This window comes from Lepisma saccharinum, chromosome 9 (genome assembly GCF_977018435.1).
Source record: "Lepisma saccharinum chromosome 9, izLepSacc3.1, whole genome shotgun sequence".
Taxonomy (NCBI): Eukaryota; Metazoa; Arthropoda; class Insecta; order Zygentoma; family Lepismatidae; genus Lepisma; species Lepisma saccharinum.
Genome location: NC_139237.1, coordinates 64,036,103 through 64,108,191, shown reverse-complemented (window position 1 = coordinate 64,108,191; position 72,089 = coordinate 64,036,103). Strand labels below are relative to the sequence as shown.

Sequence of the window (72,089 nt, the reverse complement as noted above, 5' to 3'; positions counted from 1 at the left end):
TCAAAGAATACTCTCAGATATTGGTTAAAATAGGTTCCCAACATGGTAATGTGAACATAAAAGAATTGCTCCCCCACCCTACCACAGTGTCACGTAATAGTGAAAGACGCTGAAATCCTCCGAAATTCGCTGGCTCATATGGTGCAAACAATGATTGATAGGCGGGAGTGTGCTGCCACTACTGATATGTGGAGTGATGATTTTAAACACATTTCTTACATAACTCTTACTGTTCATTTCGTTAATGAGAAATGGGGGTTGTGTAGTAAAGTGCTCTTCACAGCAGAATTTACACCTGACCGGAAAATGGGAATGAACATAAAAAGAGAATTAAATCGAAAAGCAGTTTCAGTGGGTCTTGAACAAGGCAGCCTTTCTCAAATTGTTTTTGTAACGGACCAAGGAAGTAACATCGTGAGTGCCCTTCAGGCGTACATCAGATTAAACTGTTCTTCCCATCTACTTAACACAATACAGAGGAACTTATTCCAGAAACTCTCGGCGGAAGTTCATTTATCTTATATAGACACACTGACAACAGAGGTAAAGGACATAGTGCGGTACATGAAACACACCGGTCTTACACAACATTTGAAAACTACCCTATATCAAGAATGTGAAACTCGATGGTACAGTAGGATTGACATGTACAAATCTTTTGATGTCAACTACAATGACATTGAAAATATTCTTATCGAACACCAGGAAGAAGGGAGAATGGCACACGTTCAACGAGATATCCTGAGAATGCTTATCGAGTTTCTGGAACCATTCAAAGACGCTTCTCTGCAATTAGAAGCAGATACATACCCCACACTACCACTTGTGCTTCCTTTGCGATTCAATTTAATACATCACCTTAAAGAACAGAATCTCTCAGATCCAGAGGATCTGTTGCAGTTAAAACAAATTGCATTAAATTTACTCGCAGAAAAGTTTGTTTTGCACAAATTTCATAAGATTGCTTGCTTCTTGTGGCCTAATTTCCGTCAGTTGAGAATGCTTGAAAATACAGAGAGAGAGGAGACAAGATTCAATGTGTGTTCCTTAATACGGGATCTAAAGAGCAAAGAGCCAGAATCCCAATGTAAAGATCATTCTCAGCGAAATAGTTCTTCTGTCCCTTCTCAATCTCAAGTTGCCAAAAGACTAAAAATACTGGATTTCACGTGTATCGAAGATGAAAATATTGATGCCCGAAGTGAAAACGAGGCCGAAGAAATTGAAAAATTTCACCTTGGTCCCCTGAAAAACTTAAAATTGAGGTTCCACTGTACTCTCCGCAATACAACAAGCATACACACGTATTACACTTAACACAAACTATTCCTTATTCTTATCACACAATAAAAGACATATAAATTCAGAATAGAAAAAACTGTTAGTGTTAATACTACATGAAGCTAGTTCAAGAAAAACATCGGTGTGTTAAATAATCCAGAATTCAAAATAGCTTCACAATCTAAGACACACTGTACAGTAACATACAGAACAAACAGCTAACACCACCACACACTTACTTGCACAATATGCACTTTTTTTTTGTAGTTAGTCTTGTCAACCCTCCCGGACTGACGAGATTTAGAATTGTTTTTATTAAATTGTTAATTTACTTTCGATATGCATTTTCCAAATGAAGAAATTTGTTTTTGCAAATCAAACAATCAGGGACGTTGTTGGTGGAGGAGCCAGGGGGGCCAGGAGCACACCAGTTACAACTGTAGCCCCCCCAAACAAAATTTTGATTGATTAAAAATTATCCTAAATTAATGCTATATATAATTTTCTTGTAAATTTGTAGCAGATCTGGAACACTGCATGGGAACAAACTTGCTATTCTGAAGAAAATCGTCAGAAGCAAATACTTGACACCAAAATTTCCACCCTTTCGTTGCTTAACAGTTTGTTATCAAAATCATATAATCTGCCTGCATTGAGGTTATTACCCTTGCCCCAAGTTCCTAGAAACCAGAGATTCGAACCATTTGTTGCAAATGACTCTTCTCTTTACATGGAATCAAAACCTCAGCCGAGCGGTCAACAGAAGTGGGTCGGGAGATACATGGTGTTCTATGCTGATAATGTTCTGAGATTTAAAATTTCTCTCTGCTTCAGCTTCGGTGTTTTGTGTTTTTGCAGTATCTTGGCTCGAGTTGCTGTGGGTGCACTCAAAGTGCATTTGTTCGTGGGTGGGAAGAGTTCAAAAAGCGTTGTAGTGGGTTCCAATTTTTTAATGGATAAATTCCTATTTTTTGTGCATTGAATGTTTAAGTAAGTAGAAGAATATTGTTATCCGGGAACTTTTCTAACGTTGGAAGTGGCCCAGCACCCACCCAACGTCGAATAACGTGGGTACCTGGGGGAAACCGGGGGGGGTAAAGGTGGTCAGGGGCTTGATGCTGATCACATCACCACCACTCACGACCGGATCAAGAAAGTGTGGGGCGTTACCCCCACACCCCCTATACGCCTTCATGCCATGGGGCTAAGCACAGGGGAGCACTTTACCCTTTTTTTTTTAGAAGAATATTGTGCTTAGAGTTTCAAAAAACAAAAACAAAAGCATCGTTGCATCAAAGTCTATAGAGACGACTTTATTTCCTCCACCAATTTTTCCTCATGTAGAGAAGCATTATTTGTTGAAGTAAAAATTGTGGTTGCGTTGTTTTGATTAAGTTAATTCAATTTTGTATTGACAGTAGCAAGACTACGAACAGATAGCAGATGATATTGAGGATGTTAGTGTTCCAGAACATTTTTATCTAAAGGGTTTAAAGGCTGTAAAGAAATCTCCCAGAAATATATTCCTTAAAGTTAGAAAGCTTTGGTGCAGTGAAGGTGCATCCCAGTGTCAGGCTGGTGCAATCAAATTGTGATCAACCAAGTAGACGTGTGCAACATTAGCAGTGTTGAAGTTAAAATGATTCAACAGATGTCTGCCTGCTACTTTCAAAATTCATTGATTGCTTAGTATGTACCACATGACCATACACCACACTATATACTGCTCCAGTGCAAATGGTGCAGATCCCAAATACACACCAAATCTACAAAGTAGATGATCAAAAAGTGCAGCAAACCAGATGGAAAAGCAAAGGATAATCTTACCTGAAAGGACAGCTTTACAAGCAGCTTCTGCAATACTGAACAAGTACGATTGCTGATGGAAGAAGCAAATGTCTTCCTGGAAGAAAAAATACAGATCCAATCCAATATATATAAAAAATATATATATTAGTTACAATATAAATGGATATGAACATGTAGTCTCCATTGTGCACTTTTAAAAGTAAGTGTGTTAATATGCAGCTTCTTGGGCATTGCAAAACTTGGTTCAAGTGGCAGCATATATTTATATATTAAGGAGGTCAATGAACCAATTAGAATTTTGTAACAGATTAGTATTGTTAAATTTTATATTGGCACTTTATCAATATCGGCCAACTTATCATATCAGCAACCCCTAATATACGAGGGTAAGTCAAAAATGATCTACACTTTTGCCACAACTTTTCTCAGGTTGGCCACACTGCCTTCAGCGCTTGTGTGATATAAGGTTGTACATTTGTGGTCATGTGGCTGAGGTTTGATCTTAATCTTTTTTTTTTCTCTTTCTTTTGTTACAGATTAAAGATGGCCGCTCCACTGGCAGTATACACCAAGGAAGAACAGCGATCAGTGATCCGATTTCTCTGGTCTGAAGGTGTGTCAGGGACTGAAATTCATCGCAGGCTTTCAGTACAATACAGGGACAGTGCTTTACCACATATAATTGCGTATAAGTTGATCGAAAGCTTTAAAAATGGCTGGACAAGCATGAAACACGAAGTGTACGATGCCCATCAACCTCCACCACTGATGGGAAGATTCAACAAGCTTGAGAGATGATTCTGATGAACTGATGGTCACCCATCATCCAAAGAGATTATTCTGACATCATCAGATGTACTGAAAGCCTGCGATGAATTTCAGTCCCTGACACACCTTCAGATCAGAGAAATTGGATCACTGATTGCAGTTCTTCCATGGTGCATACTGTCAGTGGAGCGGCCATGTTTAATCTGTAACAAAAGAAAGAAAAATGGAGCGATTAAGATCAAACCTCGCCCACATGACCACAAAAGTACAACCTTATAGCACACACGCGCTGAAGCCAGTGTGGCCAACCTGAGATAAGTATGGCAATAGTTTAGATAATTTTTGACTTACCCTCGTACAATGGAATAAAGCAATATCACAAATAGAGACATCCTATTTTGATTTTGTTGGAGACATAAAATGTGAAATAACAAGCTGTGATGTTAATTTTTAACATTTTTGCAAGGTATGAGGTACATTTTTCTACTATGCTTTGTCATGAAATGGTGCAAAATGAACTGCAAATTGCAAAATAAACTCTTCAACATGAAATTTAATGTTTATGTACCAACAACACTTTCTGGCATCTGAATTATCCTACAAATTATGTAAAATGGAAGTAATTGACATTTCTGTTATAATCATCTGAGGCCAAAATGGGCTCATTACACAGGAACAAACTTAATATTCTGGTAGCTATATAAATAGGATAATAGAAAGGAAATGCTTATATCTGTGTAACAAGTAGAGTCTTTAAATCAAATTTAGGATTATATTTACCATTTTAAGATTGATATGACATTTTATGTACCACTTTTTATCTTGAAATGTGCCCAGTTTTTCAACTGAAATCTTGATCTTTCATTCATCACAAATATTTGGCTCTATCACAAAGTATCAATCAATCTAAGGGTATATGCAATACACATGTAAACAAAACTTTTTACTTCTCTCATGCTGCAAATGACAATGTATTGCTTAAAGTAGTCATTCATGAGAATATGTTACACATTAGCATTAGAATCTATTTAAAAATATATCAGTTAATATACTGGAACAAGTGGCAGATTACCAAATAGGCCCACTAGGCAGGCATGTGCCTAGGGGCGGTAACTCTTAGGGCCGGCAAATCTTTTTTCCAGAATATCAAGAATAAGAAAAAGTGTCTTAGGTACACAGTGACAATTTAGACCTATGAAACCAATGTTTCAAATCAACGGTTTGCAACACTTTCGCTTCATACGAAAGAAACCTTGATGTATTGGATTTATGTGTTATCAAGAAATGTTTCGTCTGCTCTGCCTCCTTCAGGCGCCAATCAATTTGTTTTTAACCCTTGCTGTGGCTTTTATCGCTTACAATGACAATGCAAGCCGCCCAGTATTTGTTTTTGTAAATACATACCTCTCCATCTTCTACTAAGCGTTTGTTAATGGCCAGGCAGGAAAGAAGACTGATTGTTTGAAACTCGCATCTGTTACAATGCCAGTCTTAAAAAAAAAAAATAAACACATAAACACTGCTGATAAGTGAGTGAGTGAGCGAGTGCAGCTTTCGCGTGGACCGCAACTAGTTTTTGTCTTACTGTATTCTCTGGCTGGTGCATTCAGTTTGTTGCTAGTGCGTTTGCGATTTGGTGTTTTTTTTTATGCAGCAGGCAGCATGAATGGAACAAAGTTAAGTGGGGCAGCTTCTCGTAAACTTGCAAATGAAAAGCATGAAAGAGAAGCAACCTTACAGAAAAAGCTTGGTACAGTGGACACGTTTTTTAGGCGAAAGGAACAAGTGATTTCCGAAAGCAGTTCAAAAATTGAAGTGGAAGCGGCTACATCGAGTGAACTCTGTGAAATGCAAAATGTCGAAAATATTGTGGGTTTAGTGGAGGAAGAAAACACACCTGAGGTAGTGTCCCCTCCAGTGGCGGCTGGCCAAGTGCAACAAGTGCAGATGTTTTCACCTAATTTTCAAATTAATATTGACATTTTTCATTTGCTTGTTAAATGAAACTATTTCCCAGCAGAACGCACACGATAATACTCAATAATACGCCGCTCGGCGCTACGCACGTGAAGAGTTCGTCGTAGCATAAAACAACCCAAGAGCAAATGCCGCCAGGTTGCGGAAAACTTAGCCGGTTGTCTTGGCAACGGTGACGTCACCTAGCGTTGGCCTTGAACGGGTGTCGCCTTCTACGTGAAGCAGTTCTCTCATCGGAGAAAACATTGCATCCAGTGATTGTGGCAAAATCTTTGCGTTCTCGCGAGATCTTGTTCTGCGTGTGTGTTTCGCGTTTCCTATCGTGTGTTGTGTTCATGTGTTGAGCTGTGGTTTCTACAATGAACCCAGTAAATGACTTAGTGTGTAATTTGTTGCAGACACAATTTTCCAGATGGACGGATGAAGACAAAAAAGATGTTTTAAATTGTGGGCGGCCCACTGACATTCTTCAAATATCAGTTAAGCGAGAGAACAAAAAGGCAGGGAAATCGAACAACATTAAATTTAAAAGTTCCTGGTTTGTCGACTTTCCTTGGTTGTGTAGTAGTCGTTATTTGCAATCGTTGTTCTGCTGGCTTTGTTTACTGTTAGTAACAAATACAATGTGTGGAATAAAGAAGGGTATAACGATTTTGTCAATATAACGCGTTCTCTGCATAAGCGCAATGATTCGATGGAACATTTAAAGTGTAAATTACAATTCAAAGTTTTTGAAAAAAAACAGGAATACCATAGCAGATGCCCTTCAAGAAAATAGTAGGCTTTTAAATGTACGGTTCAATGAAAATGTAAGATTAAATAGGCTTTTCCTACAATTAATAGTTGACGCAACGCTGTATTTATGTAAACAAGAACTTGCGTTCAGGGGTCACGACGAAAGCGTGTCTTCGCTTAATCGTGGGAATTTCAAGGAACTTGTTGCATTATTAATATCGAGAAGTTCGTTAGAAATACAGAACCATTACAAAACGAACTTCTTCACCTGTTATTTTAGGCACGAGCCGCTACTGGTCCCCTCATTTCGTAGGAGTTCCTGATTGTGACAGCGAGAGTGCAAATTTCGTTAGTGACGATCCTGCCGAGTGGTGTCTGAATGAGTCTACAATTGACATTCTTCTAAGACGTGGAATTAATCAGAATGCTGAAAACGATTTTTCTAAATTGCAAAGACTCATACCAGGTAAGATAAGATTTTAAAATAATAGTGTTTTTTTCGTAAACTTGTATGGAATTATTTGCTATATACGTGCAGCATTGGTGCCACTTATTGTGCATCATGCAGGTTGTTCAAGGGCAAGACAAACATCGCAACTCACGGCATTTCAGACTGAAAAAACATTTCACATATTCTAGCATCACACGAAAATTCTGAAGATCACAAAAACTGTGAGTTGGCACTCTTAACAAGGCAGAAATCTGTTTGGACCTTGGAGAACCATTTTCAATCACAAATTCAGATGGAACTTACATACTGGGTCAGTGTCTTAAGAAGAATTTTTGCTCCACTGCCCTCACCCTCCGAGATCACAGATGCCCTCGCCCTCCACTGCCCTCATCCTCCGAGATTGCTCTCGCCCTCACCCTCCACTGCCCTCACCCTCTGAGATCGCCCTCACCCTCCACCACCCTCACCCTCTGTCGTCGGAGTTGCCCTCACCCTCCACCACCCTCACCCTCTGACATCGCAATCACCCTCACTCTACACTGCCCTCACTCTCCAAGATCGCTCTCACCCTCGCCCTCCACCGCCCTCACCCTCCGACATCGGAGTTGCCCTCACCCTCCACCACCCTCTTCCTCCAACATCGCAATCACCCTTGCTCTCCGCCACCCTCACCCTCCGAGATCGTTCTCGCCCTCGCCCTCCAGCACCCTTACCCTTCAAGATTGCAATCGTCCTCGCCCTCCACCACCCTCACCCTACGAGATTCCAGTCACCCTCACTCTCCACCACCCTCACCCTCTGAGATCACTCTCACCCTTGCCCTCCACCGCCCTCACCCTCCGTCGTTGGAGTTGCCCTCACCCTCCGTCGTTGGAGTTGCCATCACCCTCCTTCGTTAGAGTTGCCCTCACCCTCCAAGATCGCTCTCGCCCTCGTCCTTCACTGCCCTCACCTTCCACCTGCCCTCACCCTCCACCACCCTCCACTAACCCTCACGTCATTACAAGTGGGTGGATTTTTGCATATTTGCATTTGTACCTTGAGGAAAATTCATATGCTATCAACGGTTTCATTCATATAGTGTGTATATATATATTGATTTGGGATACTCTGGCAACGTTTTAGATTTCTATTACAGGTGTTAGTGTATATTTGAGCTTCATGTGCTTATTATTGCATATACGTATTGGTAGTAATTTTCATTTATCGTTCATTTCAACTTTGCCTCTTTGTGTGTGTGTGTGTGTGTGTAATCTGTGCTATATGGCCTGTGGGCTCTAGTTGGATGGGTCAAGGACCAAGGACATCCAGTTATTGGAAACTACTGTTTATGCTAAGATCAAGAAAAACTCCTCCCACATCACATCAACCAGGGACATCTAAAAGAATGAGTCACATTTCTAGGTGCCAGAAACAGTAGCAGGGATGCATTATTTGTTCATTATTTGGTGATATGTTATCTTTGTAAATCTGTGTGTGTGTCCGTGCCTGAGTGATACCTGTTTGGGGGAAGGTTAAGGGGAATTTCTCTTTCAGCTTGCAAATGTTCATTCTTTGGGGGATGACCCCCCCCCCCACACATACATACATAAATATACATGCCAAGGTGGGGGCTGTCGACACCCGTTTCAAAACCTGAACAAATTGAATAAATATTTACACTTTATGGAAATGTGAATAGTTAATTATATAAGTAGATATGCAGCAGACCCGGAATACAATGGAACTCTGTTCCGGCAAATCAGTTTGGTGGCGGAATTTAATTCCTTCTATGATATGGCTGTAGACAGGGGTTGGGTTCAACAGAAAATTTTAGGAGGGATCAGACCATTGATCAAATTTCAATAATATAAATAATAATAACAATAATAAATATTATTATACAATGTTAATCAAAATACAATAAAACTTATATACAAAGGCTGTTGCAGAGAAGGTGAGACTAATTCCTGTATAGGAAAACAGCAACCTTCATTGGCTAGCAAATGTACTAGGGTGAAAATCTGCTTTATTAGCTGCCGATTGAGACCAAACTGAGTGCAATAGGTCAAAAAGTCGTGACTGCGTAGCAGTTAAAAGACAAGCATGTACATGGACCCCTCCAAGAATCATTAAAATGAAACAAAAAAATTACAAACCACAAAATGTCAATTCAGAATCAGTTATCGAGTAGGCGTACATCTTTTTCAAAATAGACACCATTGACATCTAAACAAGCATCCATACGCTCCTGCCACTTTGTGAATGTCTGAAAATTCATCGTCAGATAGCGAACTGAAGAAAACTTGCGCTGCGGTGATCACTTCTTTGTTCGTCATGAAATGACGACCACGTAAAGTGGCCTTTAAAAGTGGAAATAGCCAAAAGTCGCAGGGTGCAAGGTCCGGGCTGTATGCTGGAAAATTTCTATTTCTCTCTTCGTCACGTAATCCTGAAAAGCTCGCACGGTATGCGGGTGTGCGTTATCGTGGTGCAATATGAAGGAGTTCTTCAAATGCAGCCTCTTTTTTGCTCAATGACTCCTTGGTAATACTGTGGCTCTACTCAGTCTGTCTTGATCGGCATATGCCTGTGGACATTGCATATGTTTCCGCAGCACTTTTCCCTAAATGCCAACAAAATTTTATGGCATGTCGCTGTTCATCTTGAATACTCATCGCGAAAAGCAATGTTATACACAAAAACCTGGAGGGGTAAACGAAACACATTCCACGTAAATCAACACAGCTGCTCACTAACGTGGTTTCGCAACATGTGACAACTTGCTACGGAAACAGAATGAGTCATCCTACACGACGCGACTTGTGCCGAAACCATAGGCAGTGTTGCCAAGCCAGGAAAAAATCTGTCTCACCTTCTCTGCGACAGACTTTGTATATATATATATATATACACACACACACAAAGGGTGTCTCATCTAACATTGCGACCTGAAATATTTCGTGAACAACAACGAATATTAGAAAACTGCTTTCGCAGATATATAGGTATGAGAGGGGCTCATGAAATTAGTGGACACAATACGTTCAACTACGTAAGGAAGTATGATTTTCAACACAAACGTAGTTTTCTTTTAATGGAAACCACATTTTATTTTCAGCTCATTTGAAAGTATGGAAAACATCATTAAGAATGGCGTTTGTTACATCATCAAGTAGGTGACGCTTGAAACAAACATTCTCACAAGTTGATTCGTGTGTCGTAACATGCATATCCCTATTTTGACGCCATTTGTGTATCGCAACAAACATGTTACTCTTCTGCATACTATGCGTTGTGCTTAGGAAAGTTGTCACGTTCCCAACAACTGCGGGATGTACATAATTATCTAAAAGGTTCTGATACATCTTTCTGAGTTATCAAATAAGGATTTATTAAAAAGTATAAATTTTAAACATTCCGCCATCAGTTAAATACATAAATGTTAGTACATTAACATCTTTCTAATTTTTAATTGGCGTTCATTTATTTACGTCATAATTTTTAGTACATTGGAACAATCAACTCTTCTCGTTTGGTCATGACAAATCTTTAAGTTTTCAACTTTGAAACTTTGCAGCTTATACATTATTCCTTCAAATAAAGCAAGGGCATAACAAAGTACACTGATTAACCAGACGTTTGTGATAGTTTACGTACGTCAGAACTGTTGCTGAGAAAATAGTATATTCAGACTCTGAAAAGGCCGGGATGATACTTATCTATGGCGAGTGTAGGAAAAATGCAGCACATGCATACAGGCTGTATGCGTGACGACATTTGCGCTCGGCTCTGCCGACTGGCATAGAGAGGGATGCGCCTTCACGCTCAACTTTAGGTTACATTTACTTGAGAACTACTTGACGTATTACAATGTAACAAACACCATTCTTAATGATTTTTTCCGTACTTTCAAATGAGCAGAAAATAAAATGGGGTTCCCATTAAAAGAAAACTATGTTTGTGTTGAAAATCGTACTTCCTTACGTAGCTGAACATATTGTGTCCACTAATTTCATGAGCCCCTCTCATACCTATATATCTGCAAAAGCAGTTTTCCATTATTTGTTGTTTTTCACGAAATATCTCAGATCACAATGTTACATGAGTCACCCTGTATGTATGTGTGTGTGTGTGTGTGTGTGTGTATGGGGTTTGTAACAATTGCAAACTAATGAGGTTCTGGCAACTAGAATCATCATACGTTTTTATTTACTATGTGCGAATTACTCACAAGATTAACAATATAAATTATAATTTTACTTACGTTTTTTGTGAGTATAATACGTTTTCTTCAATTACGACGTTTCGAGAGATAACTTCTCCCTTCTTCACATTTTGGCGTTTTATAAGCAATTCATAAAGTCATAGCTTCGTCACAATATTTCTTCCATAGTCATCAGGATTAAGGGTTAGGTGAAATGCAAGCGGGAAAAAGTATAGGAAGATCGATTATGCACTGAAAATTTACGTGCTTTAATGCCATCATTTACCAAAGTTAAAACCTATAATACAAACTTATTTGTCCTCCTGTATGGATTTCTTAAAACTGTAAAAACCTTTAAAATTCTAAAAACCATTCACTATTTCACAGTCAAGTTGTCTGCAACAAGCTTCCCTTGCGAATGTGGAAGCAGTCGAACTGGCTGTCTCTTGTTCATCATTTCTCCTCCCTCCCCTCCTGATTACATCATATCAAGTTCAAAATCTTACTCATTCGAAGCCTCACGCAAAACTTACGGGGTGACGTGGAATCCAAGGCTCTTATATTCTTTCTTATCCCATTTTTTAAACATTCCTGTCTAAACTTCATGTATATTCCCATCATCCCTATTTAATTTGTTCTCTCTTTCTTTACAAATATATGATCCTTCATAAACTTTCCTTCTTCCTAATTTACTCTCCTCCCTTAAAACTCTATGCTCCACGATTACATGGCCTTCTTCGAGAATATGTTCTGACAAACTCGTTTTGGGAACCTTTTCTCTTATGTCTTTATCATGTTCCCCCCACATTATGTTCATGTTTCTCCCCGTTAGGCCGATGTACTCTTGATTACATTCGCATGTTATTCCATACACTCCCTTCAAATCTCCTTCTTTTTTATATTTCGTGACTGTGAAATAGTGAACGGTTTTTAGAATTTTAAAGGTTTTTACAGTTTTTAAAAATTCATACAGAGGACAAATAAGTTTGTATTATAGGTTTTAACTTTGATAAACGATGGCTTTAAAGCACGTAAATTTTCAGTGCGTAATCAATCTTCCTATACTTTTTCCCGCTCGCATTTCACCTAACCCTTAATCCTGATGACTATGGAAGAAATATTTTGACGAAGCTATGACTTTATGAATTGCTTATAAAACACCAAAACCTGAAGAAGAGAGAAGTTGTCTCTCGAAACGTCGTATGAAGAAAACGTATTATACTCACAAAAAACGAAAGTAAAATAGTAATTTATATTGTTAACTAGAATCATAGCATTTTGTTAACCATTCTATCACACTATTGCACTATATTTTTGCAAAGTTGCTTTTCCTTCCTTCTGTGTTCTGATGCTCAAAAAGTGGATTAGAAAAAAAAGGTAAAAAAAGGTAATTTGTGTAAAATTGAAATCATTTCTAGTTACTGATACTGACACTAACATTCAATCCCAATTAGACACCTTCATGAGTCATTGACCCTTATGATCAGGTCTCTGAACCTGATGACCTAAATATTTTGAAAAATAACCCATAAATTTACTTTACATATCAAAATCTACACTTGATTTTTTTCAAAAATAGCAAAAGAGGCATGTGCTTTTGAAAGTACTTAAATAGTTTGACCCAACCAGATTTTTGGGCACTTTGCCATTTATCGGTGGAAGAGTCTAAAAGAAGTGAGAGGGATGTGGTCTTTAAACTATTGAAGCTAAAGGGAGGAATGGGCGCAATGAAGTTCTACTGTATTCTTAATGTGCATATACTTGCAATACTAAGTGCTCAATTATTTTCTGCTGTTATTGTCATCTGCAACCGGGCACCAGGAAAACTCTATTTCTTTGCACTTGAGCTGAAATAAAGGATGGATTTTCCAATGCAGGAATTTGAAGGAAGTTAATACAACTAAAATGCTATAAATGTTTGTGGAGGAACAAATACAGTTAAAAACCTCAAAATTGAATATACTGCACATAAGCAGCTTATTGTATACTGATTAATCTAGCATTTTTATATATTTTTAATTCCAGTTCTTCATCATACTGAATGTTGCAGTTGGAGGAACCTTCTTTAGTGATGAATACACAAATCAGGCCTATCCAAAACCATGGAACTGGTCATCGAAACATCCGATGAGAGATTTCTGGGAAAAGAAGGATCTTTGGTATCCAACTTGGAATCCTGAAACTGATGACATGGCCATGAAAGTAGATTACATTCGTGTCTACTCTATCTCTCCTTCCAGCTATGGATAGACAAGATGATTCACAGTTACCATTGATACGGCTTATTTGGACCCTAGAGAACATTGTGTAGATTAGGGAAAAGTAGTGCCAAATGTTGCAGGGAATTAGTGGGAAAGTATATTTAAATCAAGCACATTAATCATGCATCAAATTGCAGATTCATCATGACCAACATGAGATGACAAGATGGCTAAGGATATACACCTACAGCTCACCGCTCACGAGAAGATCCCCAAACGAGGAGTGACGGACCGGTCCATTTGCAGATTTTAGGGGTAGCAGAAAGCCTTCGACTGCGGCTTTCCAAAGTGGGTGAGAGTTGATTTGCGTCAATCACGCAGAGCATATGTCCGCAGCAACAGTTTGCTGCTTTTCTTTCAGTGGCCAGAATACTTTGGATTGCTTATCCTGTGCATTATTTAGACTGTATTTCAAAGAATTTTAAAAGAATATACGGCAACGACTTTAGGGTTACCAGATGACAAACTTTAAAAAAGAAAGCATTTTTAGATTGCAAAATGTTGTTAACTTTAGACGAAGACACACGTTTTGTGCTTACTGGTGTTTTGGTGGGCTAATAAATCATACACTCCTGTAAAATAATTTTACACCTTTTCCGTATAACTAATAATAGGCCTCATTGTAGGCAAATGTCGTAATATTCTAATATTTATTCACTATGCTCCTAATACCGTGCGTTCATTTCGATGTTCAGCCGAGAGATCGGGAGAAGCGTGGTGGGCGGCGCTGATGGAGATGCCGACATTTGCGGCCTGTAATGCCCGCTTATTTTTATAGACATTTATATAAATATTGCAAAACGAGCACTAACCTGTGTTATAACACGCAAAAGTTCTTCTGTAATTCATCCAAGTTCTGCTCTTATATACACAAATAAATACGCTATAGAAACAATGTTAAGAGCCACAGATAATAAAGCATTTTAATCATAGTTTTGACCAGTAACGTCCTGCTTCGGTTTATATCCTTGAAAGAGTTTTGTGGCCATGGGAATCGTTTGGAGGTTTCAAATGTGCAACACTGTATCAAGATTACGCTGCAGACGAAACCGTTAAAAGTGAATGGTTTTCGTGAGCTTCCTTGCAATCCGAAATATCCGAGCTCGAGTTTTTTTGTTCCTTCGCGACTAGATAAAGACAGAGTTGTGAATATAGTGGTGAGCAATGTAAACCAAGAGCGTGTTAATTTCGTACTGTGCGCAAGAGTGTTATTCTTGGTTACTTGCAGTTACTTGTTTGTGTTATTGCAGTGTGTATGTGTGTTGTGTCAGTGAGACGATTGGAATGCCAGCCGCAAGGTTCACGTTAGAACAAAGATTTTTTATGTATGACACGTATGTGAAAACAGACTTGTGTCGAGACGTGTGTAGGCAATTTGTACAGAAATTCCCAGGCGTTTCAACTCCACACAGAGATACGGTTAGACATCTTGTCCTTAAATTACGAGAAACTGGATCGTTAAATTTTAAAACACCTAAGCAAAAACGACGGATTCTAACCGAAGCAAAACTCGATGATATTGGTGCAGCGTTAGAACGTTCTCCAAACAAACCTGTACGCTGTGTTTCACAAGAGGTGGGCGTGTCAAAATCATCAGCATACAGCCACTAAGCTACTAAAATTAAAACCGTACTCTTATAACACAGGTTAGTGCTCGTTTTGCAATGTTTATATAAATATCTGCATATGTCCATAAAAATAAGCAGGCATTACAGGCTGCAAATGTCGGCATCTCCGTCAGTGCCGCCCGCCACGCTTCTCCCGATCTCTCGGCTGAAGATCGAAATGGATGCACGGTATTATACGGTTGTGAAGCTTGGTCTCTTACTTTAAAAAAAAATAGCATAAATTGACATTCTGCCTCGGAGTTTTTTTCTTCCAGGCCTAAAGTCAGAAAACAGTTTTTGTAAGACATCACTAAAAACACATTTGCATTTTGGCATGGTTCAGATAGCTGATCGACAGAATTTCACTTCTCCACTGCCATGTAACAACAAGAGTACCGCAGTTAAAAAAATACTGTTTATTTCTGAATTCTGTCATGAAACTCAAATCAAAGTAAGCTGCAGCGAATTGCATATTCTTACCTATTGTCAGAAACTTGCTGCTCACTAAGAACTGCGGTAGATGTCACAAATGGTTTGAAATCAAAACCTCATGCGGGGCGGCAGTGACAACAGAAGAGACGCAAAGGTCCAACAATTTTTTTTTTTGCAAGAAAAGTTTATTTTCTTTGCGTTTGCAACTGAGAGTGTTGTATTTCTTTACTTTGAAATTGAAAACGGAAACAATATTAACAATGGTTTACGAATAACATTTTGGTAATAATCTTGAAGTTAAGCACCTGTCTATACCCCAAAAAATAGGATATTTCCAAATTTTCCTAAAAACCCACCTGGAGCATTTTTAGTACCCGAAAAACAGGATTTGTCCGGGTAAAAGAGAACTTCTGGTAACCCTAAATGACTTGCCTTGCTGCACCGGTTACAGCGAGCCCACATGTGTTTTTCACTCAGGGTGCACACCCCCGACCCTAATAGTGGAGTCACCTGCTGCTACGTCACTTCACTTCCGTCAGGGATCTTCTCCTGAGCGGTCAGCTGTACTGATCACAAACAAACCTTTTTTTCCCCCCAACCATTGAAAAATATAGACAAATCCCATTGGATTTCAAAGTTGTACATATACTGCTTGGATACCATTATCTAATGTATTCTCTAATGCTAAAGCTATTAATGACATTCACAAGGTATAACCTACTACACATTTATTGTGATAACATTGTGATAGTTTTTCACTTGTTCGAAATGTTAAATGTTCATTAAACACAATAAACAAACTTTTTAAAAATAATCTAACCACACATCCTATTTTTGATATTTGTTCCTTTGTAAAAAATTCAGTGGAAAATGCAGGCTTGGCAAGGACTCACAACCTGGGTGTCTGGCATGCCATGCCATTGCTCTACCAATGGAGCTACCGAGCCAGCCCTGGTTTCGCCTGATATTTTCACATTACCATTTAATATGTGTGGACTTGTCTCTGTCAGTGCTACCGCAACAGATTCTGTTGCCTTTGAAGCGACAGTACCTCGTTTCTTCCATACACAATGGACCTGGATGTGAAGGCAGTGGGCCTTCAAATTTAATAGGCTCTTTAAAGACAGTGGAAACACAACAGAAAATCTTTTCCATCACATTCTTTGTTTGAAGAAAAAGAAGGTAATGAAACCCCTTAACATTTTTAATCCGATTTATTTACAAGGAAGGCACCCTTTTGTTGTTACATTCAAGTACTGATGTCTGGGTGGTTATTATGAAGTGCTAACTCTTCTTGCTGCTGCTCTCCTGAAAAAATAATAAAGAAATCATAGTTCAAATGCAACCGCCAGAAAAAAATAGAGCATGGAAAATTTGTGAAAAAAAGTTTGATTGCACGGGGAAGGATAAAGGCCTGAAAGCGGAGAAGGAAGAAGAGGGGAAGTTCAGATATATAGGAATCCCATATTTCAAAGCGGTATTGGAAAAACTAAGTTAGGGGATATGGAATTAAGTGTGGAATGAAAGCTCCGAGAATCTTGGAAAAACACTTCAGTGACTACAAGAAAGATGGAAAAGGTAAAGAAAATGAGGGGGGAAGAAAAGGATTAACAGTATTAAATGTGAGTGTAACAAGGAATACATTCGTCAAACGGGTAGAAGTATGGACATACGATGGAAGGAGCACAACAAGGATATAAGGGAGGAAGTCCCTAGAACAGTGCTGTCCGAGCATATAATTGAGGAGGAACATAAAATTTAAAAAAACAAGAGGTGGTTCGGGAGGAAAATAAACCAATTAGGAGGAACGTGTATGAGGCTTCCTATATTTGCAAGGGTAGGGATAATAAATTGAACAGAGATGATGGAAATGTGGATGAGATTTGGATAGGGATGTTTAAAAAATGGAAAAAGCGCAAATACAAGAAAATAGGTTTCCATGTTACCCCAAACATAATTCGCGAGGCTCAAGAAATACGCGACTTTGAATTCGATGTGACGTAAGCAGGAAGGAGAAACGTAGGGGAAGTGTGTGAGGGGGAAACGGCACGCGGACAACTTCCTGCATTCAGTGAGGTGTCATCCTGAAGTCAATATGGGGAAGTGAAATGGCGTGTGCCTTTTTATCTTTTTAACTTGAAATGGTTCTTTTAGACTGAAAAAGTTTTTATTGTTGTGGTTTTAAACAGTCATGGGAAATGGGAGTTTTAATAGTTTTAGCAAATTTTCCTTCACCAAAGTTATACCGATCCTTGTTTCCTGGCTTGAAGTGATTTGACGTAGCTATGGAGTATTTCAGATAGCCTTAGAAAAGAACCTGAGGAAGGGAACAGTAGTTTCTCGAAACATCGTTCGGAAAAAATAGATACTCACCTAAATGTAAGTATAAGAAGTTTTGTATTTTTAAATATTTTTGAGAATACGTATTAACCAGATAAACCTTTGACCTGGCAGGGTTTGAATCTCATCATCTGGTAGAGCTACATAGTTTTCCAACAACTTTTTAAATTTCTCTTATTTCTTATTTCTTTAATCACAGCAATGAGGATGAATGATGATAAGATGAAATTACACTCACAAAGGAACTGTCAGTGGTGAGATCCTTCATATGTTCCTATTTGCATTTCTTTATTTAACAATGGTACAAAAGGCATCCTTGCAGCTATAGGAAAATTGATAAAAATTACATCACATATGATGATGTTTATTATTAATAATAATTAATAAACTTCCATCCAGCATGTGCTTGCACTCTTGTATTACACTGCCAAGATTTACAGCAATTGCTCAAAAACATGTGAGATGTTCATTACAATTTGTCAATTTAAAACCAAAGTTTGTTTTATTCAAATTCAAAACATGCATTCAAATTCAAAACATGCACAGAGGTTAATCAGGCATGATTGTTCAACATAAAGGGACATCTACTATACTGGACACCATTTTTATACAGAAAATGCTATTTTAGTGAGCATTATAAGTCCCACTCATATAGTGCTGTCCACTTCACTATGGTTGTGAGGCTGAAGTCTCAAACACAGTGCTAACTAAAATGCTTATGTGATGCAATATAAACAACGGGTGGCCTGTAGGATCAAAGACCTGGAACTTTTATATCCAGATCCATGGAACCTTAACTCGATTTGATCAATACATGCAATAAATAAATTAACCAGGTACCAGACATGGCACTGTGAATTCAAATCCAGAAACTACAGCACTGGAAACTTTAATCCAGATTTGCAAGGCTGTGAACTCTGATTTGAATTAATTTGGCCACAACTAACATAAACCACATAATATTCACACAAAGCACAGTACCTACCTCATATTTTTCGAGTTCTTCCTCAGACTTGCGTTCGAAGTAGATAATCATTTCACAGTGAGAAGTGTGAGGAAACATATCAACGGGAACAGCCATAACAGGGACGAAGGGATCCCCATAGAAGGTTTTGGATGCAGGTCGACACAGGTCGAGAAAATTCTTCATTGCAGACTTCGGATCACAAGACACATATGCAAGTTTACGCAGCCTCTTAGCTTTACGAAGAACAGTTGTAGTTTTCTGATCTGTAAAATAGTATTCACTGTTACCATTGTGGAACACACTGCTTATGAGGGTGGTTTAATACGTTTACAGCCTACCATGGAAGGAATGCAAGCAGGTCAACAGCAACAACAGTTTATTCCAAAGATCAACACACTTCTTACAACAATCCTGCAGTGAATTTAACCCTAAAGAGGAAGACAGGAATTTTTCCTGAAATCAGTTAGTGTCCACAGCACAATTGTCATAGGCCTCGAACATGAGAACATATAGGATGGATTATTAAGAACTTCACAAACTAATTGGCCCACTTGCTACATTGTGAGATGAGTCTTCACAGTGCAGTCTTATAAAAAACAGAGGAAGTGCTCCTAAGGTCGTCAAGTGTGAAGCATCTCTCGTTCTTTGTGAACTCATCAATTCTCTGCAACAAGCACATGGATGCCCACATGGTTCTTCGTAGTGAACATTTGTCCTTCCTTCGTTGAACATTCGGCACAAACACCTGACATATGATTCATCCAATATGCCCTTGGCATACACAGCTGAAATCTGATGATAAATCTCACTGGGACGATTTCTGTGCATTCAGAAATTGAATCATTGAACGCACTTCACACTAGGCAGAAACTTCAATCTTCAGATTCATTTCCAAAGGGCCTAGCAACCCTGCAACTACTGTCAACAAGACAGTATTTGCCTAGAACACGGCTGAGGAATGACATGACTAAGGTGGCTTATGTCAGGAGAAGTGACGGTCGTAGCTTTGTGCGCACTCTGTGGGTAGGACTTTCCGAACGACCCTTGTACATATATACATAACAGATGCTAATTACATATGAATACACACACACCTCTACATGTCAAGGTTTGTGTGTGTGTGTGTCTTTCTCTCTCTCTCTCACTCATTCGCTTGCATGATTTGTTTATGTCATAAAAATGTTCATAAATATATGAAAAGTCATTAGATTGGAAATTCATACAAAGCTGAGATCGTTCACATCTTGTGTATGAGCTCTGCTGCAGTTGGCATACATGTTCATGAGCACTTGCTCACTTTTATTCAAACAACCCAATGAATTCCACATTTCAAACTGTAATCATTCGTTCAATATGTTTTTATATTTCCATACCTTCCATTTTAGACTAGGAACTTTGTACACAGAAGGGGATTAGTGTTCTGTAATACATTTGTGGAAAATCTCGAACATTGGTAAAAGTACAGATGCAATAACAAGAGAATAACTGGGTTATCTGGGCTCTAAGGAGAATGATGCACAAACAATGGCAAAATTTAGGAAATGGAGCCTCTTGTCTCTCACTCCCAATCTCCATAGTCAAGAGACCTTGGTGAGACAAATTAAGTGTGATGGAACGTAGAATAGGGTAGTCAACTCCTGTGGGAAACCACATGACAGATGGAGATGGAATCTGGTCCTCTTAGAGGGGATTGCAAGCTAGGCTGACAACCTGCTCATGGAAAACACAGACATTGGACAACCAGAAGAGAAGTCTTGAATAGGACAGGAGAAAGGTAAGCGGAACAAGCCTCTACTCAGTAGATGCTTCACACAGACTGGCAATGCTCTGTGCTGTTACCAGATAAATTAATGCATGCAGTGCTGCCACCATGCAGCCACCACAACAAATATTTGCAGTGTTGCCAGATCTGTCTATGTTTCACTTGAACAGAATGATAGGTAAAGTTCCATCTGACACATTGTAATATGCCGGAAAGGAATGTGGAGGCAAGACCTCACACATTCACAACATGTGTCATTGTGGAGGTTATGTGATCAGCACCATGTCTCCAGCAGCTTTTACCCACCCCTACTTCTCCCAACAAGGCTGTCCCCAGGCACCCTTTATTAGATGCTGGGTGAAGCCCAAAGCTGCTACATGGAGAATACAGAATAATAATAAAGATTATAACATAATGAAATTGTATAGAAGTACAGGCGCAAGCTATGATTCAAACCAATATGACTATACACCATATTTCACCACATAATAGTCACACACTGATTTTTCAACCCAAAAGTTGTTTTATAACCTTTCATTGTGTAATTGTTGCATCGGTGTGTCAGATAGTGAAACTAGTGACACCAGCGCAGGATCTTCAGATACAGAAGATTTAAATTTTTTAAGTCCGTACTTCGCAACACTGTAGTATATTTTGTCAAGCGTAATGTTTCGACTATGTTACCTATTTTTTCCAGATGGGAAAAGTGTTCACTAAACTGACATGAAGATATGATGTGCATCGATTTGGACTATATTAAATTTTAACGTATAGTCACAAGAATTTCATGCATCGTAATCTTGCACCAAAGATAATTCAGTAATAAATTATTTTTAAGCACCAGTAATACCAGAAAAAATTTTATTTGCAGAAAAATTTGGCATAAAATCTGCAACGATTATGCAGTGAAATATGGTATCTCCATATGTGAATATTCCTTTGTGTTGTCACCATTTTAGTGTAAAAATGAATCAAAATAAGTCAGGAAGACATACACACAACCTCATCTTCATGATGGTTGAGCAAAATAAATAGTACATTAACCAACTACTTACGGATGCCACTTCGAGGAGGATCTACCACAGCAACGACATCTTCACCCATTGCTCTCATCACTACGGAGGACAAAATATCCTCTGCCTTTCCGGCAAAAAACTGGCAATTGCTTATGCTATTTCTTTCTGCATTCGCCACTGCATCTTTCACTGCTTCTGGCACAAGTTCTATTCCAAGTACCTCTTTGCAATGCTGCAAAACCAGAGAAAAAATAAATAAATAATGTGCACACACTGAAAAAAGGAATAAGAACTGTTCAAGAAAGAACTTGCACATTTTTCTTCCTTGTAACAGAAACACCAGAAATCAATAATTTTATCAACATAAATGGTCTCTAATATACATTTAAAGCCACTTTACCATTAGACACTATAACGCTTCCCCCGGAGACTCGAACTAACTTGAGTCCCGCAGCTCAAGCCCAAAGCCTGATGCTTTAGATGGGCATGGTCACGGTGCGGGACTCCAGGATATTTAACACTGCAAAGGTTTCGTATGGCATTTTTTCAGGCTCCATGAAATATGAAAATACTGAAAGAGAGTAACACCAGTCTTGGTAAATAAATTCCAAGGTATGCCTTCTGATACTGATACCAGCTTTACTGGCACACTGGCAACGGTGTCAGCTCAGGTCTATTCTCTTTGGAACATCACTGTCCAACCCTACATCTTAAACCACAGCACATGTTGCAATTGACATTTGAAAGTGTTGCCACAACTTTCTTCCTGACCATCTTAGTTAAAATGAACAATTTCCACAGGAAGAGGGCTAAACTTTCACCCCTTCTCATCCCTGAGCTTACAGGGATGATTTTCTACTCTCTATGTCTTATCATTGAAGAGAAAAAAGTTCAGAAGCAGCCCTAAACCATTACATTTATGACAGTGATTTCTGCTGGAGTAGGTTCTAGAAAATAAGGTATTCAAACTACATCCTCACCTCACAGCATACATTGTCTGTGGAAAGATGCCAGCCATTCAAAATTACATGACTTGTTGATTCGACTCAGAAACTCACCTTCGATTGATTGATTGAGTTGGTGTTTTAAGTCCATTTTATGCACAGTAAGGCTAATTGGGACTGGACCTACAGTTTAAAGTGCGATCCGAACCACTATGTGCCTCCACCGGGCATCGAACCCAGGATCCCTTCATTACAAGGTGACGACGGGAAACTCACCTTCGATAGACAGAGCCCAATTGTTCCTGTTCTGCAGCATATGTCAAGAAGCGATGTGTTCTCTGTCAAACCAGCAACTTCTGCGATTTCCTCATACAGTGTTTCTGAAGCGGAAGTGTTGATCTGGAAAAATGCTGCAGGAGATATCTGGAATGTTAGGCCAAGCAAAGTCTCTTCGATGTGGGTTGTGCCTGAGAGATGTTCAACTTCTGGTTTCTTCTGGCCAGATGCACTGAGGAACCACAAAAGATCATTCATTTATGATGGATGCGGTAAACGCAGTTTAAAATTACTTACATAAAATTTGAAGTTTCGTATTTCTGCATTGTCTGAAGCAGAGATGCTGTACCCTTATTGAATGAAGACAGAGGGTCTGTGAAATTATTAGGATTTAACTATTAAATTGTGCAACGCGGAAATACGAAATTTCAAATTTCACGTAAGTAAGATCATTCATGTTCAGGTCAGAAACTTAGTTAAAAACTCAGTAATGTGCAAAAGAAAAATGTAGAAGAAAGTGCATGAAAGGTTATAAATGCCTATCAATATTCCGCCATCATTATTTTTTTCTAAAATTTTCACCTTTCTTTTTTTTGGGGTGGCATATTTTATTAATCGATATTTCAATACAGCTCTAGTGATCATTTTACACTGAAATTGTCAACAATGAAAGAAACACAAATAAAAATAACAAAATAACACAAAAAAGATTAATAAAAATAAGTATTGTGTAATGAGGGAACCTTGTAACGAACTATAGTTAGAAAAAAGTGAAAAGTAGAATCAATTCTATAGAGCTCAGTGGAACATACAATAGACTAGACTGGAGATCAATATTCTATTACTGGGGAAATGAATGACTTGAAATATAAGGTGCAGGCTGAGAATATTAATTGCAGTTAAAAACGATAAGAGATGCATGGCCTTTTTTGCAGTGCCTGCAATATGTTCCTTGAATGTGAACCTTTGATTGAAATAATGCCTAAATCTTTGTAAGATGTAACATGACTTTAACAGTTTCTTTTTGAGAGGGAGAGCGAAAGAAGTGCATTTTCCAGGATTTAATGTAAGGATCCACAGCAGACAACAGGAAGTAAATGTTGTTGTGTCATTCTGGAGAAAGATATGGGTATCACTGAAAGTAGAGGATTCTCTGTGAAAATTTTGCAGTCATCTGCAAAAGAAAGGTATTTAGTAGAGGGAGATGAGAGATGGTAGGCAAGACGAACAACAAATACTATGAATAAGAAAAGTCGTAGAACACTACCTTATGGAACTCCAGAAAGGAATAGGAGTAAAAGTTAACCAGAGTTCAATAAAGAACGACATGATGTTGGCAATTGCTGGTGATTGAAGACTGGATAAGTGACTAAAATATTTTCTTAAGTAATGTGCACAGTGTATCTAGCTGCAGGTGTTTACAAAAAAGGACATTTGCAATCTACAGTTGGTTCTCCCACACTTCCTCCTCAGAAAGGTACAGGAGTGGAGTCTCGTTGGGGATTTGGGGCGAAGCTTTTATTTATGGAATAAGAATAACGGTGCCTACTTTTCAGTTTAAATATGTATCAAACATGTTTTTTTTTTTTTAAAAAAAGTTGTTTTTTTGTCCAAAATAGTTTCCTCTTCACCCCTTATAGCCATTCCCTTCCTGTCAGTTTCAATTCTATTTTTATATTTTCAAAAAATATATGCTACGCTTATAATTGATTGTGTACCTTAAATAATATACATTGACATTTTGTATGCATATAAATTGAATACATTTAATTAAACACGTTCAAGAAACTTAACGTTTTTAATACACAACCCTTTTCTTTCCAAATAAAACTACATACATCACATACTGGAATGAAAAAGAGTGAACAATATATGAAAGTTGGTTAAAAATTGAACAATGTTACACAGCTATCTTTTAAATGTCATAACTTCACAAAGTAACTGCTATATTTCAAACACGCAAAACAAAACTACTTTGTTTAATCTTGGTATAATTAACAAGTTATTAATGACTGAAATCCATCAAAGAATTCTGGAACAAATTGTGTAATTTCACTGCTTCATGTATAAAACAGGAAGTACTTTTTCTTTCATATTATAATTATTTTCTCAAAAATACCATAGAGTATACTACAAAAGAACAAAACTATAAACCACTACTTTACACATGCAAAAGTACTCACATTTTATCAAATGCTTGGAAGTATAGTGACGTAACATTTAATGCCTTTCCTTCACCCTCTGTGAAAAATACTTTGAGTTCTTCCTTCACTTTTGCCAACTCTTCGTCTGTCAAACTTTGTGGGTGCATCACAATAATTACCATTAAATCTCCTTTCCTTGACAACCTGACAGTCAACTGTCGCCAGAATCCCTTATATGTTTCAGGATCGTATGGAGGTTTGTCTGAATCCAGAACAAAATTTTCAAAAACCTGAAATTCAAATTGATAAATTCCAAATTGAGGATGAAAAAGCTAAGGCAATTAAGAAATTTAAACATATTGACCATATGACAGCAAAAGTCTCATTATTTCACCAATATTGATATAGTATTGTTTTTTTTCAAATTTCAGTCCTGTTTCATCTAAAAACATTAGCTTCTGCCTGTTGATAAATCTTGACCTGCTAGTGTTGCCAGCTAAGGTGATATGCCTCTAATACATAAAGAATAGATTAATGTTAGATTCAAGAATTTCGTATTTCAATTAATATTACTTTCTTTTTTCAGAGAGTTTTAGATAGAGCATACATTGGTCATTTTACTCTCAAATCATTAATAATGAAATCAACAGACAATAACACAGAAAAAGTAACAAAAAAAAAACATGTGCACAATGTTACATAACATGCATTATATGACACAGCATAAAGAAAACCATGTTCAGTTGTTACCCCAATATGAAAAAATATTCTGCTCATCGAGTTTCATGTGCAGTATGTATCGAAATGAAATGTTACTGTTGGAAAACCATTTCTTGAAGAGGGTGAACAGAGTGGGTTAATGAGATTTTGGAAGATTTTTATTATTTATGCATATTTCTAATAAAGAAAAATTAATTATAAGCCACAGATTCCAAGCTTCAAATTGAAATATTCTTCACTGATGTGTCTCAAATGGTTTATTTCATGTTACTGTGTATCCTAGATTATCTGGGTGTCAGTGGAACTGCCCACATTTATTTACATGGTTTTGTTTATTTCTGCACCCATCTGCCATGCATCCCAGTGTAAAAGTTAGTGGATCCAATGTGAAAACCCTAGGTAAAGGGTGTCTCAAATATATGGGACATTTTGAAATGGAAAATAAAAGAAGAAGATGAACTTCGAAGCAAGTGTATTCATGGAGATGAATAGTACAGGGTATGCAATTAATTGTAAACATGTTATTCATTCACAAGATGGGCTTCATGTTTTGAAGATGACGCCAGGAAGATGGCTACCGTTTGACCAAACAACTGTCTTAATGCTGCAATTGATTGTATGTGGATGTCAGACAAGGTCCATTTTCATCTCAATGGCTTCTTCAATAAGCAAAATTTCCAACATTGGGACCTTGAAAACCAGCGTATATTGAATGAAGTGCCGTTACACAGCAACAGAGTGATTGTATGGAGTACAGTGTCATCGTCTGGCATCATGGACCCAAGGTTAGGTTAGGTTATATTTTTTTGAAGGTTGTTATTCTTATAATATGCTTTCACAGCATGCTCTCCATGATAACTGAATGGCATGGCACCTACTTCATGTTTTGTACATTACGTGGTGCCACATTCCTTGCAGTGTTGCCAAATTACGATTTAAAAAATCCCATATTTTTGAGCCACCCTTTATACCTTCAGTAAAAGAGTACCCGGAATTTGTAGGTAAAAGTCCCACTTTCGAGGTATCGAGAATTCATTTTGTCCGTAGGATGGCAGCATTGTACTGAATGACCATGTAGAGAGATAGAGTAATCTATCCATCAGTTTGTGCACAGCAGCTGTTTGTTTACATTAGTTGTGTTGACGAGCGTCCTGCGATTTGCAGAATGGAGACAAATATCGAGCAAAGAATTTGTTTGAAATTTTGTGTTGCCAACGGACTGTCGTGTACTGAATCGTTGAAAATGCTACAAAAGGCCTTTTAGTGATTTGTGTCTGTCGAAAACACAAGCGTATGCATGGTGCAAGGCTTTCAAAGAAGGCAGAGAAGTTGTTGCTGATTTGCCTTGTTCTGGAAAAATCACAACAATGGTGCTTGAAAACCAGCATGTGAGTGTGAGAGAGGTGGCTCGTGAGCTTGACATATCACACATGTCCGTTCACAACATTTTGACTGATGTTGTAGGCATGAAATGCGTTGCAGCATGACTTGTTCCAAAGGAGCTGAATTTCCTGCAAAAAGCACATCACAGGGATGTTGCTGAAGACATCATTTCGCGAGCCTTTAGTGACTCAACCTTCATGAAATGCATCATAACTGGTGATGAAACATGGGTGTATAAGTATGACATGCAAACAGGTCAACAATCTTGGGAATGGCGCTTCGAAAATGAACCAAAACAACAAAAAAACACGCCAAAGTCGCTCAAAAATTAAGGTCATGCTCATTGTTTTCTTTGATTATCGTGGTGTTGTGCACTCAGAATTCCATCCAGCAGAACAAACTGTGAATAAAGAGTTTTATGTGACCATTATGAGGTGTCTGCGTGAGAATGTTTGCCGGAAAAGACCAGTTATAGAAAAACAATACTTGGATTTTGCACCACGATAATGCGTCATCGCACACGTTGACTCTTGTTCGTGAGTTTTTGGCCAAAAATTAAACACATGTCCTCACCCAAGCCCCATATTCTCCAACACATGTCCTCACCCAAGCCCCATATTCTCCAGATATGGCTCCGTGTGATTTTTTTCTCTCTTTACACGACTCAAGTTACCGCTTCGGAGAAGGCATTTTGAATCAATTGAATCCATTAAAGGAAATTCACAGAAGGAACTCAGGGCAATACCATCTTCTGCGTTTGAAAAGTGTTTTGAAGACTGGGTTTAGCGTTGGCATATGTGTGTTGCATCTGGTCTATTTTGAAGTCGACAATATAAATGTTGATGATTAACAACGTATTTTGTTTTATTCACAAATTCTGGGTACTTTTTGTATGTAGTAGTAAAATAAATGTGATTAACAACGTTTGAACATGGGACTTGCATTATGGCACCAGACAAACTTTTGGTTTCAGCCATGCAAGAAATGTAGCACTGAAAAAAAATCTACCTGCTGATATCACAGAAAACTACTTCACATTTACCACCTAGACTTAAGCTTGACTTCCACTGAGACACGGTGAAACACGGAAATATCTGGCAACAGAACTTCTGTTGTCTGCTTCCCTTGAAATCAAATGGTGTAGTGCCCGCTACAGGGAAAAGCGTGGAACGGAAGCCAGAATTTCCATGCCAGAAGTATGCAGGTTATATTAAGGGTTATTGACCTCTGAGATGCCAGAAGCAGGTGTGTTGAGTTCTGTATCTCAGTGGGCATCAAGCTTTAGACTTACCTGGGCTACATCCTTCATTTTGTCAGGAATGTGTTTTAAAGATGCTACAGGTCCGACACTCTTCGATCCATCTTTATATGAGCCAAGCCTGAAGCCAACTGTTGGCTTAGAAGTTTCACTATTCAAACCTATAAATACAGAAATACCAACATTACTTCTGCGAAGAGTTAGAATACCAAACCAATTTTATCTTCTCATGTACTTATATATTCATGATAAACATGACATTTTGGTAAGTTTCCTACGTATCATGCCATCAAGGTACATATGGGGATGTGGAGGCCCACACATTCCTAATCTTGGACATTTTTGGAAGTGATGTGATCAGCACTATGCTCCAGAAGCCTTTACTCTACTGGGTTACTTCCAGGTACCCATGTATCAGAGGTTGTATTAGTCTCAGAGTTACTTATGCAGGGACAATTTCAGAAAAATTCCAACCTTAGATCACCAACAATGGAAATCAAATCTGTCTCTTGCATGACAGGCACCTCACTGACTGGACCAGGAATATAATTTACCAATTACTGGACTCCACGGTAGAGTGGTTAGCACAGCATGCTGTGATGCCGGGGGTCCTGGCTGCAAATTCCAGCCTGGATACGGGTGTTAGTTTGTTAGTCTCCTTCATCAATTTCATCATATCACAATTAGCCAAAAGTGGAAAAAAGGCAATGCTAAATAACAAAAATAAAAAAAACAATTACCGACAGTGCAGACCCACAGTGATCCAGTTTGTAGGATGTATGAATGGAATACGGGAGACCCAGATTTGATTACTGGGGATGTTCTCAGGTGCAATTTTTTTTTAGGCAATGGTTGTGTATAAAGCAGTTCTGGAGGTCAGGCAGCATCTAATCAATGGATACCTGGGACCACATCCAAGGGTAAACGTGGGCAGAGCATGGTGCTGATCACATCTCCACCATGGCTGAGATCAAGATTATATGTGGGGCCTACCTCGCTTCACGGCATGGTGCAATGGACAAGTTGGAGCTTTCCCCCACTTCTAGCCTCACTTAAAAGTGGCACAATGTGCTTCTATATACAGCACTTTTGTCCAATGTCAGTCGACCAGCACCTTGAACAAAAAATGTTTAAAGAAGCAAACTGTAGCAGTACTAAGTGAGGCAAGTGTGCCAATTTAATAAAAAGTGGCCAGCATCTAGCACCTATCCAGGGCTTCCCAGAAAAATCTGTTACCAAGCATCCAACACCAGACTGATGACGATTGTACCTTGATCGTACCTTTGAGTGCCAGTGTGGATAAACTTGACCGTGATCCATGTGTGATCTGACCATTGCTTGAGTGCTAAATGTGAATTAAGCCTTAATGTCACCATAAGTGCTACAGAGTACAGCCTTTCTTTTTACTTAATGTATACTCAACATTCCTCTCACACCTTTTGCAAACAACAGATAAAATAAAGCAAGTGTCTCACAAAATATCAAATGATTTACTTTAAAAAATTAATAACTTAACTGATGACTCTTATGAGTATTACCTTAGAAAATGAAACAACGCATTTATAAATTTATTTCAGGAAAAACTTGACTGCTAAAAAACACACTAGGTGTAGAAATATCACATCAATTGTAATTATTCATAGGGACCTTAATGTTGTATTAGAAATGTGATAGGAAGTGTTTATGTGTGAAACAAAACTAAAGTAAACTCCATGATGCAACAGTTCATTGAGGGTCAGGGCCTGTCAAGCAGATTTTTCATTGGTTGGCATATTGTCAGTACATCGAGCCATTACCACTGTTTTCTGGCTTCTGCCTAATATTTCTCATGAAGCTGGGTCCAAAACTGAAATATTGGGGGCTCCCAGGACCACTTGCAACAAAGGCAAGTCCATTAACCATTTGGCTAAATGGGTGCATGATACATCAAAATCATGTTTTATTATGATTCTGTGCAAATTTAGAATGATGTGGTATTTACTATTTTTAAATAGTGGCAACTATTTATTCACAACCGATACACAAGAGTTACATGTTTGTACCTGTTACTGTCCTTCAAAGTAGTCACCAGCGTTGTGTAGAACCCGTTGCCAGCGAATGTGGAAGGCGTAGTATACCGTTAGCAGAGCCTGTTCTGTTGATGGTGAGAATGGAGCGGTCTACTGCCTGTTGAATCTCTGGAACAGTTCTGAAGCGAATGCCACGAAGTGGTTCCTTCATCTTCGGAATCAAATCAAAGTCACAAGGACTTAAGTCCGGGGAGTATGGTGGATGGTACAGTACTTCCCAGTCCCATCGACCGAACAGAGCAGCTACAGCTTGCACTGTATGCGCCCGTGCATTGTCGTGCAAAATGATGGGGGGGGTTGCGCATAAAGTGTCGCCGCTTCTTTCGCAAAGCTGGTCGCAGTTGATGCTCCAAAAATGAACAGTAATACTGGGTATTTTCAGTCTGCCGTGGAGGAACGTAATGCGTTAGGATAACACCATCACAGTCGTACACGAGAATCACCATAACTTTCACCACACTGGGGCTCTGACGCACTTTCGACTTTCGCGGCGACCCATAATGACGCCATTCGTTGGATTGGCGTTTCAGTGTTGGCTCGTAAGATCTGGCCCATGTCTCATCCAGTGTTACGATACGGCGTAAGAAAGCCTCACCTTCGTGCTCCAAGTGCGTCTGAGCAGCGTCGTAATGCATCCATTTCTGAATTTCCGTCAACTCATGCGGAACCCATCGTGATACAATTTTGCGCATGCCCAGGCGTTCCTTCAGGATGCAAAGCACAGTCGTATGCGCTAATCCGGTTTCGTGGGCGAGCTCAGAGACGCTAGGACGACCTGCCCGATGCATGTCTGCCACAGTTTGCCGACCTTTGTTGAAGGCTTTTACCCACCGTGCCACTGTTCTGTATGGCAATGCCGATTCCCCGCATGCCTCTTGAAGCCCTTGATGACACTGTCGTGCTGTACGACCTCTGGCACATTCAATCTTGATCCAACTCCGTTGTTCCTGTTTGGAAAACATAGTTACCTTCACGTTTGACTGCTCGCTCACAAGTGACTGTGTTTCCCTCGCTTGTGCGCCTGCCTGTGACGTGGGACGGGCGAGTCCATTTGCTCGGAGGTAAGGTAGGTGTGTCAACAATGTGTGCTATCAGCGCCACTACTACATTCTATTGCATAGTGTCTCCACAGCAGTGTTGCCACTATTTAAGTTCCAACCCTTGTATATATGTTTGATCAACGTTTTGCATCTGCCTTGCCACATGCTTCACTCAGCTCAAGTAAACTTAATAAGTCAATATGTTAATCAGAAATATGTAGCATGCTTCCTCGATAGTACAGTAGTAACAATGTTACCTTGTTATCAGGTGGTCCCGGGTTTGATACCTGCTGGTTCAGATCCCTCTTTAGGTCCAGTCCCAATTAGCCTATTTTTGAATTAACAAGATATGAAATATCAATATTTGTCCATAAAATTAATGACAGATACAAATACAATTTACCTATGGCAAATTCACACTTATTCCTATATCCATTGCAAACAGGTGACCTTTTTATATCCAGCATCTTCACCGGGAACCCATTGTTGATGGAACACTGATGCTGAAACCAGCCCTTCAATTCAGGATTAATACGTCTAATGTCCTGTGCCATTTTATCCACAACATTCTTCATCTGCTCAAATTTCTTTTGAAGCTGTAAAGGAGAAATTCAGAATACTTGAGTATAAATTTTCACAGCAGCTGTAGTTCATAATATGAAGTTGCTACAGAAAGAGAAACCCACTGTAGAGGAAAGAAATACTTTCAAAATAAAATTTGAAATATTTTTACATTAATTTTATTGATTACTTATTTTTTTTAACAGTGCATTCTTTCTTATTGCATACTTCTTGTTTGTATCATCAGATTGATGATCCAAGATTCAACATAATATACAATTCATTGCACTGTGTTTCTTATTCAACTCTATTGGCTCTGATAATACAAACAAGAGGATTGTGAAACATCACTAAGGTAAAAAAAAAAAAAAAAAAGGTAAAGTGTTCCCCTGTGCTTAGCACCACGCCATGAAGGCGTATAGGGGGTGTGGGGGTAACGCCCCACACTTTCTTGATCCGGTCGTGAGTGGAGGTGATGTGATCAGCATCACGCCCCTGACCGCCTTTACCCCCCCAGGGTTTCCCCCAGGTACCCATGTTATTCGACGCTGGGTGGGCGCCGGGGCCGCTTCCACCGTTAGAAAAGTTCCCGGATTTGAACCGGCCGGGGATCGAACCAGGCCCGTAGCCAGGAATTCTTAGTAGGGGGGGCGAAGTCAATCCTAGAGGGGGCAAATTTTTAATATATTGTGTTGCATTGACAGATATAGCAAGGTACAGAGAGGCACTTGCCCTCCCCCCTCCTCCAAAAGTAATAAGTAACAGGAAAGGGATGTTATCTTGAAACTCCAACGAACAATAAAAGTTCAAGCAACATCAAATAGCAATATTTCGATTATAACCTTTCGGACTACCAAAGAATACAAAGATAAAGTTTAACATAAATAGGCTAATCGGGACTGTATCTACTTTATATTTACAGGTCAATAATGTTAACAGATGATTAATATATACCAACAACTTTGGGCTTCTCTGCAGAACTGATTAAGGAAGTCATTTATAAATCGTGCTTCATAATGTTTCCCACTAGTTTCCAGTATGCAAGATTTTTACGCACAAAGGAATCTAACGAGAATCCAACAACACCATTGTGTTGTGTTATGCAAGAAAAATCGAATTAATTAAATAAGAATGGATACATATTATCTAGACTTTGATGAATTGTGTAAAAAATTGTAATACATTTTTTGTAGGCCTACTTGCTAAAACATTGAAGCATGGGTCTCTTACTCCACCACGGATGCTATTTGCTTCAAATGAAAGACTCTTGCATCACTACAGACAATGTTTGCCTACTGGTTACGTTAACCATTTTGCAAAATATTGTGTTGTTGAAATACATGTTTGATTGGTTTGATTTGGTGTTTTAGGTCCACTTTATGCACAGTAAGGCTAATCGGGACTGGACCTACAGTTTTAAAGTGGGATCCGAACCACTATGTGCCTCCACCGGGTATCGAACCCGGGACCCCTTGATTACAAGGCAACGACGCTACCACTGCGCCATCGGGGAGGCCCTTGAAATACATGTGTTTGACACCCGACAAACAAATAGGAATCCCTTGATTGATCAATGACTTCTTGGATTACAGTGTAATCATTAATATTTCATATCAAGTTTTATAGAGGGAAATTTTGTATCCTCTTTACATTATGAAAAATACCTTCCTTAATGACTATGGTACGAAACCGAACGATATAAGGGACCTCCTTCGCCTTACCCCATTTCCGCGGCACGAGGTCTCTGGGCTGCTTATCATCATCACTTTTTGAGCAGAAGCGTACAAACCCCAAACATCAGTTTCTTTATACTGATACTCTTCTCAGTCACTATTTACTTGTCTAATTCTACTTTCGATGTTACAAGCAATCGAAATATGGCATCTTCTGTTCTTAATGTGTGCAATACCATTGATAGCTTCGCAGTTGCAAATGGAATTAATTTTTACTGCCGTTTAAAATTCTGAGAGCAATATATAACATAATATGGAAACAATATCATGCAAACAGTAAGGGTTGAAACTTAAATTTTCCTTTATAAAATGGATATCATAACACACACCTATGTTGCTTATCATATTTGATGCGTTTGCATAGAGAAATGATTCATAAGATTTGAAATTGATATTTACACTCCATAAGATGCTTAGTGTAACTCTTATCAAACTACAAATTTTATAGTTTTCTAACCGAAATAATAAATGTGAAACACTATCACATTTTCATCATGTTTGATAATAATTTGAGCCAGTAAGCTGTCCCACATCTTTCATTAGCCGACCTCCATCATAACACACTACGAAGCCAGGGGGTTCCAGGTTCGAGCCTGGGCATGAGTGTTCTTTGTGAGCAGACGCGAAACCACAAATTTTTATCTGGAGAGGGGGGTCAAGTACCAGGACAAACGTGCCAATAATAATAATATTAATATAGTGGTGGTAGTGGTAGTAATAATAGTAGCATTAAAATACGTTATTATCGTCGTAAATCATGCAAAAGGGGGTAGAAGTCGGTGCTAAAGCATTTGTGTTTCAACAAATTATGTGAAATATTAGTCCAACACGTTCAATTTCATATTAGCTAGTAATGGAAAACAAGCACGCAAACTGTATTTTTCAATGACAGAATATGCATGACGGGCATTATTCTTTTTGTACATATTGCACGTACAGTATAACTTCCATGTACACTTCATTCAGATCGTTTTGGCTCCCAAAACTGACTTCCGCCGCCCCCTAGCTATGGCTCTGAACTTGGACTATATGAATAGTAGGTATTTTGTTTGCAATCGAAGCGAGCAAGAAAATTTTACGAAATGTACTTTTATTTGTATAAAATTTTAAATCGAAGGTGCAATTGCCCCTCTGTGCCCCTTGCAAGTGCCCTTAGCCGTCTGGAAGAAAAGTGCAAGAAAGACTTGAAAATTAATTCCATCTCGAGTATCCATTTGTCCTGCTGTTCTTAGATTCTGCTAGTCATGTTTCTTTACTTCTTTACTTGTCCCCCTGGATTGGACTTCCGTCCAAGATTTGGGGGACAAAGCCCCTGCCACCCTGTGGTTGCAACACTGTTTGTGAGTGTCTCTTCATCAATTTCACATCGTCACTCACTGTCACGATTAGCTAGATGTGGCAGAAAAGCAACGCTAAGTAACAAAAATCAAATATCCGCTCCCTCTCTCTATGACATGAATCACTATTACCAAAAGGTAGACTTGAAAAACAAAAAAATATGCAGTTCAAACCTCATAGCAACACATCCAAGAAAAACATCCAAACACATTAGGCACCTTTAATACAAGACTACTCAAATTGTCACAACTGTTCTATATACTGAAAATTGCAAAATCATTTCCCGAAGTCTGAAACTGGAAGGGAATTCTTTCTCCCCAATCCTGATACAACATTATACAGAATCCACCTTCATAAATCACAAAATCAATGAATGTTTTTGTTATGTTGCTAGAGTAATACAGAATATAATTGTAAAGATTAGTGAGAATTCCAGGTAGGAATATGTTCTGTATCTTTCACAGGGGGGGCAAGGCAGGCTCTCAGGGGGGGCAGTTGCCCCCTCTGCCCCCCTCTAGCTACGGGCCTGGATCGAACCCGGGACCTTTAGCATGGTAGTCAGACGCGTTACCGACTGAGCCACCGCGGCCACCTGTGAAACATCACTAAATGTATTAAATAAAAATGTGCTGTTTATATTATTAGTGAACAAAATGTAATTTTTCAGCAGAAAGCCAGTAACTTCTGTTAACATTTTTCATTTGCTTAATACTGAACAAGAGAACAACACACATTAATTTTCAGGCTGCTATGCAATGTTCTAAAAATGGCATGTCAAGGTTTGAAACTTAGCATCAGTAAACAAGGAACAATAAAAATCACTGCTAGGAATGACCAATGTGTAATGTTTATTCTTGCAAATATACAATTTACTAATACTGATTTTCATCTGATGAAATACAAAATGGCAAACATTCATGAGAATATAAACTAGTCATCCACCTCCTCAGTAAATTACTCTGAGTTTTAGGGAGGAAAAATAGCAAAAGTGAACAACAAAGAAAACAAAGAACATCTCCACAAGACCTAGACAAAGGTCTAATCTTCTATGGGAACATGATGTACAGAAATAGCCACAGTCGAAGAAACTTTTTGTCCTGGTAAAGATCTGACCCCCCCCCCTCATTTCTCCCAACAGATGGACAACAGGGGAATGTAGCTTGGGGTTATATTTTCAGCATTGTCACAATGTTTGTGTTTCAGCTGCCCCATAACTTTTTCTGAGCTTCATGCACAAAAGCAAATTCTTCAACCCGAACTATACTTTCAACATGGATGTCCTTGGAAGACTTAGCACCATAGGTGGGACATGTGGCCTCAAACACCTTACAAGAATGAAAGTAAAGAACTAAAGAGAATGACTAGAAATTGTTGAGCAGGCCAAACCTCTTCAAGGATTCTAGCAGTGACAGAATAACTTGAGTTATGCTTTAGAAATTGAAAGAATTATGAGATTTCTTTTAACAGAATAAGTGTACAATAATTCTAGCTTGGTTTGAGTCCACTTTATGCACAGGAAGGCTAATCGAGACTGAACCTTCACTTTAAAGTGGTATCCAAACCACTTATGCCTCCACTGGGTATCGAACACAGGACTCCTTGATTACCAGGCAACAAAGTTACCACAACGCCATCGGGGAGGCCCAATTCCGGCTTGGTAATAAAAAAAAATTACAAAAATAAAAAACTACCGAACATCCAGATCAGTAACATTAATGGCAATTTTACTCATAACTCAATATGCCTTTCTCAGCCAATACCAGCAAAGTAGCAATCTGTAAATAAGACCTGGAGTAATATTCAAAATAAGTAATCCATCAGTGCCAGATTTTCTCATTCATCCTGCATAATACCAAATACTTGCCTGTTCTTCATATGCGATATCGCACCATGGAGTTGACACTACCTGCAGCCTTTTCTCCATAGGAACTGGTGGCTCTGTAGATTCTGCAGCTTTGGCAACATCTGATTCTGAACGCATTTCCTGTCGCTTCCTTACAAGAGGATCTGGGGCTGGCTTTGCAGGCTGGTTGGAAGTAGAAAGAAAGCAGCATGAAAATATATATGAATTCTCTCAATAAAGATAACATTTCAATGTACTTTGCTTTCTTTTGCATTTCGACTGAAGAAAATACTCATGAGACCCATTAAAATATTCAGTGTTTCTGAATGAATGAAGTCAAACTTTGCTACATTTTTTAAACATCATATACATAACACATTTTCATTAATGTCTTTCATACACTCAGGCTACGTCATTGCATTCAAGTTTCTTTTCACTTCTTAGTAGACACCACTAAATACTTCACAATTATATGAACTCCTTCATTATGAATATTTTAATCTGTCTGCATGTCTAGAACCTTACATCATACATGTAAATATCACACACCATTATTATCAAGCCATGCACCTGATATTTGTTAAAAGTAGCAATGTTTAAGTAACACATGTGCTCTTTTTCTACTGAAGTACAGTTATAGCCAATTAACAGTTTTATACCTCATTAGTGTTTAAAATCTTTGCATTTATAATACTAATATTTAGGGCTAGGATTTTTATGACCTAAAAATCACCAAAATATGCAAAATAAAATATGCTCTTATGACCTAAAATTTTACAAAATATGCACTATAATTTGAAAAATATGTCCTTATAACTGGACTGTTTCAAACATCAATATCTACCAGGTGTATAAGCTTAAATCTGCTGTTTTGTAGCCAGAAAAACACATGGTTTGTTCATAGAAAGCAACAAGAAATTTATTCAAAGTACTTGCCCTCACGAGCTACACATTTTGCCCACCTCTCGGGCAATTTGTGGATATCACGCCAAAAAAGTCCTTCTCTTTCGAGACAAACCACTCATCAAGCCATTTTCAGACGTCTGCATACGAATCGAAGTGCTGCTCAGCGAGGGTGTGGCCCATCGACGAAAACATATGGTAGTCGGAAGGGGCCAGGTCTGGTGAATAGGCGGGATGGGGTAGCACCTCCCAGTTGCGTGTCTCCAAGTAGTTTTGGACCAGTCTTGATGTTTGCGATGGGGCGTTATCATGGAGGAAAATCAGCTTGTCATGCCTTTGTTGATAATCGGGCCTTTTGTGACACAGAACACGGTGCAATTTGATCAGTTGTTGGTGGTAGCGGTGGGCAGTGACAGTTTCACCAGGTTTCAACAGCTCAAAGTAGGCGATACCCTGTTGATCCCACCAAACACACAGCATCATCTTCCGGCCGAAGCGATTTGGTCTCGAGGAAGATGTTGATGGTTGGCCGGGATCAACCCACGATTTCTTGTGTTTAGGATTCTCGAAATATATCCACTTTTCATCGACAGTCACAATCCGATGCAGGAAAGACTTTCTTTTTGTCTAGCAAGCAAGATTTCGCATGTGTTTTGGCGTCTCTCCAGCTGCCGATCGGTCAATTCATGCGGCACCCATTTTCCGAACTTTTGAACCTTTCCCATGGCACATAGATGCATGGAAATGGCTGCTTGAGTAACACCCAATTGCTCGGCAAACATCTTTTGCATTTGGGTATCGTCCTCGTCCAAAAGAGCCTGCAATTGATGGTCCTCAACCTTCCTGGGCCGATTTTCACGCTTCTTGTTGCTCAGGTCAAAATTGCAGTCTTTGAACTGACAAAACCAATCCCTGCACGTTGTTTCCAATACATCGCTGTCACCATAGGCCTCCACAAGCATTCGATGCGATTCGGCAGCCGATTTCTTCAATTGGAAGCAGAAAAGCAGAGCTTCCCGCATATGCTCTTTTTCTGACACAAAACTAGACATGCTTACCACAGGAACACTGTCTGTTGTTGTCTGCACATGCTGACGATGTGCACTGATTCGTGTTGGCAGATGTCCAACTCATACAAACACCAGGTATGGCGGGCCCATGGTAGCTTCATACGCTCACTAACGCCATCTATGAGCAAACAGCAGATTTAAGCTTATACACCTGGTAAATGCTGAGATATTTTCACATATGTACTATTTTTAGTTCACTTTATGGGCCCTGAGTTGCAATGCACAATGAATACTTTCTCTAAATTTTCAAATACAAACAAACAAAAAAAAAATTGCTACAGTTCCCCCCACCAAAAAAAAAAACCTCTCGAGTAAACATGGACGTAAGAACGAATTCACTTCAAAAATGACTGTATATTTCTTGAAAATGTAAAAATATGCTGAATATGACTGGAAATCCATCAAAATATGCTATATCATGCAAAAATGGCCAAATATGCCAAAATATGCCCTTAAAAAGCACATTCATTTAATTAGTTTCTTCATAATATGAATTTCTATATATTTAGGGAACACATCACCTTTACCAAAAATAATATGCTGTCATGAAAATCCTAGCCAATATTTAATAATTTTCAATATTAATAACTGTTAAAAGGATTTTGATTTACCTCAGCTGAAAGTGCCACCTTGTTTTTCCACATGTATCCATTCAATGTCTTTAGGGCATTGTCCTTATCTTCTTCATTCCTGAAATTGGCATAAACAATAGGACGTTGCTTCGAAAACTGGGGAACTTTTATCTTGCTTGCACCAAGTTTCGCTTTGAGCAACTTCTTCAGCTCCTGAAAATCACATACATATTGAAATGCTCAATTCTCAACATAAGAACATAAGGGCAGAAAATCAGGTGAAACCATGGCTGGCTTAGTAGCTCAGCTGGTAGAGAAACAGCACATTATACCAGAGACCTGGTTGAGGCTGCATTTAGGGTTACCAAATTGCTGTAAGGGAAATGTAGGACACAACACATTCTCAATAAATAATACATATTTCTATAGAACACGATAGAAAGTAGTTGAAAAATGACACTTTTCAGTTTTAAGGAAAATGAATTCTCAATGAATTTTTAAATGCAAAATTTTAAAACTTGCAATCAAACTAATCAATGCACCTCTTACTACATGATTTAAGAGGTATTTCTCAGAGAAGACAACTTTTATCAAAATTTTAGGTTTAGTCAAACTATATTTATGTTATAGTGGACAGTGAAACTCTCTGAAATTATAGGGACCAGTACCAAACAACCATTTTACAGACTTTACAAAAAAAAACAAAAAAACATTTCTCTCCTAAGTCTGTTGTGTTGATGGTAATGAAAGTACTCTCTCAACATTTGAATTATGACCTGTTATGGCAAACAAATATTCAGCAATTACCGTAATTTAAAATAGTTTCAGAAGTTTCATCTTGGGTAGTTTTTAGTTCAATATCAGGGTGTCTACCAAAATAACACATCCAGAAATATTGACCTGGACTTTTCTAGACCTGGTTTTCCGTTTTTTTAACGTTTATTTATTCGACCCGAAAATTAGTAATTAAGAAAATAAATATTTATTTAATGAAAACCCCTACCAAAGGGCCAGTTAAGATAAAAACTGAAGCTGAATTTAAGAAGAGAATTAGATCTGTTATCTCGTGTTAATGCATCCTGAACTGTGTTTGGCAGACAAGCGAGGCTTTGGCGTCTGGACTCACAGCCAGTATAATCTTAAGTGGAGCTTGTCCCTTCATCCATCTTATCTCATCACCATTCACCCTTATCTTCGCGATTAGCCAAAGGGACAGAAAAAACTTAAGTAAAATAAACTAAATCAACCAATCAATAGCAAAAATTCTTGACCACAAGAATAATTTATTGCCTTTTTATTGACTGCCATGACACCCTGAATAACTTTGTTCTCTATACCCCTGCTTTACAATCAAATTACATTGAATAAGAATGGGCAACACCTTGTTCCATCAGTATAAACCCTAAGGCAAGAAATTTTGCTCAAGCAATGAACAGTGATGTCATCAGAAAGTGGTCCCAAAACTTTGTACGTTAATTGCTTCCGTTTTCTCGTTTGTTTAATAGCAGGACAAACCTCTTCTTTTTGTGCAATGATTAAATCAAAATAAATTTAATTGTGACGCTCAAAATGTAGGACATTTATGATATTTTTCAAATTCCTCCCGGATGCCGGACATAAGGCTAAAATGTAGAACATGTCCGGGAAAAACAGGACATTTGGTAACCCTAGATGCATTTCTTGCTGGAATTTCTAAGTAAAGATAATATAGATACAAATGACACTTCCTTTGTTCTGTATAAATAAATTCACAAGAACATGCATAGAGAAAAATGCATATGGTTTTCTAAAGTCATTTAGTTAAGAAATTAATTAACTAGCTAAATGAACATAGTGCCAGTGTCCTTCAATTTTTCCCCCTAAACCAAGCTGAGTAAACCAGCACACACTAACAATGGTTAGTAAAAATAGATATTTTGAACTCAGCTGGGAAATAGTGCATAGTTCAAGTTGTTGCTCCTTACCAAAAGTCAAAAGGGGAAGCACGGTGTCTGCTACACTAAGAAAGTGGTCTTCCACTAGCAATGTTTTCGTTTAAGCGTGAGGAATAAAGATAAGAATAGTGAAGTTAAAAAATTGAATATTTAAAAGGCAGGGGCTTCCCTCACCTCTCATTGCATTACATAACCATGGCAACAATCAAATCGCTCATATGAATTAAGGATTTGACATATTACAGCTGTACTTGAACTACAAGAAGTTTCTGAAGTCACTGCTAAAATTACAGAGGGACATAATGTGTCCAGGTGGGCATTTAAAAGGTGGGAATGTGTGGGAAAAATGAGATGGAAATGTAAGTGCAAGAATACCATTAATAATACACAATATAATAAATAAAAAGTGAACCCGTTATTTTCCAATTCCCGGAAAATAAACTCCCAGTTAACCATACAATAAAAGACAACAGTCAGTTGCTCACCGGAAAATACATTCATGCAGTGCCAAAACTGAGGGGGGCAAAGACAGTATATTTCCCTTTGTAGATAAGATTTAGCATAGTGTGGGGGCAAAAGTGGCAAAAAAGTGGGAGGGGGGTGCAACTACCCCCTAATTGCCGCCACTGCATTCATGGAATGGAAAAATGCATGATACATGCTGTAAGAAATCTCTACATTCCTTCAGCATATGCTTTTCAGCATGTACAGAATTAATTCATATAGAAAATGCATGTGTGAAAAGCCTTGAAACAGTTCCAGCATGAGTAAAATTACATTATTTAAAAAACACAAGATGTAGAATAGAGGAAAAAATCAAAATAATGATGGACATTTGCGTACAGTTATCTTTGCTGTCAAATGTACACACAAATAGAAATTACATTCATTTAATGCTACTAGAATTTGCAAATTATTTCTTTTCATACTTACTGCCATTCCTACATGCTTCGGAAATCCTCTGATGATAATCTTGAAAGTTTCAGATGTAAATTCCTGACGATGGATGTAGGCATAAGGATTATTTTTACTACACACATCGGTGCATGTATCGGAACATGACTTCCTCTCTTCCACTTGTGCTTCGCTCTTCAAACACCCTGAACTTTCTTCTTTGATATTCTCAAGTACCTTATTCTTCTCATCTTCACTTATTTCCTTATTTACAGGAACTTCTTGCACATCCTGTCCCTTTTCCAATTTTATCCTTTTTGCACTGCCAACTTGCATGTCATCAATTTCATTTACATGTCTCCCTGGAGTTATATTTTCACACTCGGCCATGACTGGTATTGCTGAAGGGCATGTGTCTGGAATTGTATAAAATATTGTATAATCCATCAATTTGCTCTTATCAAAAATGTTAGCTTAGAATATTCAAACTTGGCATGCATGTTGAGCCATCTCTTAGGAATTGAATGGAATTAATTAATTGTGCCTATCATTGAGTGGCATCTAGAGAAAAATCATAGGGATGCCACACTTGGTATCTACCAGTGAGTTTCATCATTCACGCTACCTTATGGTACCCGATGAATTATTTAGTTCTGACAGAGGCACATGATCTAATGATCTCTTAAAAATACAGAATTTATTTAATGTCTGTTTTCATTAATTTTGTGCGAAAAAAAATATTCCCAAGACATCTGGGTATTGTATGATTGTCCCACATCATTAAATTCAATTAATAATTGCAAAATTTATTTAGCACAGTGTTTTGTCACAGGAATATATCTTCAGCAGTGAAAGGGTTAATTGATATGCAATGGTATTGGTCAATATAGGCATGTCGGTTTTACTAATCCAACATTTCTATAGATTGAAATGTAGTGTAAAATTCTACATGATGGTCTATTTTTAATGAGTATATGATTCACCCATATAGCCTTTGTAGAGTATATGTCTAAATACAGTCATCTGGTTACAAACAATAATTAAGGAAGTGAATGAATCATTTACAAATAGATACATGCAATCAGGTGGTGGACATACTTAGGGAATTTGTTATAATGCCAAGAGCCTTAAAACATGACCTGCCTAAACAACAATGAAAGTATCTATGTTCTTCTTGAAAGTTCGGATAACCACTTTTTATAGATGCAAACTAATTTAACACAGTTATTTTTAGTGGTTATTATTTTATTTTATCTGCGACGTTTTGTTCTGGTTTCCCAGAACTTTCTCAAGCTACACTAAGATATACATAGAAAAACACAACCTCACTTCTAAGGAATGAATGATTGTCCTATGTATATCTTAGTGTAGCTTGAGAAAGTTCTGGGAAACCAGAACAAAACGTCGCAGATAAAATAAAATAATAACCACTAAAAATAACCATGTTAGATTATTTTGCATCTAACAATGAAAGTATTGGGGGATGTAATACCAGGGTGTGATATCATTGAAGACTAGTGGGGGAGAGGAAGATTTTTATCTATCTATCCACACACACAAACATTACTATGATATACACATTTATAATGTTATTGAATGTAAACATAAGTTACTAAAAAAATTAAAATGCATAATCATTATTATTATTAAATACATATAAAGCAATTATATTTTTTTACTTTTACATACAGGCTATATCAGATATTTATAAAGTAACAAACTAATTCCACTACTACTGGTTAAAGATATCAATGAATTACAAGAAAGTTGAAATGGTTTCTAATATATTAGTTTTTGCTTTATACTAATATAAATCAATTAGATTTCATAGTTACTTTTGTCTTGCATTCTTGTATTACTTTTATTGTTCATATATTGTTACTGGTGTAGATCTGTTAACAGGGGCGAAACTAGGCTAGGAAAGCTGGGCTCCTGAGGTAAAAGGGCCCCGAAAGGCTGAAAGACTGTAATGGATTTTCCTTGCCTTATCCTTTTGTCACACTGGCCCATTGCAGGCACCTCATAGCGATGTGAGAAAACCGAGGCTGGTGGTTTCATATAGGTGCACATCTACAGTAATTATGCCATCATTTCCCACTATGCTAAGCAAGGAATGGTTAGGGAGGGTTCTTGTTATAACAAACAAAATATAAGCAATTACTTTTAATTTCAAATATACTATACTAAGAATAATACCGAAAACACACACAAATTAGTGTAGTTGTGAGTATTGAATGCATTCTCTCTCAAGAGATCGTTAACAAATCTACATCAATATGCACAATAAAAGTAAAACAAGAATGCAAAACAATAATAACTATGAAACCTAAATGTCTGAAATGATGGCTTTCTTCTCTCTGACCCTCCTCCCTGGGGAAGTAGAAGAACACTCTTTGAAAAGAGGTAATTGGGTGGAAGGTTGGAGAGGACATTAATGTACTGGTTAACTTGTGATGTTTCTCTAGACTTTACATCACTCATCACTGTGTGAAACAGGGTGTCTACCAGTCTGGAAAACGTGAATGAACACTGAAGTTATGGATTCTGCACTACTATGCTATACATTAACCTTCAGTGGTCTATGCACTATAAAGTATATATTTAAGCAGTGCCACTGATTTGTACCTAAAACTGTTTCATAGGAATTTTTTTCCTCTCAGTTTAATATTTCTCAACTTCTAAAAATATGAATTGATACATTATAACATAGGGTAGGTGTCCCAAATATCGCCTACCCTAACTATTTCTCTGTATCTCAGGCTCCTGGGATGGGAAATCAAGCTGTAAACTAAATAAATATCACTAGGAACTATTCTCCTTTGGTTTCCAGAGATCAAATCGCTTCTGAATCTATGCCAGTTTAAGTTAAGTAGCAAAATTTCAGAAAATGTCCGAAGAGAATTTTCAAAAGTGGGTTCCTAATATCGCCTACCCCTGTTCCTATTACCGCCCACCAGGCGAAATTAGGAGCACCTGTTAAAAACAAGTTGCTAGTAGAGCACACATACCTTTTGTAAACTAAGTTCAAACTTTTTCACCGAAAGTGGACTTACATTACAAAGAAGAACAGAGAAAAATGCTTCATAATGTATTAGAAAATTGAAAGACGTGTGTACAATTAGTAGGCTCACACTTACATAATAATCTAGTCCAAAAAAACAAAAAAAACTTTGGCATTCAGACAATACGAACATGTGTATTTACGCTGCTCGCCACTTGCTGCATCACACAATTCGTGATTCCACTTGAAGCACGTAGAGCACATAAGCCACTACTGCCCACTGAAAAAGTCTGAAAACTTCTCATTACAAAACATGCAGGTGACATCCATAGAATCAAGGTCCACATCGAGATCATCGTCGGTCCTTGAGATTACTGCATGGAACAGGATGGAGCCGGATGGGGAATACAACTCGGATGGGGGTACATCTTTACCAGGCACGCACTTATCATCAGAAATAGATTCTTGGTGGCTATCGTTCACTTCTTCAATGAAATCAGCTTCGGTAAATACAGAGTCATTAAAAGGAGAGATACCAGCGGCGTGAAAACCACTCATAGCATTACTCATGGTTGCTGCTCTGATATGCTTTGCCCATGAGTTCGGTGACTTCATACTGCGTCACAATTTTGCCCTCATTACTGGAAATCCATTTCTCAATTTCTTGATTGTAGAAAGTTTTGAATGGTTTCATGAAAGAAAGATCTAGTGGCTGCATCCTGTGCGTACTGTGAGGTGGCAGACAGACCATTATGATGTGATGTTCTCGAGCAAAGTTGATCACTTCCAGGTTCCTTGTTTTGCGAGTAGTGGCCATCCAGGATTAATACAACTGGGTCTTCTGCTGTAGATTTGACAAAAGAGACAAAATGTTTCATCCACTGACAGAACAAATCACACTCAATCCAGTCTGATGGGTGAAATCCTGGAATAGCTCCAGGAGGAGCTCCCTTCATTAGCTTTAAGTCCTGCTTCTTTCTGGGGAAAACAATCATGGGAGGAACATACTGGCCAACAGCAGATATACAGGTGACAATGGTATTCAGCTTTCCCCTCTCTGCAGATGACATTTTGTAGACTGCCGCTTTCCCTTTTGTACAAATCACTTGTACATTTTTGCTTTGCACAGTTCGTATCATCAACTGGGAATTCCTTCTCAAAAACAAGTTCAACCGCTTTCGACCCGCAATGTTGGTTGTTTTAGAGAAGGAATGGGGAAGATTGTTCCTTAAGGCAAGTAGGAAGGCCATCTTCTTTAAGTCATTTCGAGTCAAACTAAAAACTTCTTTTCCATTTCCATGCAGTACTGAACAAGTTATTTTTCTAAATTGAGCTTCAGCACAGGTTTCCTTCTAAGTTTCTTTCTTACCACTGCATTTTCTTCTTCGTTTTCCCCTGTTGCACTGTTTTTAATGTAGGCTCGAATCATTGATCTCGGTACTCCAAATGCTATTGATGCTCTCAGTGTTCCCATTTTTTTGTCCTGAACAGCCTGACATGCAGCTTCAAGACTTGACATACGCCACATCTGTCTTTTCTTCTCTTCCCTTGGCATCTTATGTACGAGCCCTACAACAACAAAAAAACACGAAGACTTTAATGGATTCAAAACAAAATTGAGAAGAAAATAAGATTGAAACAACTGTGAGGTAAATTGGTAAGTAAATTACAATAGGTTCTCCTAATATCGCCTATGCGATATAAGGATCGCGTTGGTAGGCAATATTAGGAACACAGCTCAGTCAACACAAACATACGCATGACGGAGGTTACAAAACAGCTTTTTTCGAAAATAATAATACCTTTGAAATCCACATTTCATGCACTTTCATGTGATATAAACAGAATTATGATTTGGAAACATTTACCTGGTCATTCCCTCGATTGATTGGAGACGATAAAAACGTTCATCACAGCATCAAACACTTCAGATGCCATATTGTTGTTGCTGTAACTGACAGGAAGCTTGCCGCTGGTGCTACATGTGACAAAACCCCAGACCGTCAAGGTAACTTCATACACTCATAGATGGCGTGCATAGTAGCTTGCAAACATGAGTAGGCGATATTTGGGACACCTACCCTACTTGGATGCTATTACAACTGCTCACGTGACACAGAGCTTGCCTCTGATTGGTTATGCTATGCAAGCTGCTACGAAAATTAGCCATAGCATTAAAATGCTATGAAATTCCTGCACTTTGATTGTTGCAGAAATGTTAAGAAAAATGTCAAGGAAAATATTTTCATCCTAGGCAGGTGTTATCCTAATTTCCAGAACATCCCAAAATTCAGAATTTTTCTTGGCGACATGTATCTATATTAACGATTTTAGTTTTTTAACAACACACTGTAAGGAAACAAATTATAAAAGTATAATACACTATATGTTACTTTTACATTTAAAAATTGGAAGATTTCAATTCTCTTATTAATAAATACTGGAGACAAAGATGCATTTTAAAAAAGAAATACTGGAGTGACTATACAGAGTGTCTACCAAATAACAAATCCAAAGCTCTTGACTTTTTCTTGACCTTTCTTTCCTTTTCTTGACCTTTCCCCCCCTTTTTCTTAACATTTATTTAATCGCCTCCTACTTAGGTTAAATTGGCAATTAAGAAAATAGATATTTTTATTCAAAGAAGAACCCCTATCATAAGGCCAGTTAAGATGAAACCTGAAGCTGTACTTTGATATGATATGTTTTATTTCATTCCTTTGACCATTGTACAGTGGTTGTTTTCCACTCATGGTATGGAATATTACAGTTAATAATTATTATTAGACTTGCTTTAATTACATGTAAAAATGAATGCTTCAGACTTAATCCTGGATGGAGAATGGCCACATTGCTTTCTTTAATATTTTACAAAACTTCAAGTATACAATAATGTAATTCTTAGGAAACAAAATGAATAAATCTTAACCACAACTCAATAACAATTCTAGATTTCCAAATATTCAATTTTATCAAATGCAAGTGTGTGTATATAACAATGTAAATTCACTATAGTGTAAAAAAATACTTTACTTTTTGTCAACTGGATTGAACATTCTCTTTCTATATTCAATAAATATTATTAGTTTTTATTTATTTGACATTAATTTCCTTGTCAGGGCAGCTTTTTTAATTTAATTTTTTTGTGTACATTTTGCCGATCTTAACTGCATGTAAGCATGGACGTCCGCAGGATTTTTTCTTGGGAGGGGCAAGGAAGGTATTTTTTTCCAGGGGGGGCAAACAAGGCACATTTTCCCCAAAAATAGTGTTGTTCCCTAAAAAAAACATTGCTTAAATTTGAATTTATGGTGTTCATGCAATAATTAACACATATTATTGTGGCAAAAATGAAATTACATGTGTGAAATACATAATTTTTGGTTGACTTTCATTTTCCAGGGGGGGGGGGGCACGGCCCCCCTTGCCCCCCCTTTCGGACGCCCATGCATGTAAGCTAGATAATGAATACGTGATGTGATATCACTATTCTTATACCACCCTTTTACCTATTCATGTAATAAAAATATAATAAAAAATTATTATTTTGAATATTTTAATGAAAACTCTTTTAATTAATTTAATGTAAATACAATTATTTTATAGTTTTCTTGTATGTACGCATTGCTTGCATTATAGAATTATTTTCCTGTAGTTTACGGTTATTACAAGCATAAGAAAACAACAGTTTTTCTTTGTGACGTTTCAGGAGAACACACGCTCCTTTCATCAGACATTTATTTTCATTTTGACTAAAGATACTAAATTGACTAAATTACTAACCATTGTTATAACTGTATCTTTAGTCAAAATGAAAATAAATGTCTGATGAATGGAGCGTGTGTTCTCCAGAAACGTCACAAAGAAAAACTGTTGTTTTCTTATGCTTGTAATAACCGTAAACTACAGGAAAATAACAATTATTTTAGTTCAAACATTATTATTACTATTATATTATTATTATCATTAATAATAATAATATTTTGAGACACTTGGTTCAGGAACCCCCCCCCCCCCCCGAAACATATTTCTAGATACTTGCCTGGGGTAAAGGATCTCCCATCTTCTGTACTGTGATCTGTCCCATCTGATGGCCCCCCACATCTCTCATTCTCCAAATTGGTTTTCACATCATGCATTCTTTTATACATAAGGGTCTGAAATAGCAAATTCACATGCTAAACTGTAACCTGTGTGAACATTATTTATATATAATACAAATATGCACAGCATAAAATTGAAATAAAATGATCCAGTTCACTGTAATACATTTAAATCTTCTTTGTCATAAACCGCAAGTAAGCAAGAAAGAAATCATCTAATTCAGAACAGAAAATTTCCAGAAATGAAAGTAATTACAAACTGAATATCAGCATACAAGACGCATCTTGATTTTCAGACTAATTTTTAAGGAGGAAAAGTGTGTTTCATACACCAGCAAATATGGTAATTTATAAGTTGTGCACAACTTGACAGGTACAACATAACGGCATATAAATCACATGGTTATGTAACAGTATATCACAATGTTCAATATTATAGTTACAGCATGGATTCACAAAAGCCACCTTCTTTCTGCACTGTTTTTACAAAATTAGTATTTTCTGTAGGGTTTGAAATGACACATTCTGAATTACTCTAGCAATTTTTAAGTTAATGAAATAAGGTTTCCTGCAATATACAACAATGAATGTATGATGGATGAGTGAGGAAGAACAACACACTGCTCATGACCTCAGCAAAGGATTATGGGAACCTACTCAGGCTATGCTTGCTGTGGAGTCTCAGTATCATAGAAACTATGCAAAATGAATAATTGTCATTATTTTGCTAGCACCATTGTGGAGAGAAATGATATTGTGATCAAATAATTGCATCATGTGCAATTATGAATATTTTAAAGCAAAACTTTGGTAGATTGATATCGTGAAGTTCTAATGAAATACTGTTACAATAACATTTATAAATATTCTGAACTCCTTTAAAAAATGTTTCATTTTCAAAGTACCACTAAGGTAAGGTGCATGTGCCATGAAGGCACATTTAGGTGATGTGAGTGAGGGTAGGACCCAACATATTCTTAATTTCTGGCATTTTGGAGGTGATGTGATCAGCATCATGCTCCAGTCACCATTACTTCCCAGGATTGCCCACAGGTACCCATTGATTTGAGGCTGGGTAAGCCTTGGAGCCACCATGTGCAAGGACAAGGTTGGAAAAATTCAGACCTTAGATCCCTCACCCCAGGAATCAAACCCAGGTCTCCAACGTGGCAGTCAGGTGCTCTAATGACTAGACCATCATGGCTCAAAGTATCGGTACTGGTGGAAATCAGTAAATATATTGGCACTGATATTGGTACTGGGCCAATGTGGTACAAGCTAAGTCCTAGATAGAACTCAATTCATATGTCGAATTGAATTGAATTGACTATATTGCTAGGCAAGGTTCAGCTGTTGTTGGTCTACCACCTAGTCCCCAATGTTAAATTTCATAGTGAACCAGCTAGGCTGATTTACAACAAAATGACCATCTTGCATCTTAGAACAGAGATCGATGAAAATGATTAAATTCATCAGAAATTATAACTGCAATAAAAAGATCAAACACTAGGATTCGAACAGAAAAACTATAGGCTAAAAAATATTTTTGAATTACTGTAACAGCATGCGACAGTGACCTGTGAAGCAGTTGTGTGTCGTGAAGATATTTTTAAGAGGGGTAAAATTCTTTCGTAGGACAGTTAGAACTTCAAAATAAATGTTGTTCTTTGATGAAGTGGTGATAAAACAACAAAAGCAAAAAAGAAAAGAACAAAGATAGACAAATTAGAACTGACTCTGTAGCTCAGCTGGCAGAGCAAAGGCACAGTATGCCAGAGACCTGGATTCAAGTCCTAGTTGAGCCTGCACTTTTTGCTTGATTTTCTATGTAGTACATAGTAGAGGTAATAAAAAATTATCATGAAGGAGAATAACAGGTATGCAGAACAATATATTCAGGGTTAGAATCACAACAGGGAATGCAAATCAGTATCAGGGGATGAAATGCATGTTTTTGGACTACTGATATTGAGAAGCATTTGTACCAAACCACCAGTTCCATACACAGGCCGAAATTTCAGGAGAAAGGAGAAAGGCTCGAACCCAGAGTCCAAAGCATGATACCTTAGACTGCATGGCCACAGTGTGGGACACATACCTAGGTACATATAATAACAATAATAAAAATTTCATACTTTACCTCATCACAGGCCAATACCCAGGGGAGGGGCCATGAGGGCAATGATTGAGAGTTTGGGGTACCATAAAGTCTGTGAACACGAGATTCAAGGACCTACAGGAGGTTAACACACTTCTGAAATGGTGGGGCAGGGAGTGTTCTGTGGAATTTTTCCAAACTAGTTTTGAGGCCTATGCTGGCACAAATGCATCGAACATGATGGTAACTATGTGCAAGGGTAACTCTGAGTAGAGGACACTATAGGCAAACTCAGAGGCATGGTGGCATACATGTAACTGGTGTTACCGCAGGTGACAGCAAAATGTAAAGAATTAAAAAAGTTATTTCAATAAAATGACAACATTGTTAAATAGGTTAATGAACACCATTGCCGTTGAGTAGATATTTGCAGAGGAAATTTTTTCTGCAGCTGACAGAAGCTAAGAGGGAGGCTGTTCCTCTACCCTGAAGAGGTAACAAGAGGAGAGGGTGCCAATGCAAAATAAGAGTGGGGTAAGACTTGGGGGCAAAGTGTGCTGCGGGGTTATTCATATGCCTGTTACGGGCCCTGTTACCCTTCAGACCTACTGGATCAGCTAGTGTTGTCACATTGGATTGGCAGAAAAGAGCAAAATTCACCATTTCTATGAAGCAACTAGAGGTACACTGCAAAGCCAAGGCTGGATTGAACTACAACTGAGACCAGTTAGATATTAGACGAAAAGATAGTTCCTTGGTGTGATTCGTGATTTGGACAAACCTTGCTCCAAAATACTAAGTTGGCAACAGTAGTACGTACAGCTGGGCTTCCCTTCCACAAAGGAGCGGAGTTCTGTCGTCTGCTCAGTGCTCACCACACAAACGTCAAACTGATCCGAGAAAAGGGTGGTTCTTCTTCTTCCCATTTGCACCTCATTGCAAAAAAACAGAGACAGAAAAAAAATTCACAAAGGTCGACCATTATTCATCAGATTTTCGTGGTAACTGTCTCATGAGTGGTAGTTCTTTCTAGGAGTGTTTGTGGCTAAATCACTGTGCTGATTGCAAAAAATAACTAAATGAACCAAAATCTAGCTTGAAGACATGTTTTTTTTTGGGGGGGGGAGGTGATAGTGCCTAGCAGGCATAATTGTCATACTGATAGCCGGTAACACTTTTGAAAAAGTCATGCCATGCCACTGGGCAAACTGTATGCATGTTCATTGTTTTAATTTTAGTTTAGTTTAGTTTAGTTAATCTTTCTATTATTAAACAAATTATACTTTAACAGGGAAAACTTACTGATTCTTCTCTCGTATAAATAAATCTGTATATCAACTTACACTACGTTTGCTAAGAGCTAACACTTTTGCTAATTTATTGTAGATTTGCCTTTTTAAAGGCTTCACCATCTTTATGTATGCGTCATCTGTAAGCCTCACTAGATCTTCCAGGGATTGACTTGTCGTACCCTATAGTAGAAATGATAGTATATTTAGTTTCTAGTATGTGGCTAATTCAAGCCAAATAACAGAACTAAATGCATGGCCATGAAAATAGGAGGCTAGGCAGAATTATGCTGGTGCCACATATAGGTAAAACAAAACAGTTTGGACAAAAGTTGCTGGTTCACACGTACTGTGTTGCAATGTCAACTGGGCTGCATTGTCTAGTTTGAGCATCAGATCGACCTCTCTCCGGGGCATTTTTTTGTCATCCCTTACCTTGTGAGCAAATTCAGTCAGTTTGTATCACATGGATTACAAAGACCAACTCTACAATGAGATCTTTCATTCTCTTAAACCTCCAAACACATGGGGTTGTGCTCCGACGTGCCAACAGCTTGAACTTCTGCCACCCCCCGCCTAATTTCATGGCCATGCATTTATTTAAATAATTTAATACACATTTAAAAGCAGGTTTCAGAAAGTTACTTTGTTAAAAGAAATAGCTGAGTTAAAGTTACTTGGTCTAAGACATAGAGTTGCAATTTGAGTTTCTCATTTCAAAAAGTAACTCAGGGACAGTTTCTGGTACTTGAAAAATTTTTTTGTACTGGAAATTTTCTTGCTTACAAATTATGCACAATCAATGATCATTAATTGTAATAAAATATATGTGTGTTTTATTTATGTTTCTATTACATAAGTCTTCATATATTTACTTTATTTAAACAAATATATAATGATTGAACAAGTAGTCAGTTCTTCTAATGATCATTCATCTTATTTTACTTTTTATGTGTGTACATTTGCCTTAAACACTTGTTCATGAAAAGATGTAAAATTTTATGCTCTAAATATTTGCTTCAAGTATCTTTTGATCATTGATTGATTCTTAGATTTTGACATAATTTTAAAAATATAAAATCTAGTAGTCATTTTGAAACATTTCAGAAAAATTAATATTTTCAGAAGAAATGAAAACCATCAAATTGAATTCTGGGTAAGTTAGATCAACTTTTTGTTGGTGTCATTGGCAGCTCGTGGTGAACCAAAGTGGAGGGGCGACAGCTCACAAATTTGCTCTACTAGTAATGTGAGTTTAAATGGTGAATTTCGTACATAACAGCCAACGTGATAAGAAATTGATATACAGTAGAGCGTCGATTATCCGAACGTCAGTCAACCGAACGACCGCTTAACCGAACTGTGTACTCGCTCACTTTCAGATATCTGTAATGAAAAAAGTACGTGACTTAGCTGCTCGTAAGCGTGTAGGCTTGCTTAGACAGACCAAAATAAAGGATTTTTTTAAACGTTAATTTTGTGTACTGTGTGTATTGTTCATGCAAAATGCGTATGTAATATGTACATATTTTTGTTTAATAAACTGTACCACATACTATATATTCCTACTAAAGTTGCCTTTGTATGTTACTTTGTAATACATACTTAAAGAGATGCCTGTTTTTATGAATAAATTTACTGTACAGTACTTCTTTTTGGCAAATAAACATGTACAGTTCGATTATCCGAACAAACCAGTTTTCCGAACACCCATGTCCCCCAATTACTTCGGATAATCGACGCTCTACTGTATTCGTCTTTACCGACTATCATGTTTGCATGTTTGCACATATTAGTTTAGTTTAGTTTAGTTTAGTTTATTTGCATCCAAGGACTACCGGTGTGTACAAATTACAGTACATGGTAATATAGGACATGTCAATACTTACATTACAATACAATAATACATTAATAGATTTTACAAATACAAAATATATAGCCAAAAATTGTAAAAAAATTGGGTCTTACTCTGGTATTATATCAAAATCACAAAAAAATATAACATGAGAAGATATAGAACATTACAGCCTACTTCTAGGTGATACTAATTATCCACTTTCATTTGACATTTAATTTTACAAGAATAATATGTGATTATACTACATTATGTACATTTGTCTTATGTAAAAGTCGCTTCCATGTATTCAGCTGTAGAATAAAAAACATGCTTCAGAAGCATTGATTTTATCTTGAGCTTGAATATCATCAATTTTAGTTCTTTCCTCACATCTTGTGATAGTTTATTGTAGAGATCTATGGAAGAGTTTAAGAGACCTTTCTTACATAAGTTAAGGCGGCAGTGTTTTATGTGAAGTTTGTCTTTATTTCTTGCGTTTAGGCCATGTATTTCCTCATTTGTGGCAAAGTTGGAAATATTTTGCTTAACATGAATTAAGCATTCATAAATGTATATGCAGGGGAGAGGTAACACATTAAGTTTACGGAAATGAGTTCTACATGAATAAGTTTTCTTTACTCCAGCTATGATTCTTATAGCTCTTTTTTGAAGCATAAAAAGGACATTGGAGTGGCCCTTGTTACCCCAAACCATAATCCCGTATCTTAGTAAAGCATCAAAGTTTGCCATATAAAGGCACATTACAGTTTGAGTGCTTGAGATGTCTACCATTTCTCGAAGGGCATAGCACACACTACTTAATTTTGATTGTAGCGTGTTTATGTGTTCTGTATTTGCGATTAAAATTAACCGATGTGCCATCTGGTGGGATTTTCAGGAAGTACTCCAAGTAGGATACGTTGTGTTGAAGTCGTTTAAAGCATTGGGAACGATTGGGAATATGCGAGAGAGTAAGGTCTACTGTTCAGGTTTTTTTTGCTCTAAATCGTTTTATGGGTCAGAACAAATTAAAAGTTCTCATGTGTTTCCACCCCGTGGAATCAACAAAATGAAATTTGTTAATAAATCAAGGAAAACGTAATTGACAGAAGATTGGTATGAGGGATATAACACTGTAATTCGGCAAGGAATTTACGAAGAATGCACGAGTCTGCTTACATTATTTTTTCTATATATATATATTTTTTTTTCATTAAAGTAAAGTTTTAAATTGTACTTTATAAATATAGCTTTTTTTCCCGAAAAATCATGAAGCGTCTTACCCAATGCATCCATGTATTACCGGTATTACGTATGTGTGAAATTTGGAACAGGTGCAAGTCGATTAAGAGAGATGAAAATAGTTTGAGAATGTAACCAGAAAAAAAAGTGGACATGCTAATTTTCATGTTTCATTCAGTACGATGTCCTTTTTCAGTGAGTATAGCCTGGTCATGAAATCGTGAATATTATTATTAAACCAGCCTTTCTCTTTCGAGAAAGAACTGCAACGATATGTTCGCAATTTTCTCCTGTCCCAGCTTTTCAAGTACAGGTCAATTTCAATTCCTTTATTTTCAAATAATTTCCGAGAACCCCAGTTACAACATGACATGCAGATGATACAGCACTGCTTTGGACAACCAGTGCGTATACATAGTTTCGTCTGCATTTTCCGTGTTATTTTTGCCTATCATAATTAAATCCTTCATTCTCAGTACAGCTTCACGTTTGTTAGAGTACCTGGAATTCACATCGCATTTGCAATATTTAAAAATAATGCGTAATTTAAACGTTTTCTACCATACCAGTCATGACAACACGCTGCTATTTTGTACTACTGCTGAATGTAAACAAAGATTTGTCCTACTTAGAGCGGCCATATTGGAAGCGACACTAGCGCTCAGGTGGTAATTTTAATCGTGAATAGCTAAGGTGTTCATCCAGAATGATACCCAGAAATTTTGAATTTTTTCTAGGTTCTAGTTGTGTATTCCCAGATATTAGATTGAGGCTTATTTGGTTTCTGGTTTGGATTGTAGAAAATGTAATGTAATTTGTTTTTTTTGCTGTTGAGGAGTAGATTATTATTTAAAAACCAGTCATCTAATTTGTTTAATATGTTATTAGCCTTAGATTGTAGAGCATCTTTGGAAGTGTCTGTTACTATAATATTTGTATCATCAGCATATAATATTGCATTTGCCTCAGGTATAACATTTGGTAAATCATTTATGTACATAAGAAACAAAAGAGGGCCAAGAATACTTCCCTGAGGCACCCCACATGTTACACTTTCATGGTAGAGTGTTGATGTGTTATGTATACTTTTGCTGGTGTGAGGGATTTCTACAATTTCCTTTCTATTCGTAAGGTAAGATTGAAACCACTTTTGTGGTAGTCCATGAATACCAAGATTTTGAAGTTTCCACAGCAATATCTCGTGATTTACAGAATCGAAAGCTTTTGATAGGTCACAAAAGACTCCTACCGTGTGATTACAATTATTCAGCCATTGTGTGACACATTCTACTAAGTCTGCTAATGCTGTTTTCGTGCTTCGTTCGGAGCTAAAACCATGCTGCGACAAGCTTAAGATTGAGTGTTTACTACAGAAATTTTCTACTCTCATCATTATTGCATGTTCAATAATTTTTGAGAAGACTGAGAGTTGCGAAATGGGCCTGTAATTTGATAAATCCTTTGGGTTATTTTTCTTCAGTAATGGTTTAACAACAGCTATCTTCAGGCTGTCTGGGAAAATACCCTGTTCAATGGAATTGTTTATTATATGTAGTAATTATTGACATAGGGAACTATAACATTTCTTAATTAGGAAGTCTGGTATTTCATCAATGTCGGAAGATCGTTTGTTTCTTATACACCTGAAGATTATCTTTAATTCCTGTTCAGTAATGGGGGAAATGAACAAGGATTTGTCATTCACTGTTACGTGTGTAGAACATTCTTCTGGAGCAGCCATAAACCCATTCCTTCTATTTGGAAGTGCATTTACAAAATACTCATTGAAAGCATTCGCAACATTAGCGGGATGTTGGACTTCTTTTCCATTAACACATTGGGGTCTCACGACGGGCATAGCCCGCAGTGCACTAAAAGTCAATGTGGACGAACGTTGGGCATAGCCCGTCCTGCGGTATGCAATTGCTTTGCTGATTGAACGACGGGCTATGCTCGTACTTCGTTTCATGCACGTGTTCATTCAAGCCCCTCTGTTGAAATTCCGACCGCTAGGTGACTCATGAGCTATTTTTATCTTGCACCTGCAACTGTTTGTTGTCGCGTTGATGTACTGTGCATTGTTTAGAATGGCGTAATTAGATCCAGACTGCATAGAGGATTCCGCCCCAGAGTTTGAAGTTAGCGACGATTTTGATTATGCAGATGAATTTGAAGATTTGGAAGGTAGGTTATATTCGTAATAATTATTGTCGACAATATAAACAGTGTTGCAAACTCTAGTATTTTATGAATGAAGTGAGTCTATTTGGGTCTATTCATCTTGCCTCTTGCTTGATTCTCCTACAAGCACTGATGTATTTTTAGTTTTTTCATTTATTATTTTGTGTAGTGTATGTCAAATGAAAATTTATTTTATTTATTTAGTTTATTTATTTAATTGTTTAATTTTTACAGATGACGCAGAACCAACTGATACATTGTCTGGTCCTGACCTGCAGCCACTTTTTCATGCAAAAGATAATTACTTGTAATTTGTAATTATTTTTTGTTATGTGCACATAAGAAGTATTCTTATGCAAGATTCAAAAGATGTATTGATAGTTTATGTAGTTAATTATTGAAATTTCCAGATTATGAACTTAAAATATCTCTATATTAACATTTGTTACAATGTTGTACTTTTTTCTTCTTCACAAAATATTGCTGAAAAAAATATTAAAAAATGTCTGAAAATGAAAAGAAAATTTAACAAATTTTTGTTCATTGAAAAGAGGAAGTTTGGTAGATTTAAGAAATATGTGGTAAATAAAAACAAATTAAAAATATTTTTTTTATGATTTTTTGAAAAACAACCAAAAACCGCAGACCAGAGGTAACAATGTTGTATCATGAGGCCAAACCCGAATGTGTTAATGCATATCACCATATTATTATGTAAAGATTGGTGTTTTGTTGATGCATTTCTTATAATTTCCCACATTGTTTTATATTTATTGTTTGAATTATTGATTTTACGGTCATTATGATTAATTTTTGATTGGTGGAGTACAGTTTTATATATTTGCTTATACCTCTTATCAAATCCGGGAACTTTTCTAACGGTGGAAGCGGCCCCGGCGCCCACCCAGCGTCGAATAACATGGGTACCTGGGGGAAACCCTGGGGGGTAAAGGCGGTCAGGGGTGTGATGCTGATCACATCACCCCCACTCACGACCGGATCAAGAAAGTGTGGGGCGTTACCCCCACACCCCCTATACGCCTTCATGGTGTGGTGCTATGCACAGGGGAACACTTTACCTTTTTTTCTTGTAATATTTCAGAAAAGATGGATTGGGGTTCACCTTACTTTCAGAATGGAGCATTTTTAGTTTTCTACTTAAGATTCTGATTCCGTTTGTGACCCATGGTTTACACTCAGTGGATATGTTTACTTGTTTAGGTGGAAAACATTCATTGTGTAACAAGATAATTTTGTTCAGAAAGAGATTAAATTTTTCGTTTGTGGAAGGTAAGTTATAAATATCTTCCCAATTTTCTCCGTTTAGTTTTCCAATAAACATGAGTATAGAAGCTTCATCATATTTACGTTTCTGCATTTTTAGTGGCTTTCTATGATATTCAGTAGCTTCTCTTCTACATGTGAGAAATAAAAATTATGCTTCATGGTCGGAGAAGTGGACTGATATGTTTTCACATTGAAACTCTTTTCAGTGTACACTTATTAACATGTGGTCTATGAGGGAGAGTGTCTCTTTCGTTATGCGCGTGGGTGTAGTTACAATTTGCTTTAGGCCAAAAGTGTTTATTGTGGCTTCAAAGTGCAGTTTCCGTCCTGTATTTTTTAGAAAATCAATGTTTAGGTCCCCACATACCACAAATTCACATGTATAACTTTCTAATTCATCTAACAATACTGACAGATTTTTTATGAATATTGTATAGTCTCCATCAGGTGTTCTGTAGCAACATACTATTTTTAAATTATATTGTGCAAGATGTACAACACTAACTTCAAAATGTTTTTCTATAGGTCTCACAGTTTTGGGGACAATTTGTTTGGCAACTATATCATGTTTTGTAAATATGCCTGTTCCCCCTCGTTTTATTAGAGACCTTGATGAGAAACTAGCTAGGTGGAAATTTGGAATTTGAAGGTAAGTAATTTCATCTTTGGACAGCCAGTGCTCAGTAACACACAGTACATGTGCATCTAAACATTCATCGGTTAGGAGCATTTCTAAATCTAACACTTTGCCTGTAATACCTTGAATGTTTAGATGCACAATATTGCATTGTATAACTCTCTTCTTCATTTGAGAGAAACTATTGGGTGTAAGACCTTGTTCCTTAGGTTTACAATTTACAATATTTGTTGCATTTTTACATTTTACAATAAAAAATCATCTTTAAATTTGCCCGGAACACTCCTTATTCTATCGGATGTTCATACACATGGTTCTTTTTGTTTTACATTAACTCTTTTATCATTTTCCACTTCCTTGTCTTTTTCATATTTTCTCACTTCACTGTAATCGTCATTTTCTTCACTACTTTTTCATCACTTACCATTTTACTGCATTTTTCACCATTCATCACAAGACAGACTTTTCTGCTATTTACCACATCACTATTATTCTTTCCATTTACTACTTCACTTCCCTGATTATTTATGGGGTGCCATTTCAGTTCAATAGGATTGCACTTTCTTCTTTGATTTATAATGTATTCAGTTATCACCATACCTATTGCTTTTGACACCTTTTCTTTTCCAGATCGGTTCAGATGCATGCCGTGATTTGTGAAATTGTTTCTCTCTAGCCTGCTTACATCAACAATATCGCCATTACTAAAGTTTTGCACAGGTGTCTGATATTCTTGTTTGTCTCTTATATGGCCACATTAACACAAGATTCTGGTATGAGATCGTATCTTGTTGGTATATTAACTATGATCACTTTAGAGTTTCTTATTACAGGTAGTTTCTGTTCCAATGTATATATCACATCGTGACCTCCATTGCATGCTACATTGTTTGAACCTGCCATTAGTACTACACAGCTGCTGATTTCTTTGTTTTGAGGTTTTAGGCTACTTACAATCTGCCTAATTTTTGCACCTGGCTTGACAAAACCTAACATTGAAACATCGCCTAGCTGACTCTTCACTTGTTCTGCCATTCCTCTGCCATGACTACCAGCATAGATGAGCACTTCTGGTTGCCAGACAATTTTGCCAAATTTTCAGAAATTTGTAGTTCACGGGTTCTTGGTGAGTTTAGATGACGAGCTTCTAATTTATTTAACAGCTGGCTTGAAAAGAAATTGTGAAGCTTTGTCACACTATCAAGATCTTTTTTAAAACGTGCTAATCAAAACATGTAATTAAATCTAATTTTGCCAGTAACAAGAAGCTGTAGCAGACTTCCGTGGCTAGCATACTGCATTACAAAGCCAGGGGTCCTGGGTTCGAATTCCGGCATGGGCATAGGTGTTCTTTGTGAGTGCCCCTCCATCAATTTCATTATATCATCACTCATTACTGAAAAGTAGCAGAAAGCGACAGTAAATAAAAATCAAGCAAGAGTCTGTACTTTTTCAGTTACCGATATTTTCTTTCCTCATTGGAAATTGTGTAATTTATTGCTCACTTGTCATAAGTGAATAAGATTATGGAATACAGAATGATTTTTTTCAACAGTTGGTAATTTTCTACCTTCTGTTAACTTCATTGCTTCTGGCAACTCTTCATTGTTTACCATTCACAGGAGAGAGGGCCAGTTTCGCCTACGGGGTGGGTTTCGGATGACAAACCGTCTGTCCTGCCATTCACAGATCCCGCACCTGTTATTCCCCCAGTTCCCTCGCCTCTTAACCCTCGCGGCCGCACCTGAGAATGCTCTACGTCTCGTAAAGTGGAAGGACGGCACCACGCCACATTTCTCTCCGAGTTCCGTATCCCCCCCCCCCCCCCCGGGTAAGGTGGCGTGCAAACTTCGCAATTGTCAAGGAAGAATGAATACAGAACCGACTAACCAACGATCTGTAAGCAACGGAATATTTGCAATTCAGACAATGTAAAAGCCAATATATAAATGTTAATGTAATGTATGTTCACATGCGATTACACACGGCAGTGCGGCATCCGTATCGTCCTTATGAGTGGCCGGCCGCCCCTGGTTGGTGTTTTCTTTCAATGATAATTCAAATTTAATAAACCTTGTTTTTGGCCAAAAATCAGATAATAGGATTTTATTAATTTATTGGTGTACGAAAATATTAATGTGATATGTTGTAATATTTTTTCTCTGAAATCTTTGTTGTTTGGTTAATACAGTTGCAAGATTTTGAAAGGATTGAATAATTTATAAGGGAGATATAATTTTTTTAAGAAAGTGCAGCTCATACTGGAGACATTAGAATCAAAGAAAAGAGGAATCACTGAAAGTCTGAGAGAGTTATAAAAAGTAAACCAGACAAATGAGACAAAAAATGTATGTTGTTTCTCACCACCATAGAAGGAACAAATGTTCCAAGTTTTAACCAAATATGAGCTCATGGGTACTGTGGTCAGGTTGAACTGATGTGCAAATATGCAGAAATATTTTATACTTATGAAATTTACTTTTTATATGTCAATAATAACACTACAAATGAATAGATTCTAACTTGTTACATATTTTTCATTCTCTGTAATTATGATGCCTATATAAAATCACACACACGTTGCAGAGGCTGGGAATTTCTACTGTTTTCAGTAGACAAATTCTACTGAAAATCTATTAATGTAGTATTGTATTGTAATGTAAGTATTGACATGTCCTATATTACCATGTACTGTAATTTGTACACACCGGTAGTTCTTGGACGCAAATAAACTAAACTAAATTAAACTGTTTTCAAATGTCTTCTACTGTGTACTGTGAAATGTACTGAAATCCTATTGTAGATCTACTTTACAGCTACTGTACTCTACAGTAGGACTACTGTACTGTGCAGTAAGGCTACTGTATTGAAAAAAACAATGTAAATAATAATGCATAATACTTGCTACCATATATTATAAAATTATTTATTGACTCCAAGAAGAGACAAATTAATTCTTGACACTATATTTTCAGTGATTTTGAAGTGAATTGTAAAAACAGTAAATGAACTCAATTTCTATTGTTTTTCTAATGAATACTACTGAAGTCAGGTATGTCTTAATGAATAAATTACTATAATTCTTTCTTAAGAAATAACTGAACCTTAAAGCAGCTAGCAGTTTGAATACATGATCATATCTGTTGTTTTTTTTCAGCATGGAATTTCCATGCTTATTATTATATATGTGTAATGCAATTACAGAAAGGACCCATTTTTTGATCAACATAGTCAATAGTGTTTGCTTGTTTTGATTTTTCAAGCATTGAGGGTCAGGTCTTCATTTAATTTTTTGTTGTTTTCATGTGAATATAGGAATAACAATATGTCAACCTATGTATAAGAGAGTATGTTTTTCAATTTTCTACAAGTGCATTAACCACAATGAAGCTACACACTTAAAAACGTGTTCACTTTATTTGATTTCTTTGTTGTTTGAACGCATTCCTAAGTAGTAAGTTCCACATGCTGTACCATACATTTATTTTCGTTGTTCATACGATTTTTCAATTGCATTTTCAGTTGTATAGATAAGAAAATTTTCATTACTGACAAGAGTACTGTTTTCAGACAGCAATATACTGAACACAATAAAACATGTTAGTTGTACAATTATGTTACTGCAAACGTTAAGAGTACAGTTCAACTACTTAAGATAGAGGAAACAGTTGACTACCAAAAACAGTAGAAAACATTAGCAGTAAAGCTCATCTATCTGAAAACAGTAGAAAGAGTTGGGCTACAAAAACAGCAGAAAACATTAGCATTACAGTTCAGCTACTGAAAACACTAGCCTACTAAAAACAGTAGAAGACAGTAGCATTAAAGTTGATCTACTGAAAACAGTAGATGTTTCAAAACACCTTGATCTACTGAAAACAGTAGACAAAATTTTCAGTAGGGGAAATTCACATTTATTCCATTTGTCTGGCTTTTCATTAGAAAAATTGTTCATATGCTGGCCATATTATTCTGAACCAACACAACAACAGCAATGATGATGATGATGGTGGTGGTGATAACGTACCTGCTCTTGTTTCCCGAAGAGGTACCCAAATAACACACTATCTGTCACTCTTATTTTCTTGCAGAAGTTGTTACTTCTTTGCTTGATATTTCTTTTACTAGCTTCTACCTGCTGAAAAAAGAACAAATATACATTAGAAATGGAGAATTTCAAGGCATCTCTGTACACATTTATATCACTGTACTGGAAGTACAAAGGTGCTACAAAATGTATTTAAACAACCTAGAAATATGAGACACTATCAAGTGTGTATTTCTTGTGAGAGGCAACAAGAACGTGAGAATATGTGCTCTAGAAATTTTGTTGCAAGAGTTATTATGCTGGTATAATTTGTCCTACTTGTTTAAATAATAAGCAGATATGTGGTAGACTAGCGTTTGTTCAGCCTGTACCATAAATAAAGCCTATTAATTGAATTGAGTTGAATAAAGTGGAACTTACTGAGCATATGCTGAAACCAAAGTTATTGAAGTTACCTCTTTCAATATTTTCATCTTGATATATTTGTATATAACTCTACCAAACATTTGAACCGTCAAATGTGCTGATTGGTTGCCTCAGAGTTTGTAACTGATGTTCAAAATTTGAGTCCCACCCTGGGTGTGATATTTCTTCAATTTCATCTGACCTTCGTCCACCATGATGAGGTAAAATAAGAGAAATTACAAAGCAACTGAAGTCTACCTGTTAAATTAGGGGTTCTACTTTCAAATAACACATGTAAGTTCCAGAACTTTTTCAAGCTTACACCAAGATAAACACACACAGCACACAATCTTACATGATAAGATAAAATAAGATAAGATTTATTTCATCCATGAATCACTTGTTTTGCATTTACATGCTGTGATATCGGACATGTCATGTTGTGTTTAAAATTTCATAAACATTGCACTATAATATCACAATGAAATACAATTAATGCATATAGTGAAATATAGCAAAATAGTGGAGTTTAGTATAATGTGATGAAATACTGCAATGAAAATGTTACCAATTTGTGTTTATAATACCATGAACATACAATACAATAATATGATGTTAATACAATGCATGGTTCCATAATAAAATATCATCGAGTATAACAGAATGTAATGAAACATTGCAATGGAAATGTCACCTTATACCAGTTACTGCACCATGTTTGGAGAAACTGCTCTGTTGTAGTTTATGTAAATATACTAATTTAATCAATTTATCATTTGTATGTAACACTAAAAATGCTGACCAAGGCAGTAATTTATTTTATTAAAAACATAAACTAAACGTAACGTAAATAAATTACTGCCTTGGTCAGCATATTTAGTTTTTCATAATCATGGAAACAAGGTTTAATGGTGTTACATTTGTATGTATTTGAATTCTGCATGTTGTGCATTGTTTAGTGTGCCCATTTTAATAGTAGTACCCCTACACAATGATTGATTGATTGAATTGCTGTTTTTAAGTTCACTTTATGCACAGAAAGGCTAATTGGGACTGGACCTACAGTTTAAAGTGGGATCTGAAGCACTATATGGCTCCAGGAGCCCTTGATTAAAATGCAATGACACTACTGCTGTGCCATTGGGGAGGCTACACATTGATATGCATCAATATCAGTATAATATAATGTGGTTTATGTTGTACAGGGTGGCCCAAAAATGAGGTAACCAAAACATAAGGTAACAAAAAAATATTCAGTTACCTTTTTTTGTGCAACCCTGTACATTAACTACTTTATTTTTAATAAGATCTGAGGTAACAAAGGTTGTATAAAAAGAAAAAAAAGAAAAATGTAAAGAGAAAAGAAAAACTACATGGCTAGTCACCTATACTTCTAAGAAATGTATAATTTGTGTCATAGGCGCCGACTCAATGGGGCTTGGTGGGGCTCAAGCCCCCTAATGTTAACGATGTGGGGGGCAGAGATCTCAAATAATTTTGCTTTACAGGATCTAATGTATTATTTTGTTTCACTTGTAAAGTTTAGGCTACTCTGAATTGTGCCACATGAACTTAACTTTAAATACACATTTGAAATGTTCTAGACCATCAATTTGGGGGGCTGAGACCGCTAAACCATCAACTTTGAGGGGGGGGGGCTATGACCAGAGACAGGTCATAGCAGGTTAGGGATATCTGTTTGGCGCTTCATGGTAGCAGATATTAAAAGTCGGGAATATTTTGCTATTATGGTTGACGAAACTTCTGACATATCCATCAGTGGACAATTAATATTCTGCATTAGAACTGTGAATAAAAATTTTGATATTTTTGAGGAATTCATGAGCTTTTATGAGATTCCGAACACTGAGGCCAAAACTTAATAAAAGGGAGGGAGTGAGTCATTCATTAATTTATTTCAGTGATCAGAGTCCCCCCAATAATTTTGACAAGTTGGCGCCCCTGATTTCTGTCCTTATTTCTTCCCAAGAAGACTGGTTTTTCCATTTTACTTTCTCCCCGCTCACTTTTTGTAGTAAACCCTGGTTTCAAGTCCTTTCCTATTTACTTCAATGGCTATATTTAAGTAATTATTCTTTCCTTTGTCCATTTTCTCTTTTGTGTACTTTATTCTTTCATGACCTTTGTTCAATAATCTAGAAATTTCTTCTGTTGTTTCTTTGCTTTTTGCTATAAAGATCACATCATCCATGTATCTCTTGAACAGAATCAACTCATTTTTCAAGATTTCAGTTGGTCCCTTCTCTCTACACATGCATATATAGATGGTTTCTTAGGAGAAAATATGGACACAAATGATACATTCCTTAAAGTGTAGAGTGACTAGCCATGTAAGGTTGTGTGTTGTGTGTGTTATCTTGATGTAAGCTTGAAAAAGTTCTGGAAAACCAGGATGAAATGCTGCAGGCAGAAAAAAAACACTTGAAATAACTGTATTATATATTATTTTGCATCTACCAAAAGTGGTTATGAGAATCTTTAAAAAGAACATAGATTTATTGTAACCGAAGAAAATAACATACTATGAACAAAAACATTTAATCATCGATACACACACTTAAGTGTAACTGAATATTAACAGAATGGACTGCACTGAAAAAATGAAAACATTTTACTGAGTTCCAATGGCCAGAATGGAACCAATTACCTCACTAACCACCACTTTCTGAACCACAGGGTTTGCTAGAAATAATTTGCATGCGAAAACCACATATATGTGAATTTGATTCACTGTCACTCAGAATATAGCCATCTTAGAACAAATGTCTTCATTTTTCCCATTCTTTGCAAGGGATCTTTATCACTTACATCTCCAGTCATTTTACTGATATTTTGTTTGCTTGATAATTATCATTATGAAATTATAATTTACATAATTATTAGGTTTCATCTTACTTACTTTATTACAATTGTTACTTTTAAACCAGCTCTCAAGTTTCCCTGAGTACAGACACAATACATCTTCAAAAAACTCATCCTCCGGCTCAAAAAGCCTCTGAAAAATATTACAGATACAGTGGAATCCCATTTTTATATTTGCTCAGCACATATTACAAGTACAATATTAACTCATCACAGGCATACATGTTATTTAAGTATAACTTTATCAGACCGAGATAGTAGTATTTACCACTTTAGCACAAGTTTTATTATCATTGTGATGATATTTATATTATTTTAAATAAGGAAAGAAAACAGTTTTAAATCAATATTGGCACAGATCCAACAATGCAAAGGCTACATTTCTACAAGTCACATTAACTGAATCCTCCTTATTAAATATCTCTGCAGGTTGTTTTTCCACATTCTCTAATGTGTATTATTTCATAATATGTAATATTACTTAATACTGTGTGCATAGGTGTAACTTGGCAAGGGTAGAGGGGGGAAAGCCCATATTTCAGGTTTTACAAAATTTACAAGTTAAGGGCACTTTTTAAACCTTCTAGGACCTGAGGAGCAAAGTAAATGAGAGTAATTTTTGTGATTCTGCAAATGCATCAGTTATGGTTACAAAGCAAAATTGTCTTAGATATGATGGAAACTTTTGTGCTTCCCCAAAGTTAAGCCGCACATTCAATTCCACCTCTCTCCAAGGTTAGGCCTGAAATTATGCCCATGACTCTCCATGATTTATAAAATGAAACCATCTTCTTTACTGATTGCTATAGTAATCCATACAATCACTTATTGTAGGCATGAAACACAAGCCAAGTAGCTTCAGACTTCACAGACATTATAGCGAACAATATCACATTTTTGGGGGGCATTTCCAATGAAATGAAATGCCTTAACTTTTTTTTAGCATGGATACTATTTTCATATTTTAATGGTAGTTTTTACATTTTTTATTTTAATGAGAACACATTAGGAGCTGCCCAGGCATTCATGGCACCCCTGTGCATATGTCTATGAGAACGGCAGATCCAAGCATGTTTTGCTGAACCATTGAAGGGTAAAGAGCAGACCTGGACATAGATAGACATAACTTGGAGTTTATCAATCAATCAATCAGTATGTTTATTCATCATTAAGCATTACAATAATGTAATAGATGTCGTCATTGGTACAAATATAAAACATAATACAAGAATAGTATATACATACAAATATTAGACATACCTAATACAAGAATAGCATATATATCTAAATATAAAACTCAATACAAGAATAGCATAAACAAGCCTATATATATATATAATAAATACATACGGGAGTATGGAAAGAATAGTATTGCACATATTGCACGGTTAAAGTTACGGTGGTGTAAGTCACTTTTTAAAATAAAAGACTTAGACACAGAAACCAGATCTATATAAGTCAGTCTGTTAACAGAAAACGTGAAGTAAATCAGTGATTTATTCAACTGTCAACAGATGACAGTTTAAGGTCTAGTGATAAAGGAAACAGCTGTTGTGTTGATCAGCAGAGTGTTGCGAGTCAGACTTTTTTTTCTTTTTAAGAAAGTGACTTACACCACTGTAACTTTAACCCGTCCATATTAAAAGTTCTAGAAATTTAAATCTTCTTTTCAGTGCAGAATAAATTCATCTATTGAGTAGGGATCCAAGTTGTTCAATGAAATGTTGATGATAATTCATGTACATGGGTATGTGCATGTGTGTGTGTGTGTGTGTGTGTGTGTGTGTGTGTGTGTGTATTTCCAAATTTTGGAAAACGTCTTCCTCTAAGATAGTTTTAGAATGAATGAATGAATGAATTAAAATTGTTGGGTGCATGGACACATAAAGCCATTTTGCACTCTTCAATATATGCATAGAGAATTCTTACCTACACAGGACAAACACAATATACTAATAGAATTTTTGAGCAAAAAATACAGGCTAGAACCCGGGTCTCTGGCATACCTGGTTTAGCCTGCATTTTTCACTGAAAAATTCTACGAGTACGTCTCCTGTGTGTGCCTAATTTAAAGAAACCACATACTAAGTAGGTAAGAATACACTAAGAAACTTTCTCATGGACAGTGGAAGAGATCAGCTCATCTCAAAAAGGTTAAACATTAGCTGAAACACTATCGTCATCTCCAAACAGTGATGATAAACAGTTGTGAAGATTAAGAAACTGCCTGAGGAAAGCAAAGTTGACACATTGGAGAGACCAGCCCTTGCAGATTTCTGCACCCATGGCATGAATATATTTTGGTGTCTGCTGCACCAAATTCATGGTTTTACCCCATGTTTACTTACTATTCAGTGCATCAAGTACATTATTTTTCAGAATACAGAGTGCTGATAATAGAGTACTCAATAAGAAGAACTGTTATGACGAAATAATATTAAGTAGAACTTGATGTGACTCTTAAATAAATGGCTGCACTGTAAGTAACACGAGCAAGAAAATTTTTAAACATATTTCTCTGCAAACTCATAAAACATATTAATGAAAGAGCTCCAATAAGTAGTGGTATTTATGGTAGGGACAGGACCGGAAAGTATGAACCCCCCTCAAGCAGCTTTGGCCATACTTAAAACTTGCTCAACATGGCCATACGAGCTTTTTGCTCAAGTGTGGAACCCTGCCTAATCAAAGATTTTTGTAAAAATGCCCTCGGGAATTTTTCGGAAAGGAAGAGCTCCCTCAGATTGATTTGTGCATACTTACAAAAGTTGCATCAGCCAGATTTTTGTCCATAAACTTGTCAAAAATTGATATATTTTTGGCTACACCAGAAATTAAGCAAAAACCCATACCCACACACACATACACACACATATTTACCTCAGGTTTAAGTTTAATTGGATACCAGGTTCAATTTGCTTATCTAATATTAAAACAATGCAATATGCAGAGACCTTCTAGAATTGCTCCGTGTTTGCATGTTTCAAGTAATTCCCCTCTGTGGCAATGTGTGCAATTCCCGAGACGGTAGTATTGATTTTTGTTTTGCATGTTTCTCCTCAGCGCCAGTACTTACAGAAATTCCCGAGTATTGCATCAGCCAGTATTGTGAGCGTGACTGAGGAGAGCAGATGTGTTTTTACAGTGCTTCTCATACTTACCGGCCTGTTTGGTTTAAATATTCATATTGAACAATATAAAATCTGATATTTGTTGTAATCTACTCACATTTAGAGTCAAGCTTATATTTGTCCCATGTCCTGCATGTTCGTGCAGGTATTTGCGCTGGGTCGGTGTGAATGAATATTTATTCTTTTTTTCCACTTGTGGGCTATTGGCTTTACAACCTGTCATAAGATAAGCATAGAGATTAGATTTAAAACCCAGGAAATTTTATATAAATACCAAAGCCAAAAATATTAAGTGTATACACACCTACACATATACACGCATATACAAAGCACACAGCTGAACCCAACTGATATTTTTTATTCAGTATAAAGTTTTGAATTGAAACCCAGGAAATTGTATATAATAAACAACAGCAAAAATGCCAAATCAAAAACATTGTGACCAATGCAATAAAAATATATTTAGCTCTAATTGGGCCAGACACCAAAAGATTTGTAACCCAGACAAATACAGAACTCCCACAAAAATTTGCCCCAAATGCAATAGAAAATACAGCATGCAATACTTCACATATACACATAAAAATACTTGCTCTGCACAATCATCAACACAACCATCTACATCTGGTCTGAAAAGAAGGCACGAAGTACCTCTTAATGCCAGAGCAGCAAAGCAGCCACGCTATGAACCCATCCGTAGCAGTTTTAATGCCCAACTTAGGGATTATCGGTTTGTATCAGAGCCAAGATGTGGTATTAAGAATTTCTTGAACAGTATAAATTCTGATCTCCAGGCAATTCTAAATGAACAAAATGGCTCTTATAAGCTGTCCCTTAAATTGTTTGTACAATATAAGAAACCAAATGGCACAAAATTTATACAGCCCCACATAACAGAAACTGTACCGGTATATTCAAACGCAAATTCGGACAAAATAATAAGCAGGTTGATGGATCAACTGAATATCAAACACTCTGAATTTGCAGCAAAAGAGTCCGGATGGAGCCTATGCGGCTCTCCGCACAAGTTATATGTTAATATTTCTGAATTCAGCCCATTACAAGGATCTACATATTTGCCATTACCTGCCAATATTAAAAACAAACAAGCCGTGGTTAATATAGAAAATACCGACCAGAAATGCTTTTTGTGGTGTATATTAGCTGCTTTGTATCCAGTTTCAAGGCATCCAGAGAGAATAAGTTATTACAAACAGCATGAACATGATTTTGACGATGCAATGGAGGGTTTAGAATATCCAATGTCTGTCCAGAATATTGATAAATTTGAAAAAAAGGCCAGGCATATCAATGGCAAACAATTATCTATTAATGTATTTATTTGTTCCACTGGCAATTGCCTGATAGCACCTCTCAGAATCAGTATACTTGATGATGAATCTGCTGTTCCGATTGATTTGCTCTTAATTGAAGGGGATGGTACATATCATTATACTCTGATACATAATCTTGAAGCTATAGTCAGAACACAACTAGACAAATCTAATAGAATATTTAAGTTGTGCAGAAGATGTTTAACTGTATTTGATGGTCAAAAAATGGTGAAAGGGGTTCGTGAAGAGAGTGCAGAAATTGCCAAAAACAAGTTAATTGAGCATCTGAAATACTGTGGCAACCATAAACCTGTTCATATGGTGATGCCCAATCCAAGT

The 72,089-nt window shown here is 37.1% G+C and overlaps 1 protein-coding gene across 1 annotated transcript; it reads right to left on the bottom strand.

The window, feature by feature from the left end:
- Nucleotides 1-16,676: 16,676 nt before the first annotated feature.
- Nucleotides 16,677-42,695, bottom strand: LOC145992458 (tRNA (uracil-5-)-methyltransferase homolog A-like). Its single transcript, XM_083128841.1, has 10 exons — nucleotides 42,314-42,695; nucleotides 39,486-39,659; nucleotides 36,923-37,084; nucleotides 31,830-32,022; nucleotides 28,351-28,478; nucleotides 24,996-25,246; nucleotides 22,813-23,044; nucleotides 21,632-21,824; nucleotides 18,833-19,077; nucleotides 16,677-16,815 (listed from the first exon to the last, which is right to left on the bottom strand). Exons 1-10 carry the CDS (start codon nucleotides 42,662-42,664, stop codon nucleotides 16,792-16,794), a joined length of 1,953 nt encoding a protein of 650 aa, XP_082984967.1. The 5' UTR covers nucleotides 42,665-42,695; the 3' UTR covers nucleotides 16,677-16,791.
- Nucleotides 42,696-72,089: the final 29,394 nt, after the last annotated feature.

Bases quoted from the DNA above. Each gene is read 5' to 3' on its own strand.
- LOC145992458 (XM_083128841.1), bottom strand. From the start codon at position 42,664: ATGGCCGAGTGTGAAAATATAACTCCAGGGAGACATGTAAATGAAATT. The intron at 25,247-28,350 runs GTAAGTCTAAAG...TTTGAATTTCAG, and splicing joins AAATGAAGGATGTAGCCCAG to GTTTTTGAAAATTTTGTTCT. The intron at 21,825-22,812 runs GTGAGTTTCCCG...CTGGTTTTGCAG, and splicing joins TTGGGCTCTGTCTATCGAAG to CATTGCAAAGAGGTACTTGG.